The 72089-nt window shown below is 37.7% G+C and overlaps 1 protein-coding gene across 1 annotated transcript; it reads right to left on the reverse strand.

The window, feature by feature from the left end:
* Positions 1 to 22292: 22292 nt before the first annotated feature.
* Positions 22293 to 22646, reverse strand: LOC145991806 (neuropeptide Y receptor type 1-like). Its single transcript, XM_083127855.1, has one exon. It carries the CDS (start codon positions 22644 to 22646, stop codon positions 22293 to 22295), a length of 354 nt encoding a protein of 117 aa, XP_082983981.1.
* Between the last annotated feature and the right edge of the window lie 49443 nt (positions 22647 to 72089).

Consider the following 72089-nt stretch of genomic DNA (forward strand, 5'->3'; position numbering starts at 1 on the left):
TAAATAACCATGAAAAGGCCAATTATTGATGATCTTAAATTAAGAGATTATCTTGTAAAAAGATTTAAGGGATGGAAATCAGAGAACCGAGGAATCTATGAACAACACAAGCAAACAGAACAGCCTATTATTGATGCTATTAGTGAATTAGGTAAAAATATCGAAACTGTTACAGAGCAAAATCAAAATTTGATCACAGAGCTTGTACCTGTAGCTGCTAAGAACATATTAGATTATCTAATCACCCCACTTTCTAGTATTCATACACCTAGTCCTGTTGCTCCTAGAAGAATTGAAGCTACTCAGGATCCTATTGAATTGGGTCTTCTTGCTCAAAAATATTTAAGCACACCTAAAGACAACAAAGATGAGGTTTTTGGTTTATATGCTGACACAGAGCGTGATGGTAGCATCATACATAGAATTGGTAATTTTAGAGTAATATTTATGGGAGATGATCTAATTGTATATTCAGAATCTCATCTTGGAGAAAGAGGTGGTTTTGTTAAGTATCCTGGCACACCTGGATTGTGGGAACTGATGACTAGGAAAAGGCCTGGCAGCTATACAGATCAAGATTATGAGCATTACAAAGAAATATTAATAAAATCAGATGCTCTATACCAGAACAATGATCCCACACAAAAAAGAGTCAAGTCTAGCAGTGGAGCAAAATACAACAACTTAATCAAGCCCATATGGTCACAGATCAAGACTGGTAGTGGGATCAAACAGTACAACACCCTGCCTAAAGAATTTGTGTGGGTTGATGATGTCAGGAAACTTGTAGATAGGTTGCTGGTGATAGCTGGGGAAGAAAATGCTGGTAACCACAATTTTTACAATGAAAAGGTTGGAATTATGGACATGATAAGCACCAAATTGTCTAATTTTATAGTGAATGACACCAAGGGGATTGGATATCTTATAAAAATTATTAATACTCTACCACCTAAATTTTGGAATATCTCTGAGGGTCGGGGGCTGGTTAATGACATCATAAACAAGCTGCCATTTGAACTACACATTCCAGTCTATCAGTATTGTGGTCCAGGCACCAAACTAGACCATAGATTAAACAGAGGTGATCCTGGTGTTAATCCCCTAGATGCTGCTTGTAGAGACCATGACATAGCATACAACACACATTCTGATCTTGATAGGCGAAATGTTGCAGACAAGAAATTAGAAGAGGCTGCATTTGGTAGATTTGTAAGCAAAGATGCTTCTTTGGGTGAAAGAATAGCAGCATTGGGGACCACCATAGCTATGAACACCAAACAAAAACTGGGGTGGGGGTTGTAAAAAATTAAATAAATTAGCTGCAATTTAATTGAGATAGTTAATCCCAGAATATGTATATAATAAACCAAGTATGAAGGCCAAGGGTGTTGTGTATCAGATACCTTATGCAGGTCTTAAATCTCTTAAAACTATTGATAGTCTTTTAACAAAAAAGCAGCGCAAGAAAAAAATTCTTGTCTTGCCAAGGGCCATGGTATGAAATTATTACTTAGTACCCCTCAATTAAAAAAATTACAGCAATCTAGAAAAAAATCACATATAGGTGGATTTATATTTAGTATCACAGCTATCTTAGCAGCACTCGGTGCTGTTGGCAGCTTAGCTGGGGGATCAGCTGCCATAGGAAAAACAGTAATAGATGCCAAAAAGATTAAGGCAGAATTAGATGAATTGAAGCGCCATAATCTGGCCATGGAAAAACAAGGCAAAGGTGTTAAGAGAGCAATGAATACGTTTAAAAAAACAAGAGCCGCTTACAAACCAAGATATTGAAGCTTTAATCAAACCACTGGGCATCAAAAATTTTAGAGGTGTGTACATGTCTGATTCTTTACCAGAACAACCACTCAACAAAGAGTGTGGCATAGTTAATTTGGATAAGTACAAAAATCAGGGCACTCACTGGATCTGTTATCTTAAATATTTAAACAATGAGGCATTTGTGTTTGATTCATTTGGAGGTGTTCCACCTGAGAATTTAGTAAAATATCTAAAATCAAATAATCTTTATTACAATAATGCCCGTGTTCAAAATTTCAAAGATGTTAATTGTGGACATCTGTGTTTATCTGTTCTTAGATATCTGTCTCAAATAAATAAACCATCAATTAAAGATTTTCAAAAGGCCCTGTGGTATCTGAAACATCATGGGAGTATTCCATCTCACCAGCCAAAATTCAATATTGAAACTTAGATTACATGATGATATAGTATATCCCAAAACAATAGCTCTCAGAGCATTCTATGGCATGTACTTGATCCCTAATATTACACACCACAACAACACAATCACAGTTGGGGATCAAAAAGTTGTCATCACTCCAGGGCAGTATAATCTGTCTACTTTAAATGCTCAGTTACCCAGAGGTATAGTGTTAACTCAAAATTCTGTCACTCACAGAGTAGAAATTGTATCTGCTACAGAAACAGTAGATCTGGGTACTATAGGAGAGCTGTTAGGCTTTGAGAACAACACAAAACTTGAACCAGGCATCAAACACACTGCTATTAATATACCTAAATTCTTAGCCATAGAGATTCTGAATATTCACTGTAATGTGGCCGAGGGTATGATCACCAAATCAAATGGCATAGGCACTCACAAACAAACTGGTATCATTGCAACATTCAAACCTAACTCTGAATTTATGGAGCCAATCATCTACACTCCATCACCAACATTATATTTTCCTGTATGCCATAATAGAATAGATTATATTGAGTTGATGGTCACTAATGAAAAAGAAGAATTAATTGATTTTGCTGGAGCCACAACAACTGCTTTCATAGAAATTAATATTTAAATAAAAATACATACAAAAAAATGGAAAATATTGAGAGTTATGGGCTACAATCATTCCCCCCAAACCGGAGGACCTTTGCAAATTTAAATTAAGCCAACACAGAGATTGAGGTTGATCTTGATGTAGGAGATGGATTTATACACCCTCACAGAGCAGATCTATACATCAAATTTGATGTTGTCAAGCTCGATGGTACAGATTATCCGGCTAACTCAAATATAAGATTGGTAGACAATTTTGTGCCACATCTGTTCTCTGAAATTGAGATCAGAAAACATGGTGTTGTTATAAACAGAGTAGATTACCCTGGTATTACCTCTACAGCTTTGGCCACACTTAATTTATCCAAGACCGAGGCTTCTTACTACAAAATAGGCGGATTTGAGGCTGGTGATAAAATAATATCTAAGAGCCACACAGTATTGTTTCCTATGCGCCTGTTGCCAGGATTCTTCTCAGATTACAAAGATATTATGTGGAAGGGTGGTTTAAGAATTACATTTAGAAGAGCTGCCAATGATAATAATGCTTTAATGAGGTACAGTACATTAAATTCTACTGGGGCAGCTCTGCCTAATACCTTACCTGATGAAGGCAAATGTCTTATTCAGACTATGGAGCTAAGAATTCCAGTAGTTGAATATGAAGCTAGTTATGCTCTTAAATACAAAGCAGATATCCTAAAAAATCCACAGGTGCCTTTACAATTTTATACATATCAATGTGTCCAGAAGCCTGCCACTGGTAGCTATTATGAATTTGATGCTACAAACTCATTCTCCAGTATACAATATGACATGCCAGATTTTGCGGTGGTACTGTTTCAGACTGGAAGACACAATAACCAAGAAAAAAATTCAAGTAAATTTGAAAGCTGCAACATCAAGAACATATATCTTAAAAATGGCAGAAATGAGGTGTTCCCTAGAGAAAATTATAATTTAAACATGTCCAAGGATGATTTCCTTAAATTATATGAGGCATTTAAAGCATACAAAACGGTTACAACCGGGAATACCGACATGTATTACTCACCAGATAAATTCAAAACACAGAGACCCATGTTTGTCATCAACATCTCAAAAAGGAAACAAGTTGTGGTTAATGAAAGGACAAACATTAAAATTATCTGTGAATTCCACGATACACTCCCTGATGACACCATATGTAGTGTTATTCTTATAGGTGAAAAATCATATGTTTATGATGTAAGAAATGAGAGAGTCACAGAGCAATTCTAGAAGACATCTGCATAATGCACAAGTTGGGCCTGGTGTCCAATTAAATATTCGGGTTAACATATTAATACTCTGAACTTAAACCGGAAGTAAACCGGAAGTAGACCGGAAGTGGACCGGAAGTAAATATGGGTGGGTGTGGGTGGGTGTGGGTGTATGCGGGTAGCTCTTTGGCTTAGTTTTAAGTGTAGCCAAAACAATATCAAGAGGGGTATATTTTTGACAAGCTTATGGACAACAATCTCACAGATGTAGCTTTTGTAAGTGTAGCCAAATCAATCTGTTGAGGCTTCTTCATTTGTACACTGTGATTCTTCATTTGTACACTAGGGCTCATCATTTCACGGGAAATTCCCGAGGGCTTTTTTACAAAAGTCTTGGGTTAGACAGAGTAACACACTTGAGCAATAAGCTCATATGGACATCTTGAGCTAGTTTTAAGTGTAGCCAAATCTGCCTGAGAGGGGCTCATCATTTATCGCGCCAGTAATATGGTATTTTACACTACTCTTAAATTATCCAAAATAGAAAATTTACTATGAAACCTTTTTACATTTGTAGCTTAAGATATTTGTATTCTGTCTTTCAAGTGTAACATCTATAATTTAACTTAATGGCTGCTGAATCTGGTCATGGAGCAAGTCCTGTTGCATTTTGCCAATCTAATGTAGTGGTTCTGAACCGTTGTCAAATCAAAGAGCGATAACTTAAATTTATTCTAGTCGTTGATCTACTAATATATATATATATATATATATATGACACTGTTTTCTAATACCTGGAAAATGATACATTTGTTGCAATCATGCAGTCGTAACATCTTCCTGATTAAAGATTTGTTGAAGAAACCTTCACCATTGCATTTTTCGTGAAATTCTAGCCTCATTTGATTCTAGTCTGACTGCTACGCAGGAAAATCTTGGTGGGTGATCTAAGGTCGTAATTTTTCCGGCTTTGTCCCCACTTAAAGCGGCTCTATGGCCCACCAAACCTAAAATCAAATGGTACCTGGGGGAAGAGGATAAAGCGGTCGCAGCGTGGTGCTGATCACATCACCTCCAAGATGATCGAAACATATGTAGGGCCCAGATACCTTAATGTGCCTTCATGGCACGGTGCTATATACACAGGGAACTTTACTTTTACATGTCTATATTGCATTCGTTTCTGTACCCTGAGTAACTGCGTTTATTTTTTACATACGCATTTCGAGCCCTCTACTATGTCAATGGCTGAAGGCCCCCTAAAAGCTTACTTGTCTCCGCCCCCCTTCCCGCACTGCCGGGTTTTGCGGCTTGTAGATCCGGCACTGCCTCTTGGTGTTTTGTGTCTCCTTGCGTGTTTGTGTTCGTCCCTTCATGACATTCATCTAATTATCATTGAACCTCACCGTCACCATTGGTCAAAACTAGCAGAAAATCGAATTGAAATATAACAATGAGTCAAATCTGTCTTGATTACTTTCCACAAATAGAGTATCAATAGTTCATAGCACATCGAAAGTTGAGGTAGTAATTTCAACTCCACAATGCCTCATTTTTTATCAAAACAGATAACTCCGCGAACAACGACGAGGTTTTATCTCAAATACTTTTGTCCGTACGTGAAAGAAAAGAAGTAGTAAATCTCAGGCCAATCCATGGGTGTCCGGAAGGAGGGGGTGCGAAGGGGCACGCCACTCTGGAAAATGGGTCTTACCATAAACTTATGCATTACACACACATATTTAATTTCATTCACAGTAATTTATGTTAATTATTGGAAGGGTGCTGCAGGAACATGATAGCTTCCATTTTAATAAGTTTTTTTTAGGGGCAGCACTATTATCGGGAGGAATATGTCATGTCTCGTTTGCCTCCCCTGGAACAAATTACCATGCTTGCTCCTCCCTGGAATAAATGCTGCGGACGACCATGGGTCAATCATAATAATAGTATAATTCAACTCTTAAAAGGACGCATCTTGTGTTATGATAAAATGATACGGTTGACGGAGTTATTTCTGTATATAGTCTCTCCGATCGCATAACTCTCTCGTCTTATAATTAAGGGGTCCTGCCTTTAATCCCCAGTGATACTCGTTAGTACTACAGCTTAAAATGAAGATCCAGCCTATTTGAGCATGTGGATCTTTAAAAAGAAACACTTCTGGGTTATTATCCTGATTATTTATTTTTTTATTTAGCTTTGGCTGCCTCATTATAGGTCTCTGACACCCTCGAGTCAAAGTTTCTTTCCACCCCTTCCTTCATCATCTTTGAAATTCATGCAAGTTATTCATAAGAACTGCATAACTGATAGTGAAAATTTATATGTTGGAAGAGAACTTGCAAATAGTGCTAGCCACTAATAATATCAGTTCAGTAATTCTATAGATTCTTTCCAAATCTACAAAACTGTTACATTAAAATTGGGTCACCTCGGTATGGTAGTGTTTGTGATTACTCGTTAATTATTAGAACAAATAAAAAATTGTAATTTTAGAAACATTGCATTAATTTGAAGATGACATTTATGCAAATAAAACTGCCAGAGAATGAAGAAAGTGACATCAACAAATTACCAGGGGAGTGATTATCGCAGTGGGTTATGACGCCAGGGGTCCCAGGTTCGAATCCCGGTCTGAGCATGGGTGTTTTTATGAGTGTCCCTTCATCATTTTCATCATCATCATTCCGTGTCAAAATTTGGAAATTTCAAATTGCTTCCATTTTTTGATCGGCGAATAAATTGGATAAATTTTGAGAACTACGAAAATTTTATGAGAACTATAAGATGACTAAAGATGACTAAAGTTTCAACAAAATTGACCCATACTCTCTACAATCTACCAATGGGGATAATTTTTTGAGAAAAATTCCGTGTCAAAATTGGGAAATTTCAAATTGCTTCCATTTTCTAATCGGCGAATAAATTGGATAAATTTTGAGAACTAACGAAAATTTTACGAGAACTATCGAGAACTAACAAAGAACTAACGTCCTGAATAGGTTGGAGGTGGGTAACGAAATTTGGCCGTTCAGGCCAACACATTTTGTCTAAGCATTTATTCAGTGAATAAATTAGATAAATTTGATAAAATGACTAAAGTTTCAACAAAATTTATTCATACTCTCTACATTCTACAGATACGGACCAACTTTGGGGGAAAATTCCATGTCAAAATTGGGTAACTTCAAATTGCTTCCATTTTTTGATCGGCGAATAAATTGGATAAATTTTGAGAACTAACGAAAATTTTATGAGAACTATCGAGAACTAACGAAGAACTAACGTCCTAACTAGGTTTCAGGTGGGCAACGAAATTTGCGCGCTCAGGCCAACACATTTCGTCTAATCATTTATTCAGTGAATAAATTGGATAAATTGGATAAAATGACTAAGGTTTCAACAAAATTGAATCATACTCTCTATATTCTACCAATGCGGACCATTTTTTATAAAAATTCCGTGTGAAAATTGGAAAACTGCAAATTGCCTCCATTATTTGTTCGGCGAATAAATTGGATAAATTTTGAGAACTAACGAAAATTTTATGAGAACTAACGGGAACTAACGAAAATCAATCGATCTGGATGGTTTTCGGTTCGAAGTTGAATATGGGTCGAAAAAGTGTGAAGTTGGCCCGACCCATTTATTTCCTTAATAGCTTCTATGTATTTGCGGAACTAACGAAAATTTTATAATAACTATCGAGAACTACCGAGGAACTAACGTCCTGACTAGGTTTGAGATGGGCAACGAAATTTGGCCGTTCAGGCCAACACATTTTGTCTAATCATTTATTCAATGAATAAATAGGATACATTTGATAAAATAACTAAAGTTTAAACGATACTGACTCATACTCTCTACATTCTACGAATACGGAACATTTTTTGAGAAAAATTCCGTGTCAAAATTGGGAAATTTCAAATTGCTTCCATTTCTTAATCGGCGAATAAATTGGATAAATTTTGAGAACTAACGAAAATTTTACGAGATCTGTCGAGAACTAACGAGGAACTAACGTCCTGACTAGGTTTGAGGTGGGCAACGAAATTTGGCCGTTCAGGCCAAGACATTTCGTCTAAGCATTTGTTCAGTGAATAAATTGGATAAATTTGATAAAATTACTAAAGTTTCAACAAAATTTACCCATACTCTCTACATTCTACCAATACGGATCATTTTTTGAGAAAACTTCCGTGTCAAAATTGGGAAATTTCAAATTGCTTCCATTTTTTAATCGGCGAATAAATTGGATAAATTTTGAGAACTAACGAAAATTTTACAAGAACTATCGAGAACTAACAAAGAACTAACGTCGTGACTAGGTTTCAGGTGGGCAACGAAATTTGGGCGCTCAGGCCAACACATTTCTTCTAATCATTTATTCAGTGAATAAATTGGATAAATTTTGAGAACTAACGAAAATTTCTCGAGAACTATCGAGAACTAACGAAGAACTAACGTCCTGACTAGGTTTCAGGTGTGCAACGAAATTTGGGCGCTCAGGCCAACACATTTCTTTTAATCATTTATTCAGTGAATAAATGGGATACATTTGATAAAATGGCTAAAGTTTCAACAAAATTTATTTATACTCTTTACATTCTACAGATACGGACCAACTTTGGGGGAAAATTCCATGTCAAAATTGGGTAACTTCAAATTGCTTCCATTTTTTGATCGGCGAATAAATTGGATAAATTTTGAGAACTACGAAAATTTTATGAGAACTATCGAGAACTAACGAAGAACTAACGTGCTAACTAGGTTTCAGGTGGGCAACGAAATTTGGGCGCTCAGGCCAACACATTTCGTCTAATCATTTATTCAGTGAATAAATTGGATAAATTTGATAAAATGACTAAGGTTTCAACAAAATTGGATCATACTCTCTATATTCTACCAATGCGGACCATTTTTTGATAAAAATTCCGTGTGAAAATTGGAAAACTGCAAATTGCCTCCATTATTTGTTCGGCGAATAAATTGGATAAATTTTGAGAACTAACGAAAATTTTATGAGAACTAACGGGAACTAACGATACTCAATCGATCTGGATGGTTTTCGGTTCGAAGTTGAATATGGGTCGAAAAAGTGTGAAGTTGGCCCGACCCATTTATTTCCTTAATAGCTTCTATGTATTTGCGGAACTAACGAAAAATTTATAATAACTATCGAGAACTAACGAAGAACTAACGTCCTGACTAGGTTTGAGGTGGGCAACGAAATTTGGCCGTTCAGGACGACACATTTTGTCTAATCATTTATTCAATGAATAAATAGGATACATTTGATAAAATAACTAAAGTTTCAACGATACTGACTCATACTCTCTACATTCTACGAATACGGAACATTTTTTGAGAAAAATTCCGTGTCAAAATTGGGAAATTTCAAATTGCTTCCATTTCTTAATCGGCGAATAAATTGGATAAATTTTGAGAACTAACGAAAATTTTACGAGATCTGTCGAGAACTAACGAAGAACTAACGTCCTGACTAGGTTTGAGGTGGGCAACGAACATTTCGTCCAAGCATTTGTTCAGTGAATAAATTGGATAAATTTGATAAAATTACTAAAGTTTCAACAAAATTTACCCATACTCTCTACATTCTACCAATACGGATCATTTTTTGAGAAAACTTCCGTGTCAAAATTGGGAAATTTCAAATTGCTTCCATTTTTTAATCGGCGAATAAATTGGATAAATTTTGAGAACTAACGAAAATTTTACAAGAACTATCGAGAACTAACAAAGAACTAACGTCCTGACTAGGTTTCAGGTGGGCAACGAAATTTGGGCGCTCAGGCCAACACATTTCTTCTAATCATTTATTCAGTGAATAAATTGGATAAATTTTGAGAACTAACGAAAATTTCTCGAGAACTATCGAGAACTAACGAAGAACTAACGTCCTGACTAGGTTTCAGGTGGGCAACGAAATTTGGGCGCTCAGGCCAACACATTTCTTTTAATCATTTATTCAGTGAATAAATGGGATACATTTGATAAAATGGCTAAAGTTTCAACAAAATTTATTCATACTCTCTCCATTCTACAGATACGGACCAACTTTGGGGGAAAATTCCATGTCAAAATTGGGTAACTTCAAATTGCTTCCATTTTTTGATCGGCGAATAAATTGGATAAATTTTGAGAACTAACGAAAATTTTATGAGAACTATCGAGAACTAACGAAGAACTAACGTCCTAACTAGGTTTCAGGTGGGCAACGAAATTTGGGCGCTCAGGCCAACACATTTCGTCTAATCATTTATTCAGTGAATAAATTGGATAAATTTGATAAAATGACTAAGGTTTCAACAAAATTGAATCATACTCTCTATATTCTACCAATGCGGACCATTTTTTGATAAAAATTCCGTGTGAAAATTGGAAAACTGCAAATTGCCTCCATTATTTGTTCGGCGAATAAATTGGATAAATTTTGAGAACTAACGAAAATTTTATGAGAACTAACGGGAACTAACGATAATCAATCGATCTGGATGGTTTTCGGTTCGAAGTTGAATATGGGTCGAAAAAGTGTGAAGTTGGCCCGACCCATTTATTTCCTTAATAGCTTCTATGTATTTGCGGAACTAAGGAAAATTTTATAATAACTATCGAGAACTACCGAGGAACTAACGTCCTGACTAGGTTTGAGGTGGGCAACGAAATTTGGCCGTTCAGGCCAACACATTTTGTCTAATCATTTATTCAATGAATAAATAGGATACATTTGATAAAATAACTAAAGTTTCAACGATACTGACTCATACTCTCTACATTCTACGAATACGGAACATTTTTTGAGAAAAATTCCGTGTCAAAATTGGGAAATTTCAAATTGCTTCCATTTCTTAATCGGCGAATAAATTGGATAAATTTTGAGAACTAACGAAAATTTTACGAGATCTGTCGAGAACTAACGAAGAACTAACGTCCTGACTAGGTTTGAGGTGGGCAACGAACATTTCGTCCAAGCATTTGTTCAGTGAATAAATTGGATAAATTTGATAAAATTACTAAAGTTTCAACAAAATTTACCCATACTCTCTACATTCTACCAATACGGATCATTTTTTGAGAAAACTTCCGTGTCAAAATTGGGAAATTTCAAATTGCTTCCATTTTTTAATCGGCGAATAAATTGGATAAATTTTGAGAACTAACGAAAATTTTACAAGAACTATCGAGAACTAACAAAGAACTAACGTCCTGACTAGGTTTCAGGTGGGCAACGAAATTTGGGCGCTCAGGCCAACACATTTCTTCTAATCATTTATTCAGTGAATAAATTGGATAAATTTTGAGAACTAACGAAAATTTCTCGAGAACTATCGAGAACTAACGAAGAACTAACGTCCTGACTAGGTTTCAGGTGGGCAACGAAATTTGGGCGCTCAGGCCAACACATTTCTTTTAATCATTTATTCAGTGAATAAATGGGATACATTTGATAAAATGGCTAAAGTTTCAACAAAATTTATTCATACTCTCTACATTCTACAGATACGGACCAACTTTGGGGGAAAATTCCATGTCAAAATTGGGTAACTTCAAATTGCTTCCATTTTTTGATCGGCGAATAAATTGGATAAATTTTGAGAACTAACGAAAATTTTATGAGAACTATCGAGAACTAACGAAGAACTAACGTCCTAACTAGGTTTCAGGTGGGCAACGAAATTTGGGCGCTCAGGCCAACACATTTCGTCTAATCATTTATTCAGTGAATAAATTGGATAAATTTGATAAAATGACTAAGGTTTCAACAAAATTGAATCATACTCTCTATATTCTACCAATGCGGACCATTTTTTGATAAAAATTCCGTGTGAAAATCGGAAAACTGCAAATTGCCTCCATTATTTGTTCGGCGAATAAATTGGATAAATTTTGAGAACTAACGAAAATTTTATGAGAACTAACGGGAACTAACGAAAATCAATCGATCTGGATGGTTTTCGGTTCGAAGTTGAATATGGGTCGAAAAAGTGTGAAGTTGGCCCGACCCATTTATTTCCTTAATAGCTTCTATGTATTTGCGGAACTAACGAAAATTTTATGAGAACTATCGAGAACTAACGAAGAACTAACGACCTGACTAGGTTTGAGGTGGGCAACGAAAATGGGTCGGGCCAACTTCACAGGGGTTGTGCTTTGCTCGTTTGCTTTCTGCGTGGTGATTGCTTCTTTGTATTCGCGGTGCGTTGTGCGTGTGTATGGTGCGTGAAGAAGAACAGGTTCTAAAAACTTGCAGATAGTGTAAAATACGTTTATCCCCAGTAATAATTTAGTACATCGTTCAAAACCGTAGAAGCTTCGGGTAAGTACCTTTTTGTTTTACACTTTCTGTTCACGATAGCCCCACAAACCATTCACGTTAGCTCCAAAAACCATGCACGGGTAGCCCCACGAACCATTCACGGGGACGAGGTATGCCTACGAGGTTAGGTTAGGATCCATTAGCACTCATTTCACCCCTAAATATGTGTTTCAACATCGAAAAATTTCCTCAGTACGTTCAATTACACATATCCGGACAACATCTGTTTTTATCGATTTCTTCCTCCAGGTCATTTTTCCTCGCTTTGGGATTCACGTTGTTGAATTCCTTATACAATAAGCTTTCCAACGATATATGACACGTATTCCTTGGGAAAAGGACGTCAAGTAGAGTCTTGTCGAGAATTGCCATTGAGTTGAATTTGGCATGCGAACATTATATTTCAGAATAGGAATTATATTTTAGAAAGTTGTAGCGCGTGATTAATTACAGAACGATATTACTGTTCTAAATGCATATCTTGGAGGTTAATCGTCTCTTTAGTTAGATATTGAATAACATTTCAAATATTCTATGTTAAGAATATGTGCTACTAGGATGCATATTATTAATGTGTTTTGTTTTCTTGTTTAACGTAGTTCAGCGACATCTAAAAAAAATCACTGGACGAGACTTTCACATAAGTTACGTCATACGTTCCGATCATAAAGTACACTTTAAACTGTTATTTGCCCTTTCGCTAATTGACGATTTAGTGATAGTTTTAGAAACTTAGAGAGTACGGGGACTGGTCGTTTAAATTTCAGACCACAAGGGTTAGATAATTGAATGTTAGGGGTCCAGAAGGGGAAACGACTTAATTTTAGTGGCCAAGAGGGGAAATTACTTAATTTTAGAGCCAAAGAGGGGAAATGGATTAATTTTAGAGGCCAAGAGAGAGGAATAGCTTAATTTTAGAGGCAAAGAGAAGGAAATTGCTTAATTTTAGAGACCAAGAGGGGAAATGGCTTAATTTTAGAGGCCAAGAGGGGAAAATGGTTTAATTTTAGAGACCAATAGGGAGAAATGGCTTAATTTTAGAGGCCAAGAGAGGGAAATGGCTTTATTTTAGAAGCCAGGAGGGAAATGACTTAATTTTAGAAGCCAAGAGGGGAAATGGCTTAATTTTAGACAGTTTGAGTGTGAGTTTATTGAGCAATTTTCACACCGAAAGAACCCCTGATGGTGCATGTACATTACAAAATACAACAGCATTTACTGTTTCCTTATTTGACCACAAATTTTTAATATTTATACATCTCAGAGGTGTCGCCCCCTTCCTCTAACTTCCTAGTCCGGCCACGGAGTTAAGGAAGGTAAAATGTGCCGCGACCTACGTTAACCTTCCGCTGTTGAAGTCACACAATTCGTAGGAACCGGCCAACCGGGAGACGTAAAGCGGTGAAAGTCCCTTGTATCTCGCCCTAAAGAATAATTCACCATTTTATTACAGGATAATTGTGGCTGTCGATAGAGAAAACTCGTCTTTCAACAGTTTGGAACGTCGCTTTGCATATTTTGCCCTGCTCAGAGAAAGCTGCCATGTTGTCACTTCGCATGCCACGCTTGATTCATGGTCCGAGAAGGATTTTTGTGGTCAAAATGCGAAGGAAAGCGTGTTTCTTGAATCTGTTATATTGTTTAAAGTGTATTGATATTCATTTTACGTCACTTGTCTGCACGTGAGGATGAAGGGTGGTTAAGGGGAGGAGATACAGTTACGCACCAATTGTGCATTTATTTCAATATCGCCCGAATGGGCACTGCTACTAAAAAATAAAAAAAAACTCGGTGTATCCAAGAGTATAAATTTCTCTTCATGTTGCAAGTGGAAGCGTTTTTTATGTTGATTATTAAGCTGGACAACATGTTTGAAAAATATGATGAATAAGAATTTTCGGAATCACATGTATCCCTTATGGGGAATCAACTTCAACTTAAAGTTACGGCTAATCAAATGGAAGTTTCGACTTTTTCGCTGGTGAAATTCATCTTCAAACTGCCCTCTTCCCGTTGACATCTCTTTCTATTCCATCGGAAGTTGTATATTCCCAAGAGAACGAATCAAATCATACTCCCATATGATCAATGCATTTCTCCTTGCCTCCTAGCAGTGCTGCCAAACCTGATGCACATAAAAGAACTAAATTTCAACTTAAATGGAGTTAGAACTGACCTTCATGGAGCTAGATTTTCGAAGGCTGGATAAAGTGCCTTCTAGGGTAATGTTAGTTGTCAAAGGGGTGGGGCACTGGTATGATCGTTAACTCTAAATTGATGACAATTTATTCTTAGTTTTCAGGCGGCATCGCCCATCTCAATAATCCACCGATGGTGGTATGAAATAGAAAATAAACAATTCCCTGATAACAATATTATATCAATTTCACGCCAAACATTGCGCCATAAAGAATTAGCTGGGGAGATATGAGGGAGTGGGGCGACGCAGCCAATATAACAATATCACGTCAAGTGCAAAATGTATAATTATGACAAAAGTTGGTCTCTGTAGGCCGGAACCAGTGATGGCATCTTAGTGGGGCACGGGGGTGGGTGTCCCAGTTCACAGCCAAACGAGTGCACCAAAGAGCCAGACCTGGCTCCAAGAGAGCTAAGTTGGCACACTGCCACGGACGGAAGGACTTGGGAAGACTCCCCTGGAAACTGTATCGCATGCCCTTAAGGTAAAGGAACATTCATGAAGTGAAGAGCCTAGAACGGGATTCGAACTTGGGACTTCCGATGGCGTTAGCTTAGCGCCAAAGTCGCTAAAAGATCAATAGGAAAAAGTCGGATATTAAAACAAGCGGACTGGTCAGCACACCGTGCTATAACGCCAGGGGTCCCAGGTTCAAATCCTGGCCTGGGAATGGATTTTTGTGAGTGTCCATTCATCAATTTTATCATGTCATCCCTTATCCCCATCTTCGCAAATAGCAAAGTAAAATAAAGCAAATCAATCAATCAATCAATCAAAACAAGTGTATTGATTTTTGTTATTTAGCATCTGCCACTTTTGGCTAATCAAGACGAGGATAAGTAATGATATGATGAAAATGGATTGATTGATTGATTTGGTGTTTTAAGTTCACTTTATGCACAGAATGGCTAATCGGGATCCGAACCATTATGTGCCTTTACCGGGTATCGATTGATAATCCTCTTGATTACAGGATGTATGTATGTATATATATCCAACTAAAAACAGCCGTACCCTGTGGCTGAGTGGTTAGCACATCGCGCTGCGACGCCCAGGGTCTCGGGTTCGAATCCCGCTCGGGCATGGTTGTTTGTGAATGTCTATTCATCAATTTCATCACTCATCCCCATCTTCGCAAATTAACCAAGAGGCACAAAACGCGAAGTAAAATAAAGTAAATCAAATCAAAATCAAACCAACTAAAAACATAATGGAGTCCCTATTTCTAGAAGGTATTACTTCACTATCACACTGCAATGTTAAAACTTGTTTTGGTAAGCATAGAGGCATTCCCTTGTAATCAAAGGGTTCCCGTTCGATACCCGGTGGAAACACATAGCCTCCGTATTCGGGTCCCACTTAAAATTGCAGATCCAGTCTAAATTAGCCTATCTGTGCATAAAGGCGACTTAAAACTTTCCTGGCGCTTCGAAACCCTCTCTTGGTTCGATTCGAGGCTAGGCATTCATTGTAGTTGTCTCGGGCGGCCATAGAAATAAATTCTAGGGTGAGCCAAAACCGATATATTGTCTCTGCAATTGTCTCATATGTCATAAGTTCAGTCACTGACATTTCATCCAACTCTTGTGAAACTGACAGTATGTACCCGCCTAATTATCAACAAATACTTGACAATATTTATTGCGTTTGTTGCTATTGGCAAAAGTTAAAAGTGTGAATTTAACCCAAGGATTCTAACTATGTAATGGTCGGATTGACCATTACTGGTTGGTAATTTGTTAATTAATTGCTCACCAGCTACAACGTGTAGGGTTAATTAATATGTTTCCATGTGTGTACTTTTATCTTATTATTGGATGTAAGTGTATGTGCTTAATGGATTGTGATTTTTGCTGGATATTAGATTCCCGTGTTTAGCATCTCAGTTGGGGAGCTGTCTTTCAAAAGACCATTGCAGTGGAAAATTACAGTGCTACGGGATCCACTTCCACGGACTCCAACCGCGACTATAAAAAAGACCAGTTGGGCTTTAGAGAAAACAGTTTTTTACCACCTTCACAACGACGAAGAACCTTCGAAAGTCTTGTCCACTTATGGTGGCTAAACTCAAGATGGAAAATATATGTATCATTTGGAAAAGCTAACGCCTGTTTGAAATCCCCAAGTTTCCCAATTAGCAAAAGATTTGCATTTGAAAGATATTGCCGAATAACATCATAACGCCTAGCGGGCTTATCAAGGATGCTGCGTACTGAAACGCAAGACTGGTCGGAATATCAATAAAGTCGAGGGTATTCCACAGAGATAGTTAGGCTAACTCTGTGTTAATGATAGTACCAATGGTTAGGCCATAGGTACGCTTTTGCTTGAATTAAGGAAATTGGTTGATTATGTAAATGCACATATAGAAACACTTTGTAAATATGTATATAGGATACTAGCAACATATAATAAACAAATATAATCCTACTAGAAATGTTATGATTTGCTGAATTAACTCCAAGAACTACAGTACTGTCTATTTTAGACCAAATATTTATTCACTTTCTGTACATGTGTAACGAACCAGAGACTAAAACATATAAATGTTATCTGAAACCCCCCTTTCGTAATTCCGGCGCTAATATAATCTGCTCGCATGACACCCAGGGTGAGATGGAAGGAGAGATTTGAAAGGATAATACAAGGGTAATAATCCAGAGGGCCGAATTTAAACTAGGGAGTGGGGGACAGCTCTTTCACATTCTACATTCGTGTTTACGCATTGAACGCTTGAACAAGAAGGAAGAGTTGAACTGTGTTCACAAGTTTCTATAATAGGAAATATTAATGATAATTAATTAATATATAATGAGTAAATATTAAATGAATCTACGTATATTATTAGCTCCTTAAAACAGTTGACTTTGTTGCACCACGAAACTAAGACTAATAAGTTTCCAAATGCAATAATATGAAAAATAAGAATTCAAAAGAGCAGTGAACGAGGAAAATTACTGCAGGAAATTATAAATTTATTATGCATTTGATTTGTAGTATTGATTTCCTCTAGTTATTAAAGGCTGAATAATAATAATTCTGCCACTGTTATTATTAAGTATTAATACTGTCAATCTTTCATTCTAGTGTGTTCTATTTCACGTCACTTTTCTCCTTGGGTTAATAACGGCGATGAGGATAAACTGAATTGAATTTATTGCTGTGTGAGTTTCAGCTGTTGCTAGTCTACCACCTAACTCCCCAAAATTAAAAATTAATAATAATAAAATTGCTCACTTTATGCCCAGATAGGCTAATCGAGACTGGACCTATAGTGTCTAGCGTGATCCAAAACGGTATGTGTCTTCACCCGGCATCGAACCCGGAGCCCCTTGATTACAAAGCGACGACATTACCACTACGCCATCGGGATGGCTTATAATAACATTGAAGATTACGAAGGATTTTAATGAAAATGCAAAAAGTTAGAGTAAAATGAGAAGACAATACTAACAATACAAGCAGTAAATTAAAAAATAAAGAGCAATTAAGCTGAATAATATTACAGGTGATATCAAAATGAGAACCAGAGGAATGCAAGTCCGAAAATACCATTTTGAGTTTTGTTTAAATAAACTCCTCTGAAGAGCTCTGCTCACTTCTAATCCTTAGCAGTAAGTTGGAGTCATGTATCTCCAATTAACTGACTTAAAGAGTCAAACATATTCCTAATAATACACTGTTCCCTGTAAATTTGATACATTGGAGTTACATCACTCGTTCTCATACGACTATTTATCCTGCTTCTGATTGTTGATTAGCGATTAATGGAGCATGTTCAGAATGACGGGATAGAAACAGTGATACGCTAATGCTTTGGGAGGTTTCGAACCTGACACCTGTGACATAGCAGTGAGAATTCCTCCGCGGAGGCTGACGGTGCTAACAATAATGAAGATGAGTAGAAGAGCTACGTAGGAAGTTGATGAAAATCATGTTTTTCTCTGAGCCTTGAAGACACTTTATGTGCTGAAGACAAATGCTAAACCCAGGGTTTTAAATAAATTCAATTCCGGTCCAGGAGAGAAAATCAGCAAGCGTAAATGGGTTCTGGACCGTAAAGATCCTTTCTTATCTGTAAAGTATTTCAATTCGGTCCAGGAACCTTTTTACCAGATCAATATAAATTAGGTCCAGGAACCTTTTTTTCCGGATCAATATAAATTCGGTCCAGGAACCTTTTTTCCGGATCAATATAAATTCGGTCCAGGAACCTTTTTTCCGGATCAATTTAAATTCGGTCCAGGAACCTTTTTTCCGGATGAATTTAAATTCGGTCCAGGAACCTTTTTTCCGGATCAATTTAAATTCGGTCCAGGAACCTTTTTTCCGGATCAATTTAAATTCGGTCCGGGAACCTTTTTTCTGGATCAATTTAAATTAGGTCCAGGAACTTTTTTCCGGATCAATATAAATTCGGTCCAGGAACCTTTTTTCCGGATGAATTTAAATTCGGTCCAGGAACCTTTTTTCCGGATCAATATAAATTCGGTCCAGGAACCTTTTTTCCGGATCAATTTAAATTCGGTCCAGGAACCTTTTTTCCGGATGAATTTAAATTCGGTCCAGGAACCTTTTTTCCGGATCAATTTAAATTCGGTCCAGGAACCTTTTTTCCGGATCAATTTAAATTCGGTCCAGGAACCTTTTTTCCGGATCAATTTAAATTCGGTCCAGGAACCTTTTTTCCGGATCAATTTAAATTCGGTCCGGGAACCTTTTTTCCGGATCAATTTAAATTAGGTCCAGGAACTTTTTTCCGGATCAATATAAATTCGGTCCTGGAACCTTTTTTCCGGATCAATATAAATTCGGTCCAGGGACCTTTTTTCCGGATCAATATAAATTCGGTCCAGGAACCTTTTTTCCGGATCAATATAAATTCGGTCCAGGAACCTTTTTTCCGGATCAATTTAAATTCGGTCCAGGAACCTTTTTTCCGGATGAATTTAAATTCGGTCCAGGAACCTTTTTTCCGGATCAATTTAAATTCGGTCCAGGAACCTTTTTTCCGGATCAATATAAATTCGGTCCAGGAACCTTTTTTCCGGATCAATTTAAATTCGGTCCAGGAACCTTTTTTCCGGATGAATTTAAATTCGGTCCAGGAACCTTTTTTCCGGATCAATTTAAATTCGGTCCAGGAACCTTTTTTCCGGATCAATTTAAATTCGGTCCAGGAACCTTTTTTCCGGATCAATATAAATTCGGTCCAGGAACCTTTTTTCCGGATCAATTTAAATTCGGTCCAGGAACCTTTTTTCCGGATCAATATAAATTCGGTCCAGGAACCTTTTTTCCGGATCAATTTAAATTCGGTCCGGGAACCTTTTTTCCGGATCAATATAAATTCGGTCCAGGAACCTTTTTTCCGGATCAATATAAATTCGGTCCAGGAACCTTTTTTCCGGATCAATATAAATTCGGTCCAGGAACCTTTTTTCCGGATCAATTTAAATTCGGTCCAGGAACATTTTTTCCGGATCAATTTAAATTCGGTCCGGGAACCTTTTTTCCGGATCAATATAAATTCGGTCCAGGAACCTTTTTTCCGGATCAATTTAAATTCGGTCCAGGAACCTTTTTAAACTAAATACGCAACCTGGACCGAATTTAAATTGTGCGAGGAAAATGGTTCCGGTCCTGCAACTGAACCCAATAGAACCCATTAGAATTTATGGGTTCGTGGACCTTTAACAACCCTGACTAAACCCGGTAGTAGTTCGTTTCATTTAAGTTAGAACCAGAAACATTGCTTTATATAGTATTTTCAGACCTTTTTTGACTTTTAGGTCATTTTTCAGCTTTTTTTGCCGTTCTTGTTGCATTTTAAATGCATTTGCTATCATAACTTACTATGGCCGTAGGCAGGGAAAAAAGCCGTGTGTGTGGGGGGGGGGTTCATTCATAATTGTTCTCTTGGGCGTCGCCATAAATTTGAATAATATAAATAATAACAATATATAATAATAATTAAAATATAATTATAAAACAATTTTATTCCAAAATAGTAATAATTATCATCATTATTATTATTGCTGTTGTTATATCCTGGAGGAGGATTACTCAGTGCAGCAGAATATGAGTGAATATCCAGCACAAGTTTTTTTTTTTCTTTTACGTTTCATACACTGTGTACTGAAATGCACAATTATTATACTTTGTTATTAAATTTTAAATACCTTGAAGAAAATGCTTTAAAAGTTAGATGGAAATTTTAGTCATAAAGTTTTTGTTGTTTGACCTTAAAACTTAATTTTTGGAATTTCGAAAACTATGTAACCAGTTATTTTTTTTAAAAAAAGACAGTCCTGTGCATGTATTGTAACCGAACGTAATGCGCTATGAAACTGGGGATCCGAGGTTTCAACTCCTATCAATGGGGATTTTCAACTTTATCGGACAGGGAATTTAAAAGTTGGAAAGGAATTTTGGGACAATCATAAGGATATTTCCAGTCTGACCCAGGAATAATACTGGAAAGTGGACAGCAGAAGTGAAATTGAAGGGGTCGCGCGGGTGGGCTGCAATTCCGAGATAAAATACTGCTTTGCTCAAGTTTCAGAATTACAAATGTATGAAAATTCTAGATGGATCGTTTCAACATTGTCTCCTTGTTGTATTTCTGTGAAACTTCGAATACATTTTTGAAAATGAGTTATGGGTTTTGGATTTTGAACTTCCATTAATCCAACATGTGAGAAGTATCCGGGGGGCTGGGTGGGTTAAACCCCAACATGTTCTTTTTAGCAAGAACTACATTAAACGAACCTATGGTCATCGAAAGAGCGCAAAATTATTTTAACAGAAATCTTTGGCAATGGAATAAATAATTAATTATGGTGAACTTATATTTTCTCCAGCAAACTTAAATTACTTTGAGTGAAGTCTTCCTTGCCAGCCACTATTATTGTTTTAGTCAAAGGACCTCCCCGATGGCGTAGTGGTAACGTTGTCTCCTTGTAATCAAGTGGTCCGCCGTTCGATACCCGGTAGAGGCACATAGTGGTTCGGATTCCACTTAAAAACTGTAAGTCCAGTCCCGATTATCCTTTCTGTGCATAAAGTGGACTTAAAAAACACCAAATCAATCAATCAATCAAAGTAAATTATAGTCACAACGTAAAAAAAATAATAAACTGATGTACGCGAAACACAACGGTATTATCAGATGCTGACTGAGTACTGTATCGTGTAAGGTCGACCCTGAAAGAAGCTGGGTGACGTACAGAAAAAAATCTTGTGGTGTGTCTTATGCAACCTTGAAGTAAAAATAAAGAGACAGTTTAAACACCAAAGGGTTTTATCTGAGCTTTTCTGCAATGTTTTTTTTTCTCTCATTTTCATCAGATTTCGGGGCGTTCTCCTTCGTTTTTCAGCAACAGTGTCGCGTTTTCTGCAATTGTTGCACTCGTTTTGATCCGATTTCTAGCCTTTTTGATTCACTAAAAATCTGAACTTTTCTGCAATGTTTATCTCGAATTATTTTACTACTCTTTTGTAATTTATACATTGGTCATTTTTTTTTAAAAAAATAAGTTGTTTTCTAATAATTTTAGTGTCATTCTACAGGATTTTTTTTTAAAGATTTCTCATGTCGTCAACTTCCGAGGCCTACATCATCTTTGTCCCTCCAATCACTAAAAGAGTGTATGTTTTATTTCGTAAAACCAAAATAAGGAAGTAACACCCCAAAAAAAATTACACAAAAAGAGAACAAGAAGTACTAAGGATGTACTTACACATTTCCTCTCCTAGAATCCACACATCAGGCGGTGAGTTCACCTCCACGAGGACGGTCGGCGTACACAGCAACAGGACCATAAGATCAGCCACGCTCAGATTCAGCAGAAAGATGTTCGTCGAGTTTCTCATATCCTTCGTCTTCAGGATTACAATGGGTACCATCACATTCCCGACCACACCGATGCCGAGTATGATCACACAAAACACCATGGACGTCGTCCTGATATAGCCTGGTAACCTAGGTTCCGGAAAAGTAAAACTTGAATTGTATTCTGTCGTGTTGTTATCCGCTATGAACGCGGACATCATTTTGGGTACAAATTTCCTAGAGGAAAATTTTTCCCCCACCTTCCGCGCTCTTGTAAATAAAATTCCACGACACTGGACCAGAAAAACTTTTTTTTCCCTCCCCTTTACATTTTTTCAAGCTTCTTGATCACACACACGCACACACACTTATCCAGGTCCGGTGGTATAGGCGGCGAACTTCCGTAAAGTCCAACCCACATGGCGGTATTATTGCAGCAGCTATAGCAGGAACTCCTTTTGACGTACAAAAAAGAGGGGGGGGGCTAAACAGTCAAACACGTTTCGTGATCACATGCTCTTACTTTCCTGAATGTGCAGGGATTACGATGCGTTGAAAACGAAACAGACTAGCACGCAACTTTTTCTTTTTTCCGTTTTGTTGACAGACGAGCGGCTGTTGTTGTTTTCTTTTGTCGGCTGGAAGTTTTCCCCACGTCAAAAGAAGCGATTAGCATCTGACGTCACGTGCGGGAACTTGCGAAAACACAATCTTTCTCTGGCGTGCTCTGTTCGCGGGCACAACCGCACGCCGTCTGAAGCCTACAGCGTTCCTCGGACGGTAAATCCTAGTTCGCGCGGTGCAGGGTTGCCAGGAACACGAGAGAAAAATTGTATCGGTGTCGGAACGAACTAGGAAATCGAGCAGGCAAAAAGATTACTTCCACAAGAGGTGAACTGATGTCTTTGCATATTAAGAGAAAACCTGTCTCAATATTTTTAATTGACATTCGGTTAGGTTTACGTAGGAACATAAAGCTTTGTGTAATCTTCGTGAGACACTTTTTTCAGGAGATAATTCGGAAGTAATTAATAGGGCTCAGCCGATATCAGTGGTATAGGTATCGGAAAGTATCGGTCCGAATTAATTTACCGATACCAGCCTGCATTTTTGTCTTTCACGGGATCAGCAAAATACGGCGCAACTTTCGCAGTCTAATTACGATGGAAGTTATGCAAAATTCAAACAATTTTGCAGAAAATTTTTGCGTGAAAACTGGACTTTGTGATTACATAACATATATTATAATGTTCTGATGTACTTATTGAATATTTTAAAGCAAATTTCTTGATAAAATTATGCATATAATTGGAGAATAAAATTTACACACTCACATTGATCATTCTGGACTGACCATAAAGTTGTAAATTGGAATCTGAACTAACAGGGATCGAACCCATGACCGTTTAACCACAACCCGAAAGCCACTGTCTAGTCGTCAAAGGTTCTATCAGTCTAGTTGCGAAAATTCGCGACTTGAAAATTTCGCAAAAGCGCAAAACTAAAAATGTATGTCGCATTTCGCGATCTCAAATATTTCAAAGGCTCGATTATTTATTTTTTCCGTCAGCTGTATATTTTCCCGACGTTTTTGCTTGTACGTTTCTTGTACTAGGTGAAGTAGGAGAGTATATCGATTATCTCCCATGCAGAACTGCTCATACGAATAGTGGTTCGGATCCCACTTTAAATTGTTGGTCCAGTCCCGATTAGCCTTTCTGTGCATAAAGTGGACAACAATTCAATCAATCATACGAATGAAAGTCCCTGTTTGTCAGTTGACTGAAGGTTGGTTCTCATTGGCTACTACCATGCAACAGATAAACCAGTAGGACAGGATCTGCCCAGGAAAATCAGTCAACCATCCATTCGGCAACAAGCGGCCAGAGTAATTTCCAGTTTACTGGCCAGTAAGGCTTAATGCCGTACGTGTACCACTAGATGTAAATCTTTGTTCTTTATCTATCCCCTTGCAGTCTTTTTATGTGCTGTTTCTTTCTCTCTGTCGCTCCTTTATATTCTCTACATTCTTTCTATCTCTCTATCACACTCTGCTCCTCTCTCTTTCTCTCTTCTTCTTTTCTCGCTTCTCTTTGTCCTGTATTTCTCTCTGCTTCTCTACTCTTCTTGCACTCTTATTCACCTATCTATCCTTTACTCTCTGTCTCTCTCTGTTTCTGTTGCATATCCTTTTCTCTATTCTTTTACTCTTGCTTACCTTTTACTCTTTCTCTCCATATACTATTCCGTCCTTCTCCTGTGTTTCCTTCTTTCTCGCTCTCCCTACTATCTTCACTCTCTTTCTTTTTTTTCTATGTCTTCTCCTTCTTTCTCTTAAAATCCCCGCCCCATAACTTCTTTTCTCTCCCTGTCGAAGTGCGTTTTTCCTCTCTCTCTCTCTCTCTCTCTCTCGCGTCCGTTCTCTCCACCCGTTCAACTTCAATTTTTGTCCCTTTCGCGGTTATCGAAGAGGAGACCCTCCCACACTGATGGACCAACTGGGATGACAGACGGAAACGTGGCTTCGACCAGGTGTTACCAGATGCACGACGAGGAGATGAATGGCGCAACAACAAATTATCAATGAGCAGAGAGAGAGGAGTTTTTCCACTTCCGCAATGGTGGAGTCGTGAGCGAGAGAAGGCGCAAACCGGTCCCGCAGATGAGTTCGGCCACAAACAAACTTCGTGTAAAAGGGAATTGCGGGGGGGGGGGGGCGGTGAGATATCCGTTGCTGCATGTGAAAGCGGAAAGGGCAAAAAATAAGCAGAGAATTTTAATCCGATCGATGAAGCAGACAACAAGAAAGAGGGCAAGAAGAGATTTCGGCACGTTCGTGATTTCGTCACACACTGACAACTGACGAATCCATCACCTAGAAGAAAACAGGCATTTATTTATTCAGCAGTCGAGGTTTCTTCTTCATACACGAGATGGCGCTGAGCCTTCAAGGCACACAGCCGCCCTGCCACACTCCTTGACAAAATATTATTTATGGAAGATTTATAACCGACGAGAAAGTGTCATTTCCACATGCATAGCGTTTGGACGAAGCATATGATTCGTTAATCTATTTTTGTCTTATTTACCTTACTATTATGATTATTTAGAATAACTGCAACAATATTCATGTGGACGAGGCCCTTACAAGGACCGATACTGCACCGCCCAGCCCCTCTACCAGTAGCAACAGGACAGGGACGCCCTACTGTAACAGTTTTACCATTCATATTACACTCCTCCGGGAAGTTAAGCAGAATTCTAGCCAGGCACGGGGTGAAGACCATTCACAGACCGCCACTGAAACCCAAAGCTCTACTTCGATCTGTCAAAGATGACCTGGAATTCCGTATTCCAGGAGTTTACCGAATACCTTGCGAGTGTGGGACACCATACATAGGCCAAACAAACGGGGCGCACCGTTGAGCAGCGGCGGAATGAACATCGACATAATATCAGTTTATTCCAACCTGAAAAGTAAGGACTTGCGGAACACAGCATTACCGAGGGACACAGAATTTTATTTGCCGTCACCAAAATAATAGCCAAATGTGCCGGTTACTGGGACCGACGGGTAAAGGAAGCCACAGCCATATCACGGGAAAGCACCAATCTGAACACGGACGTGTGACTCCAGCTTGGTCACGCCTGGAACCCACTCCTCCGTAAAAATAAGACACCAGCCAATGAGAACACCAGGATCCAGAGAGAGCCAATAGGAAGACAGAATCCAAACTCCGCCACATTATAGCCAATGAGAACACCATGATCCAGAGAGAGCCAATAGGAAGACAGAATCCAAACTTCGCCACATTATAGTCATGTATACTAACCTACATTGGTTTCCATTTCTACATTCCCTGAAGATGAGAGCAATGTATGCCCTCGAGACGTTGGAAGCCAACTCCAATTTAACCTGGCTGGTAACCCGAGAACACTTGTTCGAATTCTATTGGTATTTCTTTAATGGCTATTTTCTACCACTTCGGCTAAACGTGAGGATGAGTAATGTTTAGATCAAATCGATGAAGTGACAATGCCAAGGTCTAGAATCGAACCAAGATCCTTCGGTGATGAGGTAGTGAACCAACGGCTCGTCCACCGACGCGGCTAAGAATGACACAGAATAGGGATGTAGCGAGTTCAAACCAAGTGGCAGGTTATGCCGACTATTTTCCTCGGTTTCTTCAGACGAATGCTGAGAGGTACTTTTAATCTACGTCAGCGACAATCCTGAATATATACATGTATATTCATTTTTTAAAGTTTGGCTAAAAATGGGTATATGACCCAAACCAGAATCATGTGGAAAGCAGGAAAACCAACTAGCCAATCCTTAATATTGCCATGGGCGTCCGGAAGGGGGGGCAAGGGGGGGAGTGGTCCCCCGCTGGAAAATGAAAGTCAACCAGAAATTTTGTATCTCACACATATAATTGCATTCTAGCCACAATAATATGTGTTAATTTTTGCATGAACACTATAAATTCAAAATTAAGAAATTTTTTTTAGGAAACAACACTATTTTTGGGGAAAATGTGCCTTGTTTACCCTCCCTGGAAAAATCCTGCGGACGTCCATGAATCTTTCTAGCCAGTTCGGTGAACGAGTGTCTTCACTGTTCGTTCCGCGATATCGTTTTGTGTTCGAGTTTGAACCAGGACATAAGTGGTCGATCGTTTTCATCGTGTACTCATCATTCATACTTGTCGTCGCGATTAAATACAGCGGCGTTAAAAACATACAAATTGTAATGCAGAAGCTCCGGGTTCGATTCCCGGCGGAGACAAGTTTCAACGGCGATATCCCTGGCCCGCCTTCATTAGCAGATGCGTGCATCAACCCAAGATTTTTTTCTCGCCAAGATAATTTTCTCGCTCCTGGCAACCATGAGAGACGTCAGCCGCGCAGAAGAAGTGACGAGCAAGCTCCCCTTCCTCCCACTCCTCGCTCTGCCGAAAGACCACCTACTCCGCACGTAACCGCTGATTGGAATATCGCCTAGAAAGTGGAGTATGGACAGATGAGACGGTCTTTTCCGGGAAAAACAAGTCGCAACTGTACAGCAAGGTCTGTTGTTCCCAAGCGCATGGGATATCCGTTTGTTTTCCTTTGAACAATCGGAGAGGCCGTTTCGTTGGCATTTTTTCCCAACTCGGTGACCCCGATTGTGTCCAACTTGTGGGAATTTGCAAATTCGAAACATTTCCAAGTACCGCGGTGATGCAAACTTTGATCGGGGCCAAGAACAGAGAGTAGGGTGAATGAGTTTCTTTCTTGCGAAAAGAATCGAGCTGCAAACCAGGAATCTTGTCAGAAAACATGGTGAAGGACACTACAGATCGGTGGGAACTGTCGTTCCACGTAACATTACGAAGTTCGTACTCCTAACCTAGCCCAACGGGAAAAGCAAAAGTGCAACTCAAACAGTGTTTATTTTGTCCGTGCAGTCAACAAGTGTAATGTCCTCACCCGTTGTCGATAAAGGAAAGCTGCTAAGTGGCTAACCGGTATGAGAATGCCCTGATTTACATATTCTGACATTAGTCCCCCCCTTAAACGCATGCGGCATATGCATAAAATAATTAAGGAAAGATAAACAGCAGAAATAATTAGAAAATTCATCATGAAACTTTCCATTCCTTTTGATTCAAGAGTTTGTTAAGGGTAAAAGTCAACACCGCACGCACCGACTCGCAGATACAGCCCGCAGTTTCCACTGTTCAACGGACAGTGTGCGGTGTGCGGTGTTGCCACCTTATACTTATATACCTTACTCCGTTGAATAAGAATTTGTATAAAATCGGTTTCGCAACGTGGCTTGACAACGAAAAGGATTTTAAAAACAGATGCAATAGTAGGACAACACAATACCAACAACAAGTTGATTCGCAAATTTGATAGGAAATGACTTTTGACCAATTTTTATAATCTGAAAATTTCGAATTGTGCTTAAAACCTTTTAAGATCGGACCATCCGTATTCTTTTTATTTATAGAATTTCATAGAGAGCACTGGCGTACGTAGGATTTCTTTTCTGGAGGGTCTGGAATTGTAAAGGTGGATAGTAAATGGCTGAAGGGTGGAATATACAATAAAATATTTCGTACATTTAGATATTAAAACTCTCAATTTTTTAAAAAAAAATGGCAATTGAGAGTCATTTTAAGGGAGGTTTGCATTTATCACTCTGGTTTTTCATTGTTTTTATTAGAAAATTTTGATTTTCTCAAAATTTCTCGGAGAGGGCTGTAGCTCCATCAGGCCCCCTCTGCGTACACCAGTGATAGAAAGCGATCATTTGCAAAACTAAAAAGAATGGCACTTTTTTGTTCTCAAGACGATAAAAAAATAAGCGGCATACTCGAAAAAATTGGTTAGCATAGGTTAACGCAGAATTGAATAAGCTAAATTTTGATGCAACTCGTTTGTATGTAGAATTGTATATCTACTGGTTATTTTTTAATTGGAGTCCAAACTTGAGTACCCATGAAAAACTAAATACGCTGACCAAGGCAGTAATTTTTTTATTAAAAACATAAACTAACGTAACGTTTCAACCTTCTAGCAAGGTCTTCTTCAGACTCTGTATCAAGTACACTCTGTATCAAGTACACTTTTGTACTTGATACAGAGTCTGAAGAAGACCTTGCTAGAAGGTTGAAACGTTACGTTAGTTTATGTTTTTAATAAAATAAATTACTGCCTTGGTCAGCGTATTTAGTTTTTCATAATCATGGAAACAAGGCTTAATGGAGTTATAATTGAGTATCCATAATTTTCAATCCGACAGTAGAGGAGAAGGTCTAAATATGGGCGAAGGTTTAAATATGGGTTTTGGAGTTATCAGCGCTCCGAAAACGTTTTGCAGGTATGTTTTAACTCAGCGTTTTCTGAATTCTCATGTGCTTTGTATAGGTTATGATATTAGCGGTACATAAAACAAATGTGGGCTTTTATAATGCCATGATTTGTTTGTAAATTATGTGCCACGGAGAGCGAAAACAAATTGATGAAGAAAAATACCGTGATGGTCTAAATATGGGCTATGACGTGATGTCTAATGTTGAGATCACATTTTTAACAAATATTTGGATGTTTTTCTTAATTTCGATTTTTCCCATTCCGCGTGATTTTCAAAACAACAGATTATTCATAAATATGAATTTTATAATGTTTTAGCGATAAATGACTGTTTTTTTAAATTTTACTTGCTTTTTGTGATATTGCCACTAGTAGCCCATATTTAGACCAAATTTTGAAATACATCATTTTACCATTTTTTTGATTTTTTTTTAATAAAATGGAGACCTTCTATACTTTAGCATGCTATTACATTTAAGTATATATTTCATAGATATGCATTTTAAAGACAGTTTCTTGATATATGATTTTTTTTCCTCCGAAAATGACAACATAAAGAGGGGTGTACCATATTTAGACCTTTTTCCTCTATGTAAGAGATTATTTTAATTTGTGTACTATCTTAGTTTTTTCCCACGGAACTAATCGCCAATAGCAGTGCTTTGCCTTGCAGAATTATAATTTTACATTATCATGAACACAGGATTACTCATTAATTAGAACACACTAAAATTATACCCTATACATCCTAAAAGAAATGTGTCATTTAATACATTTGCAACCATCTGTAATAGTGTATCGGTTCATTTCTTAAAAGTAACACTCGACATAAACACAATTTCATTTCTTTTGGATAAAATGATGTGGGGATCACCCGCATCACAAGGAGAATGGCCATGATGATTTTCGTAATCGATTAAATCCCCAAGTGGACTGAAGAAACTATGGCTACAGCCAGATTGCGCACACTTTTCCGGTTTTATCAGTGGTATCTGATAAGCAGTGGCGTACGCAAGGGGGGGGGGTTACGGGGTTTAAACCCCCCTTGAGCTTTTGAAATATTATGAAAAATGCTGTGGAAAAAATAAAAATGACCAATTTATCACTGTCAAGGACCTGCGACAGTACTACCACTACTACTACTACTAATAATAATAATAATATAATTTGAATTATTATTCCCATGCAGCACGGAGAAAAGGACATCATTCCAAACACGCGTCTTTAAGAGCGAATGCCTTGAAAATAAACACGAATTCTTGAAAATAATGTATAAGGGCAACTATGATTTTAAAGAGAAAAAAGTTGTTTTGTATCTCTGCTGCAACAATGTTCAATGATCATTTATTTTTCTGTGTGAACAATGAGCATTAACTAAAGAAAGTTCTTGGTTCGTTGAAAGCGGCTAATGTATAGACAAAGGCTAGGCCGACAAGAATAACTCAGTCACCAGTCCACCTTCCCGCGGCACGTTTGAATTTCTGAATTCAAACGACAATAAGCTTAATTATTGTAAAATGTTTTGTTGGTAATAACAGTGAGACAATCCAGATGTGAATTATCGGGGATATTTATGCGGCGACAAAGCCGGAAAAATTACAACCAATTCCGGGAATCGAATCCGGATCTCCCGCATGGTTGTCAGATGCCCTACTGACCACACCCCTGCAGCTTCTTGGATGAGTTCCGTAATTTCATTATTTCAATTTTTTAAAATATATTTTCTTGTTTTTATGGATTTTCTTCACACATAAAATATCTCATCTCGTTAAGTAGACAATTATTTCGTAAGAAAGAAAAAATGCTCTAGAATTTGTTAAAAATCGAATTACTAGAAATTAATTTCGTTTTATTGCTTTCATAAATACTATATTTATGTAGATCTCTACTACTTTATAGTAGTAGTGGTATTAGTAGTATTATTAGTAGTAATTCAACTAATTAATTAATTATAAGTATTATTAATTAATTATGAGTATTATTATTTAATTAAAGAATAATAAAACAATGGTAATGTGAATTTGGAGAAAGTTTTAGATATAACCCCCCCTTGATGAAATCCTGCGTACGCTACTGCTGATAAGCCGTTGAGAAGCTGTCACAATGTACAGGTATGCACACAAAAAAAATGAGGCGATGTTGTCAGATGTAAAATTTTCTCAAGCCGTTCTCACTTCTGTTGTGTTTGTTTGTGTATGTGTGTGTGGACTTACACTTGTTTTTGAGGTGTCTTGCCTAACCTAACCTAACCTATCTTGACTTGCTACATTTACCGGTCAAACTATATTTTTTATTTAATCCTTAAGAGAATTACTATAATATTTCTAATTTCTCTCTCTCTCTCTCTCTCTCTCTCTCTCTCTTCTTGTCTCAAGAAGAAAACAGTTTTGCGCACAGACTTTAAAGCTATCAAAGTGGCAACTTTCAATCAAAATCTCTGCGCAAAACAGGTCATTGAGATTTGTTCGCAATTCGGTTGCGGCGGAAACTGCGTAGTTGTAAAATTCGGAATCGCGCAGAAGGAAAATTCCACCATGATGTTTAAAATTCTGAACAACTCCATCTGTTGAAAATTCCTTGTAAAACGCTACACCTCCCCCCCACCTTCCGAAATGTTGAGAAAATGAACATTTTCGAACAAAAGCAGTGAAGAACTTGGGGATGGGGGGGGGGACAGTGTGGCAAATAGAAACTGGCCTTTGTGAGATTGGAAAATTTTTAATATACGAAATATGTTAATGCGTATGTCGTCCCCCTAGAAATCAACTAAACACTTCCACCTTTACAATTTCAACCCCTCCAGAAATAAAATCCTGCGTACGCCAGGGTATTTAACTCTTCGTGTGGTTTACATTTGCTGTTGTCTAGATATTTGTGGTAGAAAACTAGGTTACGACCAGACCTCGAAATGGAAATTTTCACGAAACGGAACACTTTACTTTCAGTTAAGGCGAGGAGATACAGTTACGCACCAATTGTGCATTTATTTCAGTATCGCCCGAACGGGCACTGCTACTAAAACAAACCCTGGGTGTATCCAAGAGTATGAATTTCTCTCCATGTTGCAAGTGCAAACATTTTGTTATGTTGATTTATTAAGCTGGACACGATGTTTGAAAAATATGATGAATAAGAATTTTCGGAATCCCATGTATTCCTTATGGGGAATCAACTTCAACATCAAGTTATGGCTAATCAAATGGAACTGCCCTCTTCCCGTTGACATCTCTTTCTATTCCATCGGAAGTTGTATATTCACAAGAGAATGAATCAAATCATACTCCCATATGATCAATGCTTTTTTCCTTGCCTCCTGGCTGTGTTGCCAAACCTGATGGGCATAAAAGAACTAAATTTCACCTTAAATGGAGTTAAAACTGACTCTCATGGAGCTAGATTTTCGAACACTGGATAAAGTGCCTTCTAGGGTAATGTTAGTTGTCAAAGAGGTGGGGCACTGCTATTATCGTTAACTCTAAATTGATGACAATTTATTCTTAGTTTTCAACATTTAGATCCAGTGGCATCGCCCATTTCAATAATCCACCGATGGTAGTATGAAATCGAAAGTAAAGAATTCCCTGATAACAATATTATGTCAATTTCACGTCTAGCATTGCGCTATAAAGAAGTAGCTGGGGAGATATGAGGGAGTGGGGCGACGCATCTAATATAACAATATCACGTCAAGTGCAAAATGTATAATTATGACAAAAGTTGGTCTCTGTAGGCCGGAACCAGTGATGGCATCTTAGTGGGGCACGGTGGTGGGAGTCCAAGTTCACAGCCAAAAGAGTGCACAAAAGAGCCAGCCATATCTGGCTTTAAAGAGCTAAGTTGGCACACTGCCGCGGACGGAAAGGCTTGGGAAAACTCCCGTGGAAACTGTATCGCATGCCCTTGATGATCATCTCCACGTAAAATAGAAGCTTATATGAATGCTATAATATGTGCTATTAAAGAGTATTAACAATTTAGTTTACACCGAGAATGAAAATGTAGTAAAATATGTAAAGAACTTTGCGTTTCCATTTCTGGAAAGACGGAAAAGAAAGGCTCCAGATGTTCACGAACCGGAACAGCGTTCCGGTCCATTTCAAGTCCTGGACCGAATTTAAATTCATCCGAAAAAAGTTCCTGGACCGTATTTATATTGATCTGGAAGAAAGGTTCGTGGACAAAATTGAAATTCTTTACGGATAAAAAGGTTCTTTACGGTCCAGAACCCATTTACGCTTGCTGATTTTCTCTCCTGACCGGAATTTAATCCATTTAAAATTCCTGGACCTTCAACAACCCTGGTTGCAACGGGTGTAAAACGCGAAAGGTAAACTTCTTTGAAGTGCCCGTCATATACGCCGATGACCTTGACCCCATTTGCGCGCGCGTGCCTCTCGTTCGCGGGACAAGTTTCCCCTCCTCAGCAGTTTCCAGAAATAGTGACGCAAAGATTCACTTTGAGTGGAAACCACTCTATTTCCGGTTGCGGCGAGACAAAAACTTGGCAAAAGAAGCGACGACGGGAAGCGTCCAGGGAACTTCTCTTTGACCCAGATACTGGAAGACGGAAGGAAACAAGGGAGGGGGCGGCGAGTGCAACAAAAGGGGACGGGACGCCACAACAACTTGTGAAAGATGAAAGCTTTGCTAGCTACAAAGGGCCCTTTAAATAGCAGAGTTCCTTTGGTCTCATTATTGTACCAAAACGGCCGAAAAAAGTAAGCCACTGGCAACCACGTATATTTCGTTAGCAGTCCAAACCAAGTATCTCAAAAATAATAATAATACAGTAAAACTTCGTTAATCCGGACCCCGATAAGTCGGACTTCGCTTAATCCGGACAGGCAAAAAGCAGAATGCAAGATTTTTAAATGTGGCTAGAAGTCAACAAGAGAACTTCCCAGAGAAAAGACAGTCAACCACTGATGAAATTCTGTTTCCCGCAGACTTTGTACTGTACTGTATGGTGTACGCCTATGCCCTTTAAACACACCATAATAAATGTGTTTTGTTGCTATAAGCGGAGATTTAATGCACTTTCTACTGTTCTTTTAGGTTATTTCAGTTAATCCGGACTTTCGTTAAACCGGTCAACTTATCCCCCCCATTAGTCCGGATTATCGAGGTTTTACTGTAGTACAAATGTTTAAATTAATACATTAATAACATTTATAGGTCTATTCAAAATAATACTTAGGATACATTAATTAATACGGTATTATTATTATTACACGAATAGGTAAATAGACGGTTTCAGAATAGAGCCCTTTCGATAGCGTACTGGCAGCGTAGTCGCCTTGTAACCAAGGGGTCCCGGGTTCAATACCTGGAGGCACATAGTGGTTCGGATTCCACTTTAAACTGTAGCCCCAGTCCCGATTACCCTTCCTGCGCATAGCGGAAACTTCATCAATCATAATAGACATGTAACAACACGTATTCATTATCTAGCTTACGTTTAGTTAAGGTAGCTAAAATTTGTATAAAAACAACTGTCCTGTCAAAGGAAATTAATGTCAAAAAATTAAAGAATTGCATGGTTTATTTAATAAGGAAAGGAGATGTTACATCCAGTTGACGAAAAGTAAAGTAAAGGGAGTCTGTATAAATCTTCTTTGGTACTGTCATTCAAAGCCGTATAATCGCAATCTATTCCTTACCTTATAATACGTTCGGCGGAAGTGAATAACCTTCCATTATACAACAAATGTTGAACAAGTACTTTGTATTTTTTGTAAATTTTAGTACTTTGTAAGTCTTTCGGGGTTGGGGCTCAAGACTATCTGGATCTCCCTAAATATTTGTTCTTGTCCACTCTTACGTAAAAATTGTATTTATTAGCTTCAGAATTGCTAATTTTGTGACAAAAAATTAGTAATTGTATTTTAATATTTTACATAAATATCTGAATCGCACTCTCTGTTTGATTTAAGTTAATAATATGACATTTTTCTTTGAAAGGGGATTCGAGAGCCATATATCTCTCTTTTGCATATGCGACTCTGCGTGTGAGCTGCTAAAACAGATTAGGCTTAATTAAACCCAGCACGAGAATCATGTTTCCGAAAATTGCCATTTCAATGTAACCATAATTTGCACTGTCAGCTGCGACATCAGGAGAAATTTACTTGACACCGCCATCTGACGAATGCCGAATGAAAAAAGAAATGATGACAATTGCATAATCGAGAAAAAATAAGTAGCGGATGGATATTTTAGATCGGTGGATATTACTTATTGATTGCAATTGCATTCCACTTACATACAGAAGGGAAATAAACAAGGGCAATGTGGTTTCGATAGAAGGGGAGTTGCTACCAAATGGACGAAGAGAATCACGCACAGACAGGGAGAAAATGATGAGAAAGATTGAGGGACAAACTTAATGTGATAGACGAACTAAGCAGATAGAAAGAAAAGAGGAGAGAAGGTAAGGAAAATGAGAATGAAAGTGATAGAGAAAGAGAGAGAGAGAGAGAGAGATGGTTAAAGTACAGAGCCTTGAATAACGTAGTGTGGAAAACGGCATTGTTCTGGGCTCTCTGGCTGGTTCCACTCGAATATGATACCGCTAGAGGCGCTGGTGTCGCTACAGCTGCATTGCATTCGTCTGCTTATAATGGAAGTAAATGAAGTTTTTGCTGCAACGTCTGATTCTTTTACGTGATGCATTTCTATGAATGTGATAATTGACATGATACAGTGGTTGCGAAGATATTAACGAACATTCTAGACAGTCGACCACGTCCTGTTATCGTTACTTTCATTAATAATACGGATGCCCGACCCTGTGGCCGAGTGGAGTCGAAGGTCAGCCTTCGAAGGAGAAACATCGCGTATGAGCTCCTGTGTGTTGAGTGGACTGGTGATCGGCAACGCTAGCGTGACGCAAGAAATCGAATAGATTGTGAAGCACCATGGAACTTAAGCGAGTAAATACTTTGAAATTGTGTTTTCAGACTGTATCTCGTGTACCAGCATCTATGAACATTCATCGGTACATTAGTGAAAAGCTGTTATTGACCCCGGATCAAGTGCTAAGTATTGAGATAGATTACTTTCGGAAAAGTGTGTATGTTAAACTGATTTCGCGAGTTCTGGGTGAACAGCTAATAGCTAAATGCGGTGCCACTCTGAAATATAGTGACGAAGAGGGTTCTCATGATGTGAAAATTGACTGGGCGGATAAAAACACTGTGCTGGTTCGATTACATGTAGTGTCTATGGAACTTTCGGACGACGCGATTCGGGCTGTGTTGACATCCTATGGTGAAATCAAATCTCTCTCAATGATGAAGTTTATTCAGGTGAACATATATACCCTGTTCGTACTGGGAGGAAGATAGTTGAAATGTCACTCAAGAAACCAATACCGTCTTATGTGACAATTCTAGGTCTTCGTTATTGGACAACTTATCCGGGTCAACAGCCTACTTGTCGACTGTGTGGGGAAGTGTCACATACAGCTATAATGTGCCCGAAAAGACGTTCATATACCCGTTCAGTAGTTGGGGGAGCTCGCCCGCCCGCAACGATTTTTGACAGTGTTTCCCATTCAACAGTGACTTATGCACAAAGTGTGCTTCGCTCTCCGATCCAGCTGCCCCTTGCGGAGGACACAATGGAATTTCTACCGACTGAATTACAATCTTCAGTTCACACCACGATAGGAGAAGTGCCGAAAGAGCCAGTGATACATAAGGATGAACCAGTGTGTGTACAAACAAATTCGTCACAAGAGGAAAAGATCGCCGAAATCCGGCAGGATGAGAAATTCACGACGAGTAGTTCTTCGTGGATAAAGGAAGTTGAAGATAGTGAAATGGGTTCAAGTCTGATGTCTGATAATACCGAGACAAACGCGGAGAAGGTGCCCTCCTCGTTGGAGCTGAACGGAAGTGATAGTTCTTGTATGGTGTTTGATCCGACATGTGTTCTGAAATTATCCAGTACAGAGCAATTACAAAACCCATTGCCTGAAAACATCCCCGATTGCTCCAATTCAAACATAAGTAAGAAACAGGTGGGCAAACACAAAAGGAAGAAAGGCCAGGCAAAGAATGAGGTGACTTCACTTTCGGAAAAAAAGCCTGAAGATCGACCTTCTCCGTATCCATCACCGGCACGTATCACCAGATCCCAGAGTAATCCAAATACAAGGGTCGTTCAAGGTTGACCGGGATTTTCGTACGTAAAAAATCGATGAATAGCTGGATCATGATGAAACGTGCGGGTGACGTAATGTATTCCTCCGCGAGTAACTAGTGCCCGGCATGACGTATTTCGCGCATGCGCAGCAGTTGCAGCGAACATGGCGCCAAGCAGTGTGCCTGTGGCAGTGGAGCAGCGGTGTGTAATCAAATTTCTCGTGAAGGAGAAAGTGAAACCAGCTGAGATTTTCAGACGATTGCAAGCACAGTATGGTGAACAAACGATGTCGCGGACAAGAGTGTAGGAATGGTGTGAGCAGTTTCGCGAAGGACGGGAGCTGGTGACAAATGAAGCGCATGGACACATTCGCCCGACTGCAGTCACACCAGTGAATATCGCACGTGTTGAGCAAATGATTCTTGAGAACCGGCGAGTAACAGTGCGGGATATTGCTGCCGAGGTGAATATCAGTGTCGGGAGTGTTGAGAAAATCATTCACGACCACTTACGCTTCCGCAAAATCTGTGCAAGGTGGGTTCCCCGCCAGCTGCCATTCGATCAGAAGTGGACACGCAGGGCGGTCTGTGAACAGCTTCTGAATCGGTTTCGAGCAGAAGGTGATGAATTTTTGCAATCCATCATCACGTGTGATGAAACATGGTTGCACAATTCAACCCCAGAGACCAAAAGACGCAGCATGGAGTGGCGTCATAAAGGTTCCCCGCACCCACCCCCAAGAAAAGCAAAACGCAGCCGTCCGCTGGAAAGATCATGGCAAGTGTCTTCTGGGACATGAAGGGCAGTAGTAGTATTGATACTATTATAAACCCGAGAAAGTATGAGCCCCCCTCAGGCAGATTTAGCTACACTTAAACCTAGCTCAAGATGTGCACATGAGCTTATTGCTCAAGTGTAGTACTCTGTCTAATCCAAGATTTTTGTAAAAATGCCCTCGAGAATTTCCCGTGAAAGTATGACCCCCCTCAGATTGATTTGCCTACACTTACAAAAGCCACATCTGTGAGATTGTTGTCCATAAGCTTGTCAAAAATATGGCCCTTCTTGATATTGTTTTTGCTACACTTAAAACTAAGCCGTTGTATCATGTTGTACAACAAATTATTACCCAATATTATGCAACAAATTATGATGCAAGAGCTTTTGCATTATGTTGTGCAACAAATTATGATGCAAGAGCTTTTGCATTATGTTGTGCAACAAATTATGATGCAAGAGCTTTTGCATTATGTTGTGCAACAAATTATGATGCAAGAGCTTTTGCATTACACATCAGTTAGTATTGTGAGAGTGGCTGAGGAGTACAGATGTGTTGTTGCAGTGCTCCTCTTATTTTTTTTTAAAAAAAGCACGAAAATATAGCAGATTTGTATAAATTGAATTATAGGTTTGTTTGATTTAATATACAAAATTTTCTAATATATTGAACAAAGGGTTTATATCTGCCCCAGTTTGTTATACATGACACATGGTATTAGGTTATTGTTTTTCTAGGACATGCCTGTGTAGACATGCATTTGTGCTAGGGCAGTGCTTCTGTACTTATTCTATTTTTGTGCATGTAGGCTATCAGCTTTATACAACCTGTCATAGGTTTATTAAGTATGGAGTTTTGATTTGAACCCCAAGAAATTTTATATAAATACCAAAGCCAAAAATATTAACACACATACACACACACACACACACACTAAATATACAAAGCACACTGCTGAACCCAACTGATATTTTTTATTAAGCATAGAATTTTGATTTGAATCCCAAGAAATTTTATATAATAAACAACAAAAATGCCAAATCAAAAATTTTGTAATCAATGCAATAAGAATATATCCAGCCCCAATTGGGCTAAGCACCAAACAAATTGTAATCCAGACAAATGCAGAACAACTAAAATATGCCCTAAATGCCATAGAAAATATAGCATGGAATATTTCACATATAAACATATGGGTACTTATTCTGCACAGTCATCAATATTGCCCCCACAACCATCTACATCTGGTCTGAAAAGGAAGCATGAAGCACCTGTTAATGCTAGAGCAGCAAAGCAGCCACGTTATGAACCCATCCATAGCAGTTTTATTGGCCAACTTAGGGATTACCGGTTTGTATCAGAGCAAAAATGTGATATTAAGAATTTTTTGAACAGTATAAATCCTGATGTGCAGGCAATTCTAAATGCACAAAATGGCTCTTATAAGCTGTCCCTTAAATTATTTACACAATATAAGAAGCCAAATGGCACAAAATTTACACAGCCCCACATAACAGAAACTGTAGCTGTATATTCAAATACAAATTCAGACAAAATAATAAGCAGTTTGATAGATCAATTGAACATTAAACACTCTGAATTTGCAGCAAAAGAATCAGGATGGAGCCTATGCGGAACTTCACACAAGCTCTATGTTAATATTTCTGAATTCAGCCCATTACAAGGATCTACATATCTGCCATTACCTGCCAATATTAAAAACAAAAGAGCCGTGGTTAACATAGAAAATAATGATGAGAAATGTTTTTGTGGTGTATTTTAGCTGCTTTGTATCCAGTTTTAAGGCATCCTGAGAGAATAAGTTATTATAAACAGCATGAACATTATTTTGATGATGCTATGGAGGGTTTAGAATATCCAATGTCTGTTCAGAATATTGATAAATTTGAAAAAAAGGCCAGGGATATCAATGGTAAACAATTATCTATTAATATATTTATTTGTTCTACTGGCCGTGGCAATTGCTTGATAGCACCTCTCAGAATCAGTACACTTGATGATGATTCTGCTGTCCCGATTGATCTGCTCTTAATTGAAGGGGATGACACATATCATTACACTCTGATACACAGTCTTGCAGCTTTAGTCAGAAAACAACAGGGCAAATCCAATACAATATTCAAGTTGTGCCGAAGATGTTTAACTGTATTTGATGGTCAAAAAATGGTGAATGGGGTTCGTGAAAAAATGCAGAAATTGCTAAAAACAAGTTAATTGAGCATCTGAAATACTGTGGCAATCATAAACCTGTTCATATGGTGATGCCTAATCCAAGTGAAAATGCCAATTTTAAAAAATTTGAAGCCTTGTTGGAACACCCAGCATATATAGTCTGTGATTTTGAGTCAAACCTGAAACCTCTTGCATTCTGTAGCCCAGATCCTGAGGAATCTTCAATTACATCATATCAATTACATGAACCTTCTAGTTTTTATTATGTGGTTGTACAGGATGGTGTTGTTAGTAAAGAATATTTATACATGGGACCAGATGCCATCAAAGAATTTGCACATAGAATAGAAAATGAGTGCCATGACATAGCATCTAATATCTTATTAAAATCAAAACCTATGATGCCTTTAACAGAGAAACAGATTGAAGATTTCAACAATGCAGAAAAATGCCCGGTATGTGATTCTGAATTTTCAGATATAAATATCAAGGTGAAACACCATTCTCATACAGATGGTAAATTCAAAATGGCCCTGTGTAATAGCTGTAATATTAAGATCCAGAGACCAAAATTTGTCCCCATATTTTGCCATGGTGCATCTAATTATGATTTTCATCATTTGATCAGGTACGAGGGGTTTGACAAGCAGAATTTAAATATTTTAGCTGAAAATAATGAGAAATATATTGCCATTAACAAAATAATTAAAGTTAATGGTGTTTCTATTCACTTAAGATTTCTTGATTCCTACAGAATTTTATCGGCTAGCCTGGCTACACTGGCCACTCAATTATCTGATGATCAATTCAAAATCACATGTGCTTTGTTTCCAAATCAGGTCTGAAATTAATTAGGCGGAAGGGTGTATATCCATATGATTATGTTACAGATTTTTCTAAATTTGATGAGTGTTGTCTGCCACCACAACAAGAGTTTTACAGCAAAATCAGATAATCTGGAATCACTGATGATGATTATCACCATGCCCAGTTGATGTGGAACAATTTAAAATGCTAGACATTTGGTGATTATCACAAGGCATATTTAAAACTTGATGTGACCCTCTTAGCTGATATACTTCAGGCATTTAGAAAATCTTCCATGCAAAATTATAAGCTGGATCCAATGTATTTTTACAGTGCACCAGGCCTAGCATGGTCTGCAATGTTTTTAAACACTAAAATGCAGTTGGATCTGATCCAGGATCAGGACATGTATCTGTTTATGGAGCAATCATAGGCGCCGACTCCATGGGGCTTAGGGGGGCTCAAGCCCCCCAATGTTAATGATGTTGGGGCAGAGCCCCCCAATAATTTTGCTTAAGAGGATCTAATGTATTATTTTTCTTCTCTTGTAAAGTTTACTCTGAATTGTGCCACATGAACTTAACTTTAAATACACATTTGAAATGTTCTAGACTATCAACTTTGGGGAGCTGAGACCGCTCAACCACCAACTTGGGGGGGGGGCTATGACCGGAAACAGCAAAACACATAACTTATAACTATATACTAAGCATATAATTATTAATTACTATTATACATATATTAATCAGAGACATAATGAATTTAGCCAACGACTTGTTAAAGACTGTTTGGGAATCCCCTAAAAAATGCAAATATTTAGGAATATTATTGATGAGAATGAGAAGTCTGGCCATACTGGACTGCGACCACATTGCCCTCGTCGGTGGACATTGAGAGCCTCCAGTATGCAACAGATCTTAAGGAGCTATGAAAACCTTCTAAATTTTCTTGAGAATTTTTCTGAAGAGGATTCTACTGACGCAACATTAAAATGTCCTGGATATCTGGAGACAATGCTTCACTTCAAGACATTTTTCTTTCTCTTCCTCTACTGCCATGTGATGAGTCCAATAGAAGAGTTAAACTGTAATATTTAGTCTCCACGCATTGGTGCTACAGAAGTGGAATCAAAACTAAAATACTTGACTGACATCTTTCAATAAAAGCGAATGTGTTTTGAGCAGTTCTGGCTGAAATGCGCAGAGGGCAAACCGAGCCTCGTTGAGCCAGAATTGCCCCGGGAACGTCAGGTCCCTAAGAGACTTGAAAATCCTGATGCTGCCAAACATCACAAGTTCTACACTGCAAAATAGTATTATAAATCAATATACACTGACGTGTGTGACACAGCAAAATTATATGTTAAACAAGGACATGAATCTACAGAACTACAAAAAGTAACAGCCGTAGAGAAAGAATGCATCTCAGCTGTGAACAGTTGCACAACAAACTTTCAGCAAACGCGAGAATTCTTTCGCAAAGATTTGGATGCCAATAGGCTCTCATTACACATGCCCATGTTTGGTGATATCGCCAAACGGAAGAAAGTGGTTCTAACTACCATGCGTGACATAAGGAAGTTTCTTTTGGAAGACATCACCCTCCAGGAGCTTCTGCCTGAAGTTGCCAAATTCATGATGGTCCTCCGCACTGTGCCAGTGACGACAGCCACAGCCGAAAGGTCATTCAGTGCTATTAGCCTACTAAAGACATATTTGAGATCTACAATGAGGCAGAAGAGACTAAACAGCTTAGCGGTACTCCACATACATCAAACTGTGCTTGATAATTTGGACCTGAGACCGCTCGTTAATGAGTTCATAAAAAATAACCCACTGCGTAGAGAGACTTTTGCTTTATTTTTAAATCATTTTCATATGTTTTTGTTGTGTATGTCAATTTATATCTTAGTGTACATGCTATTTTTTTATTATTATTGCAAAATTAAATTAAAAACGTAAAATATTGTAGCAAGAACAATAAAGTAAAACCATTTTCCTGCGAATTTGTGTTAGCATTTATGTAAATAATTAAATAAAACTGTTAAATATTGTTTATTTTATGGGTTATTTGCAACCCATCACATGTCTGTTGCGGACATTAAAACACACCCATGCCCTCGCCGGGACTCGAACCCGAGACCTCTGGATCAAAGCGGGTTGAGTCTACCACCCAACACGCTCGGCCACCGAGGTCGGCATAAAACTTTTAGGTTGGCCTCTTAATGTAAATACACACTTTTCAACAAAAATGTTAATTTTTATCTAAAAAAACAAATGAGCAGACACAATAGACATAAAGAGACTTTGGAACATTTTCTAGACGTTTTTCATGTTACATTTCATTTGCATGAGGAATATAATAGCTGCTTAAAAACTGCTATACGAAGACGTATTTTTTATTTTTTAAAAAAGACAGGGAGTGAGTCATTCATTAATTTATTTCAGTGATCAGAGCCCCCCCCAATAATTTTGACAAGTCGGCGCCCCTGGGAGCAATGTATAAGAGGAGGCATGGTGCAATGTTCTCAGAGATATGCCAGAGCTAACAACAAACATATTCCCGATTATGATCCAGCACTGCCATCAAATTATATACTGTATGTGGATGCCAACAGCCTGTATGGTTATGCTATGATGGATAAACTGCCATATGCAGGGCTTGAGTGGGTTGAAGATTTCAATATTGAAGATCTTAAGGATTTTGATGACAGTAACTATGGTCTATTCTTAGAGGTTGATCTGACAATTCCTGATGATTTACACAACACATTTTCTGATCTCCCCAAATTCCTGAGGTTGAATGCTCACCTGGCTCTAAACAAAAGAAATTGATGATGACTCTGGAGCCAAAACAGGATTATGTCATATATTACAAAAACCTCCAGTTCCTAATGAATCATGGTGTTCAAGTGACCAAAGTTGGCAAAGTTTTGAGGTTCAGGCACTCAAGATGGTTGAAGCCATATATTGATACAAACACAGAGCTTCGAACATCTGCAATGAGCCAATTTGATAAGACCTTGTTTAAATTGATGGTCAATTCAGTGTATGGCAAAACCATAGAAAATGTCAGAAAACATACTGATGTTAAATTAATTACTGACCCCAGCCTGAGCAAAAAATTGATAGCAAAGCCTAATTTCAATTATAGAAGAATTTATGATGAGAATATGGCACTATTCAACATGAAAAAAACAAAAATTAAGTTTGATAAGCCTATTTATGTAGGGGCTGTGATATTGGAATTCGCCAAATTCACATGCTGGAGCTCTATTATGATGTGTTGAAGCCTTTTTATGGTGATTGTGTAAAACTGATGTACATGGACACAGATAGTTTTATTCTTGATATTCAGACAGAAGATGTTTATCAAGATATGTCACAGCCTGCATTGCTTGAATATTTTGATACCAGTGAACATTCAAAGATTCAGCCCCACAACAAAAAGGTGCCTGGCAAGTTAAAAGATGAAACACTTGGTGATGTTATTGTGGCATTTGCTGGGTTAAGGGCCAAGATGTACAGCTTTGAAACATGTAGTGGTGTTGTTGCCAAAAATGCTAAGGGCATTGGCAGAGTAACTGTTGACAAAGAGCTTGAATTTAAAGATTACAAAAATTGTCTCAAATCACAGAGTATAATAAGTTCAATCAGAACATCAGAATGCAGAATTCAGAGTGAGGATCACTTGTTGACTACAAATATTGTAAGAAAAGTGGCTCTGGACCCACATGATGATAAGAGATGCATTTTGTCATGTGGCATACATACTTTACCATGGGGTCATTGTGACTTGAAAAATAGTAATCAATGCCCAATTACAGAGCATGATTTGAAATAAAAAAAAACATGCCTATGAACTTATTTGGATTCAAAAAACAGGCTATTATGGACCTACCAGCACCCTCTTCTGATATAATATCTAAACTAAGTGGTTTGTTAATTATTCATCTGAACAGCATACTTACAGATGTTGATGATGAAACAGGTAAAACATTGTACATATTTAACAATAATTTAAATCATTATCAATTACCTGTAGGTGGTCAATTACAATTTATTACAACTCCCGAGGGTAATGTCAAGATTTCAGTAGGGAGAAATATTTATAGAATTAAGCACTCAAACATGATTTCTGGCACTGTATATACCGTTTCTGCCGGTGATTGTTTATATATTGAAGTCCCAGGATATTATGACAAGCTTATACCTTTTTTTATAGAATTAAGAATTAGATATTTTATAATAAATAACCACTAAATCAAAAAATAAAAATGCCTAATGATATATTTGGCCATACAAGACATGAAGATCATAGTGATGAGATTCTGATGCTTGATGTCAGAGTTAAAAAATTAAGAAGTGATTTACAAGCTTTACAAACCACACTCAATGCCAGTCTTCAACTAGAAATTACAAATTTACAATCACAATGCATGGACCCTCTTCTTAAAATTGATTCAGAACTTAAATTATTGCTTCAAAAATATACTGATTTGGCAACATTGGATAATTTTCAAAATTTAGAGGAAGCTGTAGCAACTCTTCAAGTTAAATTAAAAACTCAGAATACCAACTCTGAACAATTGAAACAACAACTAGAAGAGCAGATTAGTAGTGTCCAGACAAAACTCCAAACAATTGTCAAAAGCATAAAGTCACAAGAAGATTTTGATCTAGTAATTTCTACTCTAAAAGAACAAATTCAATCACTACAGATACCTAATCTGGACCCTCTGAACAATGCCATAGCCGAGGTTAAAGAAAAAATTGAGACACTTGAAAATTTTATGAACAACTTGCCATCTTCTGATGCTTTGAGTGCAATAACTCGGAGTGTTGCCAACATTAAGCTGCAACTTGAAACATATGAAGATTTTGGAAAAATTCAAAGTACCATAACCCATCTTGAGGGTACAATAGCAGCAGTGCAAAGTGATTTGACAAATGTACAAGAATCTCTAGAATCCCGCCTGCCTGGTATTGTAGATACCCTTGTCAGTGTCCAGCAACAGATCACAAAACTTGAAAACCTCAACACTGAATCTGAGCTATCTCATTTTCATCACTTGATCGATGATATCCAAACAAAACTTGAAATTTTACAACAATCAACACCTACTCAGGCAGATATAGCCCTGCTCCAAGATGCTATGCAAAATGTGGCTGATGCTTCTGAATTAAATAATGTGAAATTGGCACTTGAATCTTTGCAGAATACTGTATCAAATCTGCCTACATCACAGGAACTTAAAAATATTAAGAGAGCTGTGAATCGCATATTGAAATCAGAAGATATCAAGAATATCCAGACAGAGATCAAACAACTTACTCAGACAGTGGCCACTCTACCAACTAATCAACATATTAATGAACTGCATGCCCTGTTTGAGGATATCAGAAGACAGGTCCATGATCTTACTGCTCAAAATTCAAAATTGGCAGTTGTTGAAAATTTACAGCAAATTGTAGCTAATATCAAGCAACAGCTAGGGACCATGGAATCCAATCAAGCAAATGCTTTGTCTGTTTTTGCCACCCAGCTACAAGAGATTGTGCAACAATACAAGAAACTTGATGTGGACATAAAGATTAAGCCAGGCCATGATGATGTTGTTAGGACTATCAATGAGCACCTTGAAACTGTAACAAGTAGATTGCTTACAGCAGAAAAAGAAATAACTGGCATAATCGAGAATCCTAAACATACAGTAATTCTTGAATTGTACAGTATCCCCAACAAAGAATATGATTCACCATTTACACCAGGTGGCAAAATATATATGCTGTCCCCTGCACAATTTTATTACCAATTTTTTGTTGGGGTCAAATATTGGCTACAACCACAGGCACACCACTACCCTACCTTATCAATAACAAATGCTGATAACAAAGCAAAAATCACCAGTGTAGAGTTAGAGGATTTTACAGATCCCAAATACATTAGAAACATCTTATGCTGAAGATGATGGCTCTCTGGAATTTCATATACAAATAGGAGACAAATTATATTTAGAAAATCCTGTAGTATCAGCTGCTGAACACCCCATAGTTGCAATATTCTTGTTTACATACTATGTCTAGAAAATTATTGTTGATGAATTACACAGACAAGCCAGACATAATTATACGAGACTGCCAGTTGTTACAAAAGGCATAGATGATTTATGGCAGTGCGACTTGGTGGAAATGACAAGTGGACAGCTGAAAAACTTAGACAAAATCAACAAGGGCTACAAGTATCTACTCACTGTCATAGATACATTTTCAAAATTTGCCTGGGCTGTGCCACTCAAATCCAAGACTGGAAAATGTGTTACAGAAGCCTTCAGGACAATCATCAATCAGAGTGGAAGATCACCGCGCTATTTGCAAACAGATAATGGCAAAGAATTTTATAATTCAGTGTTTCAACAATTTATTAAAAGCCAGGCAATAAAACATTACTCGAGTTACAGTGATCTCAAAGCCTCAATTGTAGAGAGATTCAACAGAACCCTAAAAAATCTTATGTATAAACAATTTACCCTCCAAGGTAATTATAAATGGATTAATATTCTTCCAGAACTTCTACATAAATATAACAACTCGGTTCATTCCACAATCAACATGAAACCCTCTGAAGTAACTTCATCTGATGAGCAAAAATTGATCAGGACTGTTTATTATCCTAGATACCAGCCAACAACAAGAAAGGCCAAATACAGGGTGGGTGATCAAGTAAGAATCAGCAAATATAAGCACTTATTTAAAAGAGGCTTCACAAGAAACTGGAGCACTGAATTATTTACAGTGGTTCAAGTTAAACCTGGGACCCGATACACATATATAATAAAAGATCACCGAGGAGAAATTCTCAAAGGCAGATTCTATGAAGAAGAACTCAGCAAAACTAAACAGCCTGACACATATCTCATAGAAAAAATCATCCGCAGAAAAGGCAACAAGTTATTTGTCAAATGGCTAGGTCATCCGGAAAACAGCTGGATCGATGCAAACAAAATAATAATATGAGCACCTGGGATGTTATAAAGAGGCTGCCAGAACCTGAACAGCAGATTAAGAGAAATGGCAAGTTGCTGCCTGATAATATTAGATGTCTTATTGTTGGGCCATCTGCTTGTGGTAAAACTACACTAATGGTTGATAATTTTTTATTGGCACCCAACTGGTTAGACTGGAAAAACAGGCACTTGTATATCTTCTCTAAGAGCTTGGAACAATTAAAATATCAGCAGCTGATGAAGCTGTATGATGGATTGGATATAGCCACTTTTGAACCAGATGTTAAGCCACTCCATGAATGTCTCGATAATTCTGTTGTTGTGTTTGATGACATTATATTGGATAATCAAAACAAGGTTAGAAATTTCTTTACACAGGGCCGACACAAAAACATTGATTGCTTCTACCTGGCACAGACTTTTTCAAAAATACCGAAGCAGCTGATCCGAGACAACAGCAATTTTATATGTGTGTTTCATCAAGATCATACCAACCTCAAACACATACATGATGAATATGTAGGTGGGGACTTGAGCTACAATGATTTTTCCAAGTTTTGCAGCAGGTGCTGGAACCAGGACAGTTATGGGTTTGTCACTATTGATATGACAAGAACACCCAATAGTGGCAAATATAGAAATAAAATCAACAATTTTCTAGACATTGAAACATAAATAAATAACCATGAAAAGGCCAATCATTGATGATCTTAAATTAAGAGATTATCTTGTAAAAAGATTTAAGGGATGGAAATCAGAGAACCGAGGAATTTATGAACAACACAAACAAACAGAACAGCCTATCATTGATGCTATTAGTGAATTAGGTAAGAATATCAAAACTGTTACAGAGCAAAATCAAAATTTGATCACAGAGCTTGTACCTGTAGCTGCTAGGAACATTTTAGATTATCCATTCACCCCACTTTCCAGTATTCATACACCTAGTCCTATTGCTCCTAGAAGAATTGAAGCTACTCAGGATCCTATTGAATTGGGTCTTCTTGCTCAAAAATATTTAACCACACCTAAAGACAATAAAGATGAGGTCTTTGGCTTATATGCTGACACAGAGCTTGATGGTAGCATCATACATAGAATTGGCAATTTCAGAGTAACATTTATGGGGGATGATCTGATTGTTTATTCAGAATCTCGTCTCGGAGAAAAAGGTGCTTTTGTTAAGTACCCCGGAACACCTGGATTGTGGGAACTGATGACTAGGAAGAGGCCTGGCAGCTATACAGATCAAGACTATGAATATTACAAAGAAATATTAATAAAATCAGATGCTCTATACCAGAACAATGATCCCACACAAAAAAAGAGTCAAGTCGAGCAGTGGGGCAAAATACAATAATTTAATCAAGCCCATATGGTCACAAATTAAGACTGGCAGTGGAATCAAACAATACAACACCCTGCCTAAAGAATTTGTGTGGGTTGATGATGTCAGAAAACTTGTAGATAGGTTATTGGTGATAGCTGGGGAGGAAAATGCTGGGAACCACAATTTTTACAATGAAAAAGTTGGAATTATGGACATGATAAGCACAAAATTGTCTAATTTTATAGTGAATGACACTAAGGGCATTGGATATCTCATAAAAATTATTAATACTCTACCACCTAAATTTTGGAATATCTCTGAGGGTCGTGGTTTGGTTAATGACATTATAAACAAGCTGCCATTTGAACTACACATTCCAGGCTATCAGTATTGTGGTCCAGGTACAAAATTGGATCATAGATTAAACAGAGGTGATCCTGGTGTAAATCCCCTAGATGCTGCTTGTAGAGACCATGACATAGCATACAACACACATTCTGATCTTGACAAGAGACATGTTGCAGACAAGAAATTAGAAGAGGCTGCATTTGGTAGATTTGTAAGCAAAGATGCTTCTTTGAGTGAGAAAATAGCAGCATTGGGAACCACCATAGCTATGAGCACCAAACAAAAACTGGGGTGGGGGTTGTGAACGTGTATATAATAAACCTACAATGAAGGCCAAGGGTGTTATGTATCAAATACCTTATGCAGGTCTCAAATCTCTTAAAACTATTGACAGTCTTTTAACCAAAAAGCAGCGCAAGAAAAAAAATCTTGTATTGCAAAGGGCCATGGTATGAAATTGTTGCTTAGTACCCCCCAATTAAAAAAATTACAGCAATCTAGAAAAAAATCACATGTAGGGGGATTTATATTTACCATCCCGGCCATCTTAGCTGCTCTCGGGGCTATGGGGAGCTTGGCTGGGGGATCAGCTGCCATAGCAAAAACAGTAATAGATGCCAAGAAAAATAGGGCAGAATTAGATGAGCAGAGGCGCCATAACCTGGCCATGGAGAAAAAAGGCAAAGGTGTTAAGAGAGCCATGAATAAGTTTAAAAAAAACAAGAGCCGCTTACAAACCAAGATATTGAAGCTTTAATCAAGCCACTGGGCATCAAACATTTTAGAGGTGTGTACATGTCTGATTCTTTACCAGAACAACCACTCAACAAAGAGTGTGGCATTGTTAATTTGGATAAGTTCAAAAATCAGGGCACTCACTGGATTTGTTATCTTAAATATTTAAAAAATGAGGCATTTGTGTTTGATTCATTTGGAGGTGTTCCACCTGAAAATTTAGTAAAATATTTAAAATCAGCTAATCTTTATTACAATAATGCCCGTGTTCAAAATTTCAAAGATGTTAATTGTGGACATTTGTGTTTATCTGTTCTTAGATATATGTCTCAAATAAATAAACCATCAATTGAAGATTTTCAAAAGGCCTTGTGGTATTTAAAACATCATGGGGGTATTCCATCTCACCAGCCAAAATTCAATATTGAAACTCAAATTGCATGATGACATAGTGTATCCCAAAACAATAGCTCTCAGAGCATTTTATGGCATGTACCTAATCCCCAATATTACACACCACAACAACACAATTGCAGTTGGTGATCAAAAAATTGTCATCACTCCAGGGCAATATAATCTGTCCACTCTAAATGCTCAATTACCCAGAGGTGTAGTGTTAAGTCAAAATTCTGTCACTCACAGAGTAGAGATTGTATCTGCTACAGAAACAGTGGATCTGGGTACTATAGGAGAGCTGTTAGGCTTTGAGAACAACACAAAACTTGAACCAGCCATCAAACACACTGCTATGAATATACCCAAATTCTTAGCCATAGAGACTCTGAATATTCACTGTAATGTGGCCGAGGGTATGATCACCAAATCAAATGGCATAGGCACTCACAAACAAACTGGCATTATTGCAACATTCAAACCTAATTCTGAATTTATGGAGCCCATCATCTACAATCCATCCCCAACATTATATTTTCCTGTGTGCCACAACAGAATAGATAACATTGAATTGATGGTCACTAATGAAAAAGAAGAATTAGTTGATTTTGCTGGAGCCACAACAACTGCAATCATAGAGATTAACATTTAAATAAAAATACATACAATGGAAAATATTGAGAGTTATGAGCTACAATCATTCCCCCCAAACAGAAGGACCTTTGCAAATTTAAATCAACCCAACACAGAAATTGAGGTTGATCTTGATGTAGGGGATGGCTTTATACACCCCCACAGAGCAGATCTATACATCAAATTTGATGTTGTAAAGCTCGATGGAACAGATTACCCGGCAAATTCTAATATAAGACTTGTAGACAATTTTGTACCGCATCTATTCTCTGAAATTGAGATCAGAAAGCATGGTGTTGTTATAAACAGAGTGGATTATCCCGGCATTACCTCCACGGCTTTGGCCACACTAAAATTATCCAAAACCGAGGCTTCTTACTACAAAATAGGTGGATTTGAGGCTGGTGATAAAATATTATCCAAAAATCACACAGTGCTGTTCCCTATGCGCCTGTTGCCAGGATTCTTCTCAGATTACAAAGATATTATGTGGAAGGGTGGGTTAAGAATTACATTTAGAAGAGCTGCAAATGATAATAATGCTTTGATGAGGTACAGCACATTAAACCCTACAGGAGAAGCTCTGCCTAATACCTTACCAGATGCAGGCAAATGCATTATTCAGACTATGGAACTAAGAATCCCTGTTGTTGAATATGAGGCCAGTCATGCTCTTAAATACAAAGCTGATATAATAAAAAATCCACAGATTCCTCTGCAATTTTATACATATCAATGTGTACAGAAGCCCGCATCTGGTACTTATTATGAGTTTGATGCTACAAACTCATTCTCCAGTATTCAATATGACATGCCTGATTTTGTGGTGGTACTGTTTCAGACTGGAAGACACAACAATCAGGAAAAAAATTCAAGTAGATTTGATAGCTGCAACATCAAGAACATATATCTTAAAAATGGCAGAAATGAGGTCTTTCCTAGAGAAAATTACAATTTAGACATTTCCAAGGATGATTTTCTTAAATTATATGAGGCATTTTCGGCATTCAAACGTGTCACTACGGGCAATACTGATATGTATTACACTCCAGATGAATTCAAAGCACAGAGACCCATGTTTGTAATCAACACTTCAAAAAGAAAACAAGTTGTGGTGAATGAATGGACAAACATTAAAATTATCTGTGAATTCCATGAGGCTTTACCTGATGACACCATATGTAGTGTTATTCTCATAGATGAAAAATCGTATATTTATGACGTAAGAAATGAGAGGGTCACAGAGCAATTCTAGAGACCCGATTCAAACACAGAAGCCCCTTGATTATAAAACAATTTTGCCGTCAGGAAATATATTACTTACCATAGCACCTCTGCTCGTGGCAGAAAAGCTTTTATACCTACCCAAAACACAACACATCTGCCAAAAACTGAAATACAGAAATATTATTCTGTAAGTTAAAGACTTGAGCCTATATTATTGCAACAAGACCAAACCTAAATGCAATTTAGTTTGCATGACAATATCCAAGAAGCCAATATAATTATTACTAGGAATTTCCTCAATATGATGGATAGCAAGTAATTTTCCCTAAAAGGGTGCACAGTGTAGATAAGAATTTTCTCTTTGAGTCCCATGATAAATGACATGTAATTCCCCTCTGAAAAAGCATAGTGCAGGTTATGCCAACAGATATAATCTCCCAAGCATACAGAAAGAAGGCAATTACTCTTTGATGATGAATAATATGTTATTTCTCTCTGAAAAGACACAATATAGATTATATCTGCTAGCATGCAATTCCCGGGCATGCAATAATTTATTGCTGGCCAAAACACGGGACTGATCAAAAGATTATAAAAACATGGAGGCATGTTTGTTCGCCTCTATTGTATTGATCAGGCAATTTTGCCTGCATAGCTGAGCTGATATTTTACCCAGATAACAGCAATAACAAAACTCTGGTGATTCCCAATAGAGAATAATTTTGTTTTGTTGTACAACATTTTTTACCAGGTTTAAGATCTGGGGGCTATCAACAAACAAAATTATTCTCAAAATCTCACATATGGAATGCCACATATATTTCAATCTCTCAGGACTCAAACCCAAAAGCCTCCTGATTACAAGACAACAATATTAACATTTTGCATGAGGACTTAAACCCAAAACCCTCCTGATTACAAGGCAATAAAAACCATGCACCACACTCCACTGGGTCTCAGAACCCAATAAATATCAATTCAAGATTCCTGGGATTTTGACAGAAAAACATACTATAAACAATAAGATAATAAGAGAATTTGCCATAGTTTTAAGTACGCACAAATCAATCTGAGGGAGCTCTTCCTTTCTGAAAAATTCCCGAGGGCATTTTTACAAAAATCTTGGATTAGACGGGGTTCCACACTAGAGCAAAAAGCTCATATGGCCATGTTGAGCTTGTTTTAAGTATAGCAAATCTGCTTGAGGGGAACTCTTCCTTTCCGGCACTGGTTGTACAGTCAATACCACTACTTTAGCACCCCCCAATTAAAAAAATTACAGCAATCTAGAAAAAAATCACATGTGGGTGGATTTATATTTACTATCCCGGCCATCTTAGCAGCACTTGGGGCTGTGGGGAGCTTGGCTGGGGATCAGCTGCTATAGCAAAAACAGTAATAGATGCCAAGAAGAATAAGGCAGAATTAGATGAATTGAAGCGCCATAACCTGGCCATGGAGAAACAAGGCAAAGGTGTTAAGAGAGCCATGAATAAGTTTAAAAAAAACAAGAGCCGCTTACAAACCAAGATATTGAAGCTTTAATCAAGCCACTGGCCATCAAAAATTTTAGAGGTGTGTACATGTCTGATTCTTTACCAGAACAACCAAGAGTGTGGCATAGTTAATTTGGATAGGTACAAAAATCAGGGCACTCACTGGATCTGTTATCTTAAATATTTAAACAATGAGGCATTTGTGTTTGATCCATTTGGAGGTGTTCCACCTGAAAATTTAGTAAAATATCTAAAATCAGCTAATCTTTATTACAATATAGCCCGTGTTCAAAACTTCAAAGATGTTAATTGTGGACATCTGTGTTTATCTGTTCTTAGATATCTGTCTCAAATAAATAAACCATCAATTGAAGATTTTCAAAAAGCCCTGTGGTATCTGAAACATCATTGGGGTATTCCATCTCACGAGCCAAAATTCAATATTGAAACTCAGATTACATGATGATATAGTGTATCCCAAAACAATAGCTCTCAGAGCATTTTATGGCATGTACTTGATCCCTAATATTACACACCACAACAACACAATTGCAGTTGGTGATCAAAAAATTGTCATCACTCCAGGGCAGTATAATCTGTCCACTTTAAATGCTCAGTTACTCAGAGGTATAGTTTTAACTCAAAATTCTGTCACTCACAGAGTAGAGATTGTATCTGCTACAGAAACAGTGGATCTGGGTATTATAGGAGAGCTGTTAGGCTTTGAGAACAACACAAAACTTGAACCGGCCATTAAACACACTGCTATTAATATACCTAAATTCTTAGCCATAGAGACTCTAAATATTCACTGTAATGTGGCCGAGGGTATGATCACCAAATCAAATAGCATAGGCACTCACAAACAAACTGGCATCATTGCAACATTCAAACCTAACTCTGAATTTATGGAGCCCATCATCTACACTCCATCACCAACATTATATTTTCCTGTGTGCCATAATAGAATAGATTACATTGAGTTGATGGTCACTAATGAAAAAGAAGAATTAGTTGATTTTGCTGAAGCCACAACAACTGCAATCATAGAGATTAATATTTAAATAAAAATACATACAAAAAAAATGGAAAATATTGAGAGTTATGAGCTACAATCATTCCCCCCAAACAGGAGGACATTTGCAAATTTAAATCAACCCAACACAGAGATTGAGGTTGATCTTGATGTAGGGGATGGCTTTATACACCCCCACAGAGCAGATCTATACATCAAATTTGATGTTGTAAAGCTCGATGGTACAGATTATCCGGCAAATTCAAATATAAGATTGGTAGACAATTTTGTGCCACATCTGTTCTCTGAAATTGAGATCAGAAAACATGGTGTTGTTATAAACAGAGTGGATTACCCCGGCATTACCTCCACAGCTTTGGCCACACTAAAATTATCCAAAACCGAGGCTTCTTACTACAAAATAGGTGGATTTGAGGCTGGTGATAAGATATTATCTAAAAGCCACACAGTATTGTTTCCTATGCGCCTGGTGCCAGGATTCTTCTCAGATTACAAAGATATTATGTGGAAGGGTGGTTTAAGAATCACATTTAAAAGAGCTGCCAATGATAATAATGTTTTGATGAGGTACAGTACATTAAACTCTACAGGGGAAGCTCTGCCTAATACCCTATCTGATGAAGGCAAGTGCATTATTCAGACTATGGAGCTAAGAATTCCAGTTGTTGAATATGAAGCCAGTTATGCTCTGAAATATAAAGCAGATATATTAAAAAATCCACAGGTACCTTTACAATTTTATACATATCAATGTGTGCAGAAGCCTGCCACTGGTGCCTATTATGAATTTGATGCTACAAATTCATTCTCCAGTATACAATATGACATGCCAGATTTTGTGGTGGTACTGTTTCAGACTGGAAGACACAATAATCAGGAAAAAAATTCAAGTAAATTTGATAACTGCAACATCAAGAACATATATCTTAAAAATGGCAGAAATGAGGTATTCCCTAGAGAAAATTATAATTTAAACATGTCCAAGGATGATTTTCTTAAATTATATGAAGCATTTACAGCATACAAAAGGGTCACTACTGGCAATACTGACATGTATTACACACCAGATGAATTCAAAGCACAGAGGCCCATGTTTGTCATCAACACTTCAAAAAGGAAACAAGTTGTGGTTAATGACAGGACAAACATTAAAATTATCTGTGAATTCCACGATACACTCCCTGATGACACTATATGTCGTGTTATTCTTATAGGTGAAAAATCATATATTTATGATGTAAGAAATGAGAGAGTCACAGAGCAATTCTAGAAGGCCTCTGCACAATGCATTGTCTTAGTACTAGATATGCAAGTTGAGGCTGGTGTTCAATTGAACTTAAACCAGAAGTAAATATGTGTGGGTGTGGGTGGCTCATATGAGCATCTTGGCTTAGTTTTAAGTGTAGCAAAAACAATATCAAGAAGGACCATATTTTTGACAAGCTTATGGACAACAATCTCACAGATGTGGCTTTTGTAAGTGTAGGCAAATCAATCTGAGGGGGGTCATACTTTCACGGGAAATTCCCGAGGGCATTTTTACAAAAATCTTGGATTAGACAGAGTACTACACTTGAGCAATAAGCTCATATGTACATCTTGAGTTAGGTTTAAGTGTAGCTAAATCTGCCTGAGGGGGGCTCATACTTTCTCGGGTTTATAATAGTATCAATACTACTACTAAGGGCGTTATCCATGTGAATTTTCCGGACAAAGGGAGCACGATTAATGCCCAGTATTACTCCACATTGTTGAGGGGTGCTGTATGAAAGTCCATTCGCAAGAAAAGACCTGGGATGTTGTCTGGAAATGTCATTCTTCTCCATGACAATGCCCGCCCTCACACGGCCAATGTGACAACAACAACTCTGGCCGACATGCGCTGGGAAGTTCTGCCCCATCCCCCCTACAATCCAGATTTAGCCCCCAGTGATTATCATTTGTTTGCACCCCTTGAAGACCATCTGGGAGGGAAGAAATTCACGACAGACGAAGCACTGCGGAGCGATGTCCTCCAGTGTCTACGACAACAACCAAGTTCTTTCTACGCCAAAGGAATTCGGGAGCTGCCAGAACGATGGCAACGGTGCCTCGGCGCGCACGGAGAATACTTTGAAAAACTGACATAGTTTGGTGTTTCTTCTGCTACCTATTTCCTCTGCAGAAATAAAAGTCCCGGTCAACCTTGAACGACCCTTGTACTAATGTTTTCGCAACTGAAAGTGAGAAAAATTAGATTTTTTCAATGTGATAAATTTGTGCTGGTTAGTTTTTCGCGTTAGTATATGGTGTGTTTTCGTGTGGTGCGATAGGTTGTTCCAGGATGATGTGCGACATGCGGTATTCTTGGTAAGTGATAATATTAATTTTGTTGTAAAATGCAGAACCAAGGTAAGCAACATGGCCTGGGTGATTTTATCTTGCAATCATCTATTGATATTGCATTGGTTCAAGAAGTGTCGGTTCTCCAATTTGACTTACCATATTCCCTTCGTGTATATAATAATGCTACTTACAAGACACAAGGAATAGCCATAATAGTAAAGGACAATTTAAGAATCTTGGTGTGTAGGGTAGACCTAAAAACAGTAAAACAATGTATATATTTAACAGTATTGTAAAATCAAGTGTTTACATATCCATAGTGATGCTTACCACCATTAGACTTGCTAGTATAAACATAAACAAACTACAAAACAAAACAAAACAAAGTGCATTGGGGGACTTTCTAATTCAGTCCGCTATAGATATTGCTCTCATTCAAGAAGTAGCAATAACTAATTATGAGTTACCCTCTAGTTATATTGTTTATAATAATCCCACATATTCAGCGCAAGGGACAGCTGTATTAGTTCGAGATAATATACCTGTATCAAATGTAGAATACCATCCGAGTGGTAGAATTACAACTGTACAAGTGGAAAACCTGTGGATATGTAATCTGTATGCGCCTTCTGGTAGTAATCAAAGGCAGCAACGCAATGAATTTTTCGCAACTGAAGTAGCGACGAAACTTCAAGGTAATGAGCAACATATTATTTGTGGAGGCGATTTTAATTGTGTGTTGTTGCCAAAAGACCAGCGCCCTGGATTTAATACATCCAATGCGCTGCAACAGTTGGTAACTGGGTTTCAATGGAAAGATGCATGGGACACTTTGCACCCAACTAGTGCAGGCTTCACATATGTAAAGGATGGGGGAGCGTCACGGTTAGATAGATTTTATGTTTCACCATCAATTATCCCTAATATCACTAATGTTAATATGGTGCCAACTTGCTTCTCAGATCATAGTGCAATTATAATGGCGGTAAATATGCAACTGCCAAATATACAATATGGGTATGGATATTGGAAAATGAATATATCGTTATTTGATGATTCACTTTTTGCTGACAAATTCCAAGAGAAATGGAAATATTGGGAACGATTAAGAGCGAAACAAATAAATAAAATTAAGTGGTGGGATGAATATCTAAAGCCAGCTATCAAACGGTTTTGTAGACAATATAGTAGGGAACGGAATCAGGATTGGAATAATAAATACAATTTTTATTATAAAGTGTTGAGAGAGCTAACTGATGAAGGGGTAAGAGGGGGAAAAGTACAACAGAACATTAAACAAGTACAGGCAATATTGTTGCAATTACACGCGCAAAAAAGAAGTGGGTGCAAAATTCGTAGTAAACTTTTACCTTTTGACCCTCTTGAAATGGCAAATATAAGTCATGTTCTACAAGAACGTAATCGTGGAAAACGCCAAACGATTCATAAGATAATAGACGAAGATAATTCGGTGTATAGTAATGTGACTGACATAAAGGAAATCTTTTACCGCGCATATCACTCTAGATTTCAAGGAACAAATTATGATCCAGCTCAGGAACAAATATTTTTACAACAAGTTCCGGAAATTTTTTCTGTTAATGACAACTTGCGGATGGAAAAGTCCTTTACAGCTGCTGAGGTATACGAAGCGATTCTAGGAATGAAGAATAACTCATCGCCAGGAATAGATGGTATTCCCATAGAATTTTGTAAAATATTTTGGTCACTTGTAGGTAATATTGTGACAGACTGGATAAATTAAGTATATAACCAACACTGCTTGGGTAGGACGAGCAATACAGGTGTAATCGTCCTGGTTCTCAAAGTTCCTAACCCTACGATAGTAAAACACTATAGACCTATATCTTTGTTGTGCACGGATTATAAATTTTTTGCACGATGTTTACTTCGTCGTCTTTTGCCTTATATGGAAAGAATGATCGGTGTCCATCAATACTGTTATGGTAATAATAGATCGATATTTACTGTTTTACAGACAATTCGTGATGTTATAACTAGTTATAGCCATACCACCATACAAGGTCACCATGGTATAGTGGCATTGGATTTTCAAAACGCTTTTGATACTGTACAGCACGAATTTTTATATGCTGTATTTTTAAGGATGGGTTGTAGTCCAAAATTTGTAAACGCGATTAAGAGTTTATATGCTGATGCCAAATCGTGTGTAAAAATCAATGTGTTCTTAACTAAGACATTTCCTATACAAAGGGGTGTCCGACAAGGTGATCCCATGTCTATGATAAGTTTTTGTGTAGCGTTAATGCCATTTTTAAAGGTACTTGAAATGCAATTGCAGGGGTTAAATATTCAATCAACAACGATAAAATTATTAGGTTATGCTGATGATGTCACGGTGTTTGTGAATTTGCCAACAGATATGGAAATACTTGAAAATGTGATAGAAAAGTACAGCTCGGTGGCTGGACTAAAGATTAACTATAATAAAACTCATTGGATGCACTTAGATGCTACAAACCACTCGTATCAAAATGATAAAATTCAAAGAGTAAATGCACTGAAAATACTTGGAATAATTTTTACCCACTCTTTACAAGAAATGATTCCTCAAAATTATTCAATATGTATTGCTGGCCTGAAAAGTGTCCTTAAACAAAACAAACTTCGTGCCCTTAGCTTGGTTGCCAGGGTAGCTTTTGTAAACATTTATGCGAGTTCAAAGCTCTGGTTTGTGGCACGAGTGCTTCCGATGAGGAAATTGGATTTGGTACAGATAAGGAGTGCGATAAACTGGTTTGTTTGGGCACACCAAATGTTGCGGGTGAGTCACGAGAATGTATGTCTGCCGGTACGGTGCGGGGGGCTTGGCTTGATCCACGTGGATTTAAAAAGCCAGGCTCTCCGAGTACAAGCAGATATGTCAATGTTAGTAAACTTCCCAGACAGTTTAACGGGTGTGATACTTAAGCAGATTTTGGACACCATACCATTGCAGTCTCCGATAGCTATAGCAACGGTGCCACCGCAGTATAAATATTTACAAGAATCAGTGCTTGAAATTTGTTATATACTACTTTCAGCGAAACCTCTTGAAATACCAAAAGTATCTCAATTATACCAGTCACGTTGTTTGGCAACATTGCCTAGCTGCAAGATAATGATTAATCAACCAACCCATCCCTGGCATAAAATATGGAACAATGTTCACGCAGCACATTTATCGCCCTTGGTAAAATCTGCGTGGTACTGTGTGGTACAGGATATAGTGGTGACGGAAGAGAAATTACATAAATTAAAATTGTTACAAGACCCACTATGCGGTAGGTGTAAAAAAATGGTTCGATTTTACACTGGCTAAGTGAATGCATACGGACACGTGAAACATGGAAATATCTATGTGTGTTATTAGGAAAAATTTGTCGCACCCATCCCAATGCGTTTACTGTGCATAACATAATGTTACCTACGTTTTCGAATTTTCCATGTACTAAATTGCGTAGTGTACAATGGTTGGTTGGACATTATATATTGTTTGTCTGCATATATAAAGGTATAGATTTTCATGATCAATTTTTAATATATGTTAAACAGGAATATCATAAAGTGTCTCAAGATAAAAGAAAAATATTATTTGCACATTTTTTAAAGGTGCTGATGGAATGTTAAAAGAACTATTGTTATCCAAAACCTGTAAAATTACTGTATGAAAGAAAAATTGTAAATAAATAAAAAATAAAAAAGTGGTTATCACATCGCGCTGAGACGCCAAGGGTCCCGGGTTCGAATCCCGGTCGGGCTTGGTTGTTTGTGAATTTCCATTCATCAATTTCATCATTTCATCACTCATCCCCATCTTCGCAAATTAGCCAAGAGGCACAAAACGCGAAGTAAAATGAAACTAAATCAAAATAAAAAATTAATAATACGGGACAAAATATACGCGTGAAATGCTCTTGGTAACTAAATTTTTGTGTATGTATTAGGTTCATTATTATCATCATCATCATCATTTCTTTTAAAGATATACACACTGAAGCATTTGTATTTTTTATATTTATTGTCTCTTTTCTTCCGCTTTAAGCTATGTAATGGTCGGATTGACCATTACTGGTTTTAGTATATTGTAATAATTAATTGCTAGCCAGCTACAATGTGTAGGGTTAAGTAATATGTTTCCATGAGTGTACTTTTATGATATTATTGCATGTAAGTGTATGTGCTTATTGGATTGTGCTTTGCTGGATATTAGATTCCCCTGTTTTTTATCTCCGCCGTTGGGGGAGCTAGCTGTCTTTCAAAAGACCGTTACAGTGGAATTTTCCAACGCTACGGGGTACAAGTCCACGAACGTTTACCCCGACTATAAAAAAGGCCAGTGGGCTTTAGCAGAAAACAGTGTTTCCACATTGATCGAAGAAATAGGAACGCCTCCTCAAGTTTAGTCCACTTTTGGTGGCTAGACTTAATATAATAATGTAGCATTTGGTGTAAGCCAACCCCTGTTGCTGTCCCAAGTCCCGTTTTAGAAAAAGCTTTGAATATGTGGATATTTCCGTATTGAATAATTGATGCCAAAAAGAAAGTGTGAAGGAGTAAGGAAACGCATTTGTAATGAACGGAATATCATTTAAGCTGATGGTAGGCCCGCAGAGATAGTTATGCTAACTCTGCGGTAAAGGAAGTGCCGATGGTGTAAGCCATAGGTGCGCAATTATGCTGAATTAAGGAAATTGGTTGATTATGTAAATGCACACATGGAAACGCTATGTAAATATGTATACAGGGTGACTGGTAATTAGATGTATTCCTTGAAAGGGGTTAAAGTAGAGACAATTTGCAATAAATTTGACCATATGATAGATACCCCGTCCGAAAATTAGTAGTTTTCGAGATAATCGAATTTCTATTTTTCTTTAAAAAATGACAATTTTCGACATAAAAAGATGAATTGAGAAAAAAACTGCTCATTGTATGGAACTTATATCAGCGTTTTCTGATAGCTAACAAATAAGTGGTTCGTTGAAAAATAAAGTTTTTCCCAAATAACAATCACATGTAAGTAACGGGTGGGTCTAAACTTACAAGTGATGATAAGAAAATGCACTCTTAGTTTACTTCACAACGTATTAATAACAAAAATGGTATGACACGATGCGTAAAAATTACTTAAATTACTTCTTTGGGTCATCTGCTATCCAACAAGGTACAAATGTTTCTAACATTCACATTTGTGTACAAGAAATAATGCTTCATTCGTCTTCATGTGAATGGAATCAATGAACAATACAATCAAAGTGGGCACCTCCGTTACGAATACAGACATGCAGGTTTTTACGGACATTTGGTCTTTTAACTCGTGATGTGATGGTGTCTTTGATGTGTTGACCAGCTGTTAAGATCCTCTCCCTGAGCTCTTCTTGCGAGTTTACCGGTGTCTTGTCATGTGGCTCCAAATGTAAAAGTCGGAAGGCGTCAAATCGATCGGGGGATCGAGCTGGGCAGTCATCATGCTGATAAATCATGTCACGTCTTGTAGCTAGAGGCACATCCTCCAACAACATTGCCATCCCGATCCTCAAAAAATGTTCATAAGTGATGCCTTTTAAGATTTGGGCAGGAAAAATGGATCGATCAAATAATTGTTGATGACGCCCATCCATACTTCTGCCTGGGCGTGCGACAGTGGCTGGATGAAAATTACCCAAAGAAATGGATTGGCCGAGGCGGCCCGATTCCCTGGCCGGCTCGATCTCCCGATTTGCGCCTTCCGACTTTTACATTTGGAGCCACATGACAAGACACCGGTAAACTCGCAAGAAGAGCTCAGGGAGAGGATATCAACAGCTGTTCAACACATCAAGGACACCATCACATCACGAGTTAAGAGACCAAATGTCCGTAAAAACCTGCGTGCCTGCATTCGTAACGGAGGTGCCCACTTTGAGCAAGACGTGTAATGTTCTTTAATTGTATTGTTCATTGATTCCATTCACATGAAGATGAATGAAGTATTATTTCTTGTACACAAATGTGAATGTTAGAAACATTTGTACTTTGTACCAACGAACCACTTATTTGTTAGCTATCAGAAAACGCTGAAATAAGTTCCATACAATGAGCAGTTTTTCTCAATTCACCTTTTTATGTCGAAAATTGTCATTTTTTAAAGAAACAATAGAAATTCGATTATCTCGAAAACTACTAATTTTCGGACGGGGTATCTATCATATGGTCAAATTTATTGCAAATTGTCTCTACTTTAACCCCTTTCAAGGAATACATCTAATTACCAGTCACCCTGTATATATAATTATAAATTGTTATGTGAAAACCCCCTCTTTTTGTAATTCCGGCGCAAATATAATCTGCTCGCTTGGCACCCAGGGTGAGGTGAAAGGAGAGATTTGAAGGATTAAAGCAGGAAGTAATCCAGAGGGCCCGGATAAAACAAGGGATGGGGGGGCCGAACTTTCACAGCTAATCGCGGTGATGATGATAATGATGATTGCATGAAACGACAAGGGGGAAACCCACAAAACGTCCTGAGTGCTATCGACATGAGTATAAGGAAACTTTCAGACCAATGGGACAAGCGACACGGGATGTTCACACTGATGTGACTAGTGACACAGACACTTCCAGACTGTAAAATAGTATTCATTGCGCATGAGGGTCGAAACAGCAAACGACACGTTCATATGTTGTATTCGCATGCTACTTGTTACTTCGGTCGGAAAGTCCGTTAATGGAAGGGTGCTCAGACCGAAACGAAGCACCACAGGGGGAGTTCCCAACTAAGTGACAAGCGACATGGTGCCTTCAGTCTATTAGCAAGCGTTTTCTGCTAATTGTGCGAACAGCAGATCTAGGCGACACGATAAACCACATGTGTCGCTTTGTCGTTTGTATGTCGCTTAAACTGGGACATTTCCTCAATAGCTTGCAACGTGTTGCCGTGGTTTGTTGTTCGCGCATGCGCGATGCAATGAGTATCTGGCTTTAGGGAGATTGCGCACCAAAGCGACAGGCGTCACGCGACACTTATCGTTTGAGGATTTCACCAACTGAACTCTGGCCTCTGCTGCCCGTCATGCCGCTACGATGTGAAATGTTGCTCTTGGTTGGCTTGTTTCCAAGCAACATGTGTCGCTTCGGTGTGAAAGTTTCCTTGCATCGAAGGACCAGTGTCGCTTTGGTGTGAAATTGCCGTATCGTTTGTCGCGTGTCGCTTTGGTCTAAAATCTCCTTGAGGAAACGGAGCTTGTGTCCCTACGGTTCGAAAGGCTGCATTGGTTAATTGCCGACTGCTCGCTTCCAAGTGACACTTGTGTTTGTCGTGTCGGTATGAAATATCTCTCAGGATACTATTTATATTCTAATAACATAGAAAAATAAACTCTAGTAGCACACAATTCAACACCTGCCATCCGGAATCGCATTGCGATGTTTCTTCTTGTGTTACGTATGCTATTTATTTATTTATTTTACTTTTCTTTCAAAATTAATGCCCTTTCATGACTGCAAATCACTCCACAAATATAACTGTTTCCATCAAATCAGGTACCGCCTTTCAAGACAAACAAATCTACATAATATATTCCAAAAACTAACTAAGCCGCATTACCTTCATAAGAAAATTAGCAGCTGTACTGATCGCACTGCCATCTATGTTGTCATCCGTCTCGGGAACCAGTTTCTTGGGTCGTTTCCCACACTACGTTATTCAAGGCGCTGTAGTTAAAGCAACAAAACTAAGGAAAAGAAAACATACAAGGAAGAGAGAAAATCTGAAAGAGAAAAATCGTGTATTAAGGAGAGGAAGAGTGTGAGAAAAATAGAGTTCAAAGGGGAGAGAGAGAGAGAGACATAAGGATGGAAATAAATAAACAGAAGTTATAGACAATTATAAATAGTGGACAAAAGACAAGAGATAAAAGGAAAAGTAAATGATGACGGCCGAAGGATATTCACATGAAAAATATATTATTAAGTTGTGTGAGCCCACCTCGAGCGTGCTACGACGCCAGAGTTCCCGGATTCAAATCCCAACCTGGGAATGGATGTTATTTGCGAGTGCCGAAGTAAAATAAACACAAATCAATCCATCAAGGCAACCATGCTATTGAAATTTCACCTCCCTATTGGTGCTTCTAATGTTTTATTTATTTTGTTTTTCTTTCTTTCGTTGTATAAATAAAAAACCTCATCCACCCGGCACTAACTGAAGACAAGAAAATGATTGTGGTGCTGACATGATCAGTTGAGTGAACACAGCAAAACAGTGTTGGCAGAACGAATTTCTCGTTAAGAAGCCATTTCTTGAGAAACAGACAAAATTCCACCTGAATGATTGCTTTGTCTTCCTCTCAAGAGAGTGGATTTCCTCTCCACAGACCCACCCCTGAGGCCAATGCGGCTTCGTTACGGCCAGTTGCAATTGGAGAGCGTGTCAGTGGAGGCCAATAACGATGTCCATCAGCCAGAGGCAAACACGTGGTCTTCAACGGGGCGCAGGGAGGGGACGCGGAGTTTGATCGTCGGGAGTCTTCGAAATGAAAAATTCCTCGACATCTTTCTGAACAAACGTCGTCCTTAGAGACATTGTAAAAACAACAATGGAAGGATATTACTTTGCGAGACGTTTAGGGACACTATAAACATGAATCGCGTTTGATTTCGGTTAATGAAAAGTGACGTCATCTACAGTCCATTGCCCCACAAGAGAAAACTCTTTAGAATAACCGATAATGTAGTCGTTAAATAAATAGTGACGGAACAAAATACTGGAAATCAGGGTCGATAAAAATCATGATTCTTATTTTACCTGGTGGAGGCACATAGTGGTTCGGTTTCCACTTTAAACTGTAGGTCCAGTCTCGATTAGCCATACTGTGCATAAAGTGGACTTAAAACACCAACTCAACAACAACAACATTCAATGATGATAATGTTTATGAAAAAGTAAAAATTATCATGGAAGAGCCACCTTCTTTTGAATGTCCCCTTTCCTCTGTTCATATTTTCCGTCCTTGATTTCTATTATGTTTCCCGCTCATCAGAGTCAAACTTTTTTTTTTTTTTATCACAGCTCTTCGTTTTCATTTTTCTTTCAACGTACAAATTCATGTTATCACGTCATGGAAATTCTTCTTCTTTTTGCATTGCATAATTGAAGATTTGAAATAACACAGGATGATGAAAATGCTATTGGCAAACTTACGAAGAGAATGAATTTGTAAGAATTCCCTTGTTAATATGAATACCATATTACTAACTTTGTTTTTGTTATAATACGTGAAACCATATTACATTGAATATTAACTAATTAATTAATTCTCTACGCTTCTTGAACCCGAAAGTTCGATTTGTCCTTATCCTGAGCAAGATCTATTTATATTTTTTAAATTTTTTTAGTTCCTTAGATATGAAACGAGGAGACAAAAGTTTTATGAAGAGAAAAGTAACATGAATTAAGCCTTCTTTTCATTTTCTCTTTAATATCATTTTCATTTGTTAGTATTACTCCTAAGCATTTGGATTTGGAAAACTGGTTCAAACAAGTTGTTATAACTTGGTTTCGGCCTGTAAGCACATATCTTTAGATTTCACATTGCTAACTTCTAAAACCTATATCTTTAGCTGCTTTGAAAAAATATTTTAGCATTATTCTTAATTGTATTTACATCATTCCCCAGTAAATCTACATCATCTGCATATGCTAACAGTACTTTGTTAGTTTCTTTTACCTTCCTAAAAGCATATTGTAAGGCAAAATTCAAAGAGCAATGCAGATAATGCATCTTCTTCTTTTTTTTTTTTAATCCATCATGAATTGTATATTTGTCAGACATATTAACAAGTTTCTTCTCGACTAATTTATCTCTTTGGCATCTTTGACTTCAATCAAGTTAGGTTCTGCTGTGCGTACTTAATTTATTTCTGATTTATCTCCTACATGAACATTTAAAACGTCATAAAGTATTTAAAATAGTCAACCATTTTTAATCAAGTTTACTTTAGGTTGCCACACCTTTCTCAATTTATTTGCACCTCTGATACTTTTATTTCAATTTCGTTACTTTTACTTTTCAAGTAATCTTCTAAACATGCTGTTCTTTAACCGCCTAAGTCTATTTCTATTAGTGCCTCCCTGATGGCGCAGTGGTAGCGTCGTCGCCTTGTAATCAAGGTGTCCCGGGTTCGATCCCTGGTGGAGGCATATAGTGGTTCGGATCTCACTTTAAACTGCAGGTCCAGTCCCGATTAGCCTTACTGTGCATAAAGTGGACTTAAAACAATAAATCATTCAATCAATCTATTTCTATTAGGTTATGCGAACCATGGCTTACTTTTTCTTGATTTATACTTTATTTAACTGCTGATTCTATTGCATTACGTACGTGCTCCCAATTCTTATTCACGTCTGTTTCATTTAAATCCTGCAGAATAAAAAAGAAATGTACAATTGTATAGGTTGAAGTTCATTATATGGAAAAAAATTTCATTTTTTTAAAATTCATTTTATGCCAGGGATTGTATTTTTTTATAGTGGCATGTGCTTTCATAACTAACTAACTAACTCTCTAGCCTTCTCAAACCCAAAGGTTCATGGCTGCATCAACACAGGCCTTCCATCTGTCCCTATCTTGAGAAAGATCTATATACTCTTTTCCATCCCTACCAAATTTCCGTTAGGTCCATTCCAATATTGTCCTTCCATCTTCGTTTTAGTTTTCCTACAGGTCTCTTACCATCAAGTCTCCCAACAAGAATCCTGTAAACTCGTTTTTCCTCATCCATTCGTGCCACATGGCCTGTCCACCTAAGTTTTCTTGATTTAATTATTCTAATAATATCTGGACATGAATATAAATTATGTAGTTCTAAATTATGTAACCTTCTCCACTCACCTATCTTCTCATCCCTTTTAGATCCAAATATTTTCCTAACAATCTTATTTTCAAATACTCTCAATTTATGTTCCTCTTTCAATATGACAGACCAAGTTTCACATCCATATAATACTAAAGGCAAAATTACTGTTTTGTATATTTTAACTTTTAGTTTCTTAGAGAGAAGAGACATACATTTCCTAAATTAAGCCTACTTTTTATTTTATTTCCTCTTTAATATAATTTTCATTTGTTAATATTACTCCTAAGTATTTTGAATTTGGAAACTGGTTCAAATAAGTTGTTATCATGTGCTTTCATTAGATATTAAATTTAGAATTTTTTAATTAAACAAAATGGATTTATTAAAAAAAATAATCGTTAGTTCATATGTTATTATTTCTTGTGATGCATGTTTGTTGTCCGTGTTGATGTTTTTTTTGTTTGTTTTAAAAGGATTCGAATTCTTGAAGAGAGGGAGAGGGTTGAGTTTTTTCGAGAATGTCACGCATTCCATGTTTATAAGTAATTATATTTTCAATAGAAAGTATATATTTTATCAATATTTTATGAGATTTGGTCGCCTGCAAAAGTTAATCCGTTTATCACGATAAGGAACTCAAAATGTAAACTTTTTCTTATCCTCTGCTTACACATTTTCTCTTTTCTCACGATCTCTATCTTGATCAATTATATCCCTACCTCTTAAAAAGACATGTTCTATACTTTCTTTAAATATACAACAATCGCAGCAAGGGACAAAAAAGCATAGTAAAATAAAGCAATTTAATCAATTAAACACTACAAGAATAAATTTACTCCGTGTGTTTGTGATAAAACTCTAAAAGCATCCATAAACTCAAGTCACCTTCTTTGGAAAAAATGATTGCAATTAAGAAATTATTAGCCTCGTGTAGTTCGCTACACTTTTAGACATAAGATGGAGTGCAGGTACATCCCAGCACCAGGTAGGTACAGAAAAAACTGTGTTCAACCAAATAGACAAATAGCTGTATTTCAATTTCAAAAAATTCAACAATTGCCTCTGCTTTAAACGTTTATTTGTTTAGTTAGCTCGCACCATGTAACCATACACCACACACTACACCGCTCCACAACATAGTGCTACCCATGCAGACACCAAATACACTACTTAACGCCAAATCAACAAAATAGACGAGTTGATGTTGCACTGTGTAACCGTTTATCTGTGGTATAAGAAACTAGACGCACATAAGTAGTGAGAATATATTATATTTATAACGTCAATTCATGACATTCCCAAGCTAGTATTATTGATGTGAAATTTCATGAAAAATAACAAAATATATGTTTTAATGCAAGGTGATCAAATAATCTTGGATATTGTGCTTAGCTTAAATGTAATTTTAACATATTCACGACAGAATAAATAGTTTGAACGTCTGTTAGCATTACATTTCACCAAAATATTGCAACACAGTATCTAGTCATCAGTTATGCATGTGATATAACCATGAGATTCCTTTTCAGGTGAGGGTAACTTCAGGTGCTGGATGTAATTTACACATATTCGTATACTTGATTGATCAGGTTGAATTTTATTTGGTTCACCTTTTCGCCGTTAGTGAATTTCAGTATTTGAACATAAGTTATGGTTGAACCCTTTATGGCAAATCAATTACCACTCAGGAAACACAAAAAAAGAAGGTATACCTTAATGTTTGCAGAGTCTAATTCTGATTTGAATCAGGTTTTAGTCAAAACGGAGAATTACTTGTATATGTTCCTCATCCAGCTGGAGTAACACCTGAGGTACAGGGTGGTGAATAAATAAACAGACCAAATTTAAATTATATATATATATATTTATTCTTAATTAGTATAAATTTAGTAGTAGAGCAGATTAGAGAGTTGACCAACATCTTCTGAGGATCGCCTTACTGGATTTTTGTCGTAAGGCATAATCCTCACTCTTTGGCGCAGTGTTGCCAGCTCCTTACCCGAAAAAATCACCAAGGTTTTTGGGGTAAGCTAACCTAAAGCAAGGAGCTGGCAATTTTTGCTCGCAGTGTTGCCAACACTGCGCCCGAAAGTAAAGCTCGGTGGGGCTTGCCTTAATGGTTTGCTCTTGTAAGGCATAAACCCCCCCCCTATTTTTGGACACAGTATTACCAATATTTTACTCGAAAAAATCACTAAGATTTTTTTGTCTAACATAACCTAAAGCAAGGAGCTGGCAACCTTGCTTGAGGCTTGCCTTACAGTGCATAAAACAAGGTTGCCAACCTACTGGTACTTTTACCATGGCCTTTTACAAAAAAAAAGAGAGAGGGGAGAGAGAGAGAGGGAAGAGTTAAACAACCGACAGCCTACCTACAGCCTTTTTTTGTCTAACCTAACCTAAAGCAAGGAGCTGGCAACTTTGCTTGAGGCTTGCCTTACAGTGCATAAAGCAATTTTTGCCAACCTACATATACTAAACAAGGAGAGCCGGCAGTGCCGTAAAAGAGAGAGAGATGGATGGATGGTAATACTGTACGGGTTCAACGCCGGAAAGTAAAAATCGCCTTAATGGTTTTCTCTTGTAAGGCATTCGCTCATTACTGTTGCCAGCTATAGGTTTTTCTCGCAGTGTTACCAACTCCTACCTACACTTTTTTTTTTACTTGGCAAGGGCTAGAGAGAGAGAGAGAGAAAAACTTATAGCTGACAACAGTAATGAGCGAATGCCTTACAAGAGAAAACCATTAAGGCGATTTTTTAACTCTGGCAATGTTTGTATATCGTGACCTTTGTAAACCTCTCTCGGGGGAACGATGTGCCACACACACACACACACACACACACACACACACACACACACACACACACACATACACACGCGCGCGCGTGTATTGTAACGCAAGCAAGCAAACAAAAATATTACGCTTTTGCCTGTGGATATCCAGAAAAAACGACAATTTCGTTCCCTCTCTCTGCGTGTGCTATCAACGTTGACACAATGACACAAATTCAACAATACGTAGGCCTTGGGACGACGGAAGTTATACTTCCTTGTATATTAACAGGTTGTTAACATCAGGTCTGACAACTGTTGAGAAATAGTGACGCCAGTTAGCAGCATAGGTAGCAGTGATGCGATGCGATGCATTAACTTGTGAATTTTCGAACTCGCAAAATGATGTGGCTGAAATGTAGGGGGAGAATGTGAATTTTCGAACTCCTAACCTAACCTAACCTAACCTAACCTAACACATAACCTAACCTAACCTAACCTAACCTAACCTAACACATAACCTAACCTAACCTAACCTAACCTAACCTAACACATAACCTAACCTAACCTAACCTAACACATAACCTAACCTAACCTAACCTAACCTAACCTAACCTAACCTAACCCACTGGGTTCTCTTGGCATGTTTTTTCATGATGTGTTGCTAGGCTATTGAGCATCTTGGCGTATACAATGTATATATTTTGAGA

The sequence above is a fragment of the Lepisma saccharinum genome, chromosome 8, assembly GCF_977018435.1.
Source record: "Lepisma saccharinum chromosome 8, izLepSacc3.1, whole genome shotgun sequence".
Classification (NCBI taxonomy): Eukaryota; Metazoa; Arthropoda; class Insecta; order Zygentoma; family Lepismatidae; genus Lepisma; species Lepisma saccharinum.

Bases quoted from the DNA above. Each gene is read 5' to 3' on its own strand.
- LOC145991806 (XM_083127855.1), bottom strand. From the start codon at position 22,646: ATGATGTCCGCGTTCATAGCGGATAACAACACGACAGAATACAATTCA.